The sequence below is a fragment of the Lithobates pipiens genome, unplaced genomic scaffold, assembly GCF_037356315.1.
Source record: "Lithobates pipiens isolate NorthernLeopardFrog02 unplaced genomic scaffold, aLitPip1_a1.2 Scaffold_19, whole genome shotgun sequence".
In the NCBI taxonomy this organism is placed as follows: domain Eukaryota; kingdom Metazoa; phylum Chordata; class Amphibia; order Anura; family Ranidae; genus Lithobates; species Lithobates pipiens.
The window spans coordinates 411,542,745-411,614,833 of record NW_027507764.1 but is presented as its reverse complement, the minus strand read 5'-3'; positions in this window follow the sequence as shown (position 1 = coordinate 411,614,833).

Here is a 72,089-nt window from a genome sequence, read left to right as displayed (position 1 = left end):
CGCACATTTTCATCAAAAAAAGCACATATAGTTTTCTTCCAAGAGACTCATTTTGCGTCACAATCCACTCCCAAATTTTTCAGTAAAGACTACCCCCAAGTATACACAGCTTCGGCCTCCTCTAAAAAAACGAGGCGTGCTTATAGCTTTCCATCGCAATACACCATTTTCACTAATGAAGGAAATCAAGGATCCAGAAGGTCGTTACTTGATTCTTAAAGGACACCTACTTGATACCGCTATCACCATTACACCATACTACGCTCCTAACAAAAATCCTATTTCTTTTCTTTCTCATTTATTTCAAACTATAGAACGCCACAAAATGGGTACTACAATTCTATGTGGAGATTCTAATCAGACCATATTTTCATTTTTGGATAAATCACCAATCCCACAGTCACATACAGCAGACAAACAACTCTTATCAAAACTAATTACAAAACATAACCTAGTAGATACTTGAAGAGAATTGAATCCAACCAAGAGACAATACACACATTACTCATTCCCTCATCGCTCATTCTCTAGGATAGACCATATATTTATGTCCATTGGGCTGATTCCAGAAATATCTACAAAAATTATTCCCATCCCATGGTCCGATCATAGTGCACTTGACATTACTGTTGCCTCTATAATTCCAAAAAAAAAAAAGATCCAACATGGATATTAAGAGATTTCCTACTCAAAAATCCAGCTCACAAAAATATTGAAATTGCGTTCAAAGACTATATAAAATATAACTCCACACCTGACATCTCTCCGACTACATTATGGGAAGCACACAAACCTATTCTCCGTGGCATATGTCTACAGCAAGCAAACATATTCAACAGAGAGCGGAAAATCCTTTGTCAGACTTTAGAAACAAATTTCAATAAATGTCACACAGCATTCCAAAATAATTCTTCTTCTTTATCTAAAATAAATCTTGACAAAGCTAAATTGGAATTTGATCTATTCCTTATTGAAGCAGCGGATAAAACCATCAAGAGATCACAACACAATTTCTATATCAATGCGAATAAACCTCACACACTATTAGCCAGGGCATTAAAATCCTGCCAGAACCCAATGAAACCGATACGTCTGAAAATCTCTAGGGGGGGTATACACAAATAATCCTTTAAAAATATTACAAAAATTCAAAACACAATTAAAAAAATGTATACTCTTCTAATAATGAGTTGGACCCTTCTAGAGCAAATGATTTTCTTCTCTCATATATCTCTACCGACACTATCTAAAACACAAATGGAAATGATGGAGGAACCAGTGTCAATTATAGAGGTATCTGAAGTTATCAAAAATCTGAAACTAAATAAAAGGCCAGGTCCTGATGGTTTTTCTGCGCTGTATTACAAAACGTTTGTAGACACCCTATCTCCAGTCTTGACAAACACTTTTAATTTCCTTTTGGAGGGTCATTTTTTTAGAAGGGAAACCCTAACTGCAATTATCTGTATGCTCCCTAAACCTCACACAGATGATTCAATATGGTCTAATTATCGCCCTATTTCGTTACTAAATTTGGACATAAAAATTTTAGCCAAAATTCTAGCTAACAGATTAAATACTATTATAGGCAATCTTCTACATCGTGATCAAGTGGGCTTCATTCCATTACGTCAAGCAGGAGATATTAGACGTGCAACACTCCTGTCACATGCTGCTAAAAAAAGACTTATTCCCACTTGTTTTCTTTCTTTAGATATTTTGAAAGCTTTTGACACAGTATCATGGTCATATATGAACTATACCCTTTCCAAATGGGGATTCGGCCCTCATTTTTTACGATGGATCTCTAATTTTGTATCAAGATCCCAAAGCTTATATCAGATATGCAGGGTCTAAATCGGACGAGTTTAATATACTGAGGGGGGCTCGTCAAGGATGTCCACTTTCGCCATTATTATTTGCTTTACTCATTGAACCTTTAGCACAAAGAATTAGGCTGGAACCCACTATAACCGGTATTGAAATGGGTGGCTTTCTTCATAAGCTCTGTTTATTCGCAGACGATATTCTCCTTTTTCTATCTTCTCCACATGTTTCGGCCCCAAATCTTATGGTTGTACTACAAGAATTCGCATTTATTTCGGGCCTTAAGGTCAATATTCAAAAATCTTCAGCATTAAACATTTCACTTTTGGAGAAAGATAAACAATCTTTACAAAATTCACTACCCTTTAAGTGGGTAGATCATAGCCTCCCATATCTGGGTGTGCAGTTTACTCCTAACCCCTCCGATTTATTTGCAGCTAATTACCCAGCTCTATTAAAAAATATTACAAGGTCGTTGTCTAATTGGTCATCAATGCCGATATCATGGTTTGGGAAAATCAATATCATAAAAATGTCTGTTCTGAGTACTGAGGAAAAGGTTCCTGTTCACTTTCAGTTACAACTTGTTCAAGGTCAGAGATTTTACAAGTTGTGAATCAGAGTGCTGACTGCCATAATCTCTGGCTAGAGATTGGTTCAGCCTTGAAGCACCCAGCTGCGAGTGGCTACTCTCTGGGTGGTACTAGAGACTTTGTCTGCAGTTCAAGGTGCTTGAGTTCTTCACCCTTGCCCTCTGTTCCCATATGAGACTGGGCTGTTGGATGTTACCCCTGCAAAATAAAACCTTTCAAAAGGACTTTATTGGTGTCAGCATCCAAAGTTGTTGGGTTTTAACCCTGGGAAGCCCTAGACGTGGAAGAACAAGCCAAGCGGAGGTCACCGGTAAGCTCAAAAAGTTAAGGCCACCCTGCAAAGGGTTATGGCCGCTACATATTGGAACTTGTAAGTTTAGCAATTTTTATCTCATGAATTACTTTATCACTAGCTCAAATTGCTGCTTGTCCTACACTACTTAACTGACTCCTGAGAGACTCCAAGCTATCACCAGGGTGAAGCTAATACTATTTTAAGGAGTAATAACATGTAGGATATAGCTAGTGAATTGGCTACTACAATTCATATAGAGCATAACTGATCTTATATTGTTCAGGTAGTAAATTTGATATGTGCAGTAATCCCTTTTTATGAACCTTTTTCAAATGTTTTCAACGATAAATTTTAAATAGCACATGCTTACAGAGATGGATTATGCCGTTTATGATTTGACCTTCTTGTTTTGTCATTGAATTCAGATCAGCTCACCATTTTCCTAGCTACGACTATGAATGATTCAATAAGTAGTTATTAGTAGTTAAAGTAGTGCCATCTAGTGGACATTCAACAATATTATTTCTAAAAAAAAGTGGAAATTGTTTTGGATTTATTTAGACACTGATTTAGATACTGATTTACAGAATGCTTTTCTATGCTAATCTATATTAAATTGTTTCTGTTTACAAACTATAAAATCTAATTGTATTTTAAGCAAATCAGTTTTACACATTATCTTTACACTATATAGTATTCACTGACATTTCCCATTTTCTAATTCAAATTAGATGAGTAGATTGCTTACTACTGTATTCTAATATTTATGTTGACCTCATTAGATAACAACTTGTGAACAAATACATTTTTGTAATGACACTACCCTATAATGTGTACACATACACCATTGAAATGAATTACACATGCACCACTGGAATGAATTCCCCCGGCCATGGCCACTTGAATTTTTTTTATCACATTTTTGCTTTAAGCAGGAGATTCCAGCAAGCCAAGTTGCACACTGATTTTTTTATTTTTATTTTTTAAATCGCTTTGTAACATTTTATTGTTCCACCTGTATAAGCAGAGAAAGCTCTGGCAATGCTCAACAAAAATAATCAATTGGAATACAGTGGCGGCAATTGCTACTACATAATACACTTATTTAGAAAAAATAGATAAAAGTGCAGCGCTTATCACTAAGTGAATTTTCATTTAACTGAGTATAAATAAATAAACTGTCATGAAAAACCTGAGTGTTAGTGAATCCAAATGAAGTGAAAATCAACAATAAAAAGTGTTTACAAAAAACTAGTTAGTTGTCAAAAATAAAAAACAACATCTTTCAATAACTCAAAAGTCCAATGCATTTAAACATGTGAGAAGAAATTTTCAAAGGTGTGTAATAGTGTCCTATTTAAGTGAACAAAAAATTGTAATTAATCCTGTTTGTTCAGGAGAAAGTGCTTGACCACGTGGACCCTTCACAGCTACAAATCAATAAGGAATGGAGGCTTACCAGATCACCGATTAGTATGCACAAATGCAAATACCCAAACGATTCGAAACGGACAGCCGGACAACGACCCAATCTCTCAGACGTTCCACAGTCACCGAATCGATTCGAGTCCTCTCACTGGACGATTTGCACAGGCCGCGTGGAGTTTTCGATGTGGGAAGCCAAAGAACAGCCCACACCTTCGAGTGTTTCGTAGTTCCCAGGTCCGTTCCGGTCCTTTCGAGAATCTCGGGATATCGTTTCACCATAAGAACAAAAATAAACAAGTGCGCCCAATCGTGTAATAAAGTTTAAACACGTAAAATTTATTATTCAACCGAATAATGTTAAGCGCTACAGATGACTCCACCGAGCCATACAAAAGTAGACGTAACGTAAAAAATGAACAATTTTGCTAGCAAAATAAATATAAAATCAACGAATGCTAAAGCACAAAGGGTGAGCGTAACTACCCAAATACACTTATTTGTTGACTGCTTCATTAAAAAGGTTTTAAAAGGCAAAGAAATATGTCAATAATGATATATGTGACAACGGCATAATACATAGTATTATATTATAAACACTGTAAAAATCTTTCAGAGAAAATATTGTGAACATAATATGGCTGGACATTTGTAAATATAAACTAGATAAATATCAAATAACGACGATCATAAAACCTTATGCAATCAAATACCCATAACTTTCCTTCAGATCAATTTCTCACTTTTCGATCAGATTCAGAGTTGACTGGTCAGGAAAATTATCAGTGGTTTTGCATCAGTTAGCAGCATCGAGGTACCTTGTTTATGAATATGATTGTTTTATGATTGAACAAATGAGATTACATGGAGAAAACAATCGTATCTTTAAGTGTTTTGTAAAGGAGTTTTTTTTGTTTTGTTTTTTTTAATAGCAAACATTTCATACCTACCTGCTCTGTGCAACAATTTTGTACAGAGAAGCCCCAATCCTCCTCTTCTCGGGTCTCCCGCTGGCACTCTGGCGACTCTCTCCCTTGCTGAGTGCCCCCATAGCAAGCAGATACTCGTGTATGCTCAACCATCTCCCCCCCCCCCCAACTCCCTGCTTCTGCCTCACTGGCTGTGGTTTACAGCAGTGGAAGCCAATTGAGGAGGCAGAGACCTGGGAGAGCCTCGGCTCTCATGCATATCGCTGGACCGAGATCTGGCTTGGGTAAGTATTAGAGGGGAGCTGCACACTGAAGGTTTTAAAAAAGAAAAACAACCAAAAAAAAACCTTCAGCCTTTACAACTACTTTTACCAGGGCCGATCCTAGAGTCACAGGTGCCTGGGTGCAGGAATATTTCTGGCGCCCCCACATGGACATGGTCATCTTACTAACTCCTCCACTTTCTAATGTTTCTATGGCAACAACTCCACCTCTCCATCTGTAAGCCCCACCACTTTGTTTTATGGCACAGTGGCAGTGTTTGATGGGCCCAGTGGCTGCGTTTGATGGGAAGAGTAGCTGTTTTTAATGGGCATAGTGGCTGTGTTTGGTGGTCACAGTGGCTGCGTGTGATGGTCACAGTGGCTGCGTGTGATGGGTACAGTGGCAGCATTTGATGGGCACAACAGTGGCTGGGTTTGGGCACAGTGGCAGCTTTTGATGGGCACAGACTTACTTCCAAGTTCCTTGACCGGTCTGGATGCTGGTGAAGTGCAGGGACAAGGGACTCACAGCAAGGCCGGAAGCCGCTGCACTGCAGCTGAGCAGCTCTGCTCTCTCCAACAGGAGTACTTCAGACCAGGCACGCATGAGCCGCTCCGGCTCCGCTCCCTCTTAGCCATGCTGTCTGAAGATGGCAGAGGTGGACGGAGCTTGTTTTCTAGCTGCAGAGGCGGCACGCAAAGAATGCTGGGGCAGCCATGGCGCGCTCTGAGTGCTGGGGCGGCCGCGGTGTCTCTGACTGACGTCACTAGTTGCTAACTTGTGAGGTGAGTAACCAGTGTGAAGTCAGCTTTGGCGCACCTCTTCTGCACACAAATTACAGCACTGGGGTGTGGTGCACCCGCCCAGGATCGGCCCTGACTTTTACTATTGGTTGAAATCCACTTCTACATGTGTGGCATATAAATCAAATGGGTTGCTTGGCTATAGATCAATTGTTCTTATCAGGAGAGCTCAATTGGAAAATAAATCAACCATATAATGAAATGTGCATGGACACCATTTAGTGTTTCTATACATCTGCCAGGTTTGCTCAGTAATACAATGGTAACATTAAAGTGGTTCTAAGGGCAAAAGGCTTTTACTTTAATGCATTAAGGTAAAAAACCTTCTGTATGCGGCTAATCCCCAATCCCCCCTTATAATTACCTGAGCCTGATCTTGATCTAGAGCTGTGCATGAGAACAGAGACTCTCTCGACACTCTCTCTCCTCATTGGCTCAGACACAACAGTGGGAGCCATGGGCTCCTGCTGCTATCAATCACAGCCAGTGAGGATGAAGCAGGGGGCAGGCCCGAGCCATGCTCTGTGTGTCTTCTACAGAGACGAGTTGGGTTTACTGGTGCCTTGCTATGGGGGCACTTGGCTGGGGGGGGGGAACCCGAGAAGGAAAATCAGGGCTGCTCTAAGCAATACCATTACATGGAGCAAGTAAGTATAACATGGTTTATTTCCATCAAAAAAAATTGAGCTGTTAGAATTACTTTAAGATCACTTTTAAACTTCTATAATGTTTAATTCAAAAGGAACAAATGTGTCTTTTCAGACCCCTGAGCATCCAGCTCTCTTTGGAACACAGCTCTGCAATAGGCCATCAAAGCAAGATGTATAGCAACAGTCTTATTATTCTAGCCAACAACTATGGGGTTGATTTACAAAGGCAAGTAGTCTGTTCACTTGACATGGAAGTTTTCACTTAGCTTAGTGAATGAGGTGAGACTCCCTGACTGTCATCATCTAATTTTGGGCACATAAAACTTGTTTTTTTGTTTTGTTTTTTTCTATTTCTTTCTTTTGTCTTCCTTGCATATGATTGGACGTTCTGTGCAAAGTAAAATTTTCACCATGTTCACTGAGCTAAATGAAAATTCCTTTCAAAGTGCAAATTTCCTTGTGAAGTCAACAGCCTATTTATGTTTAGTAAATCAAAGATCTATCTTATTCAGTCACAAAGGAGAATCGGCCGCTTTTGCTGTCTGTGTGGCATTTAAATGCTTTGATACCTTTGGTATATTCTAAGTGCAATAAACTGCCATCTACTCTTCATTCCTTGGCAATCTGCACTATTAACTTAGCAATCTGTAGTTCCATTTTATTTTATAGATTAACAAACTGAGCAGATGCATTGTCAAAATTAGATCTTATTGGTGCAGTTTTTGTTACATTTCTTTAAAAAAAAAAAATTATATATATATATATATATATATATATATATATATATATATATATATATATATATATATATATATATATATATATATATAAACTAATTTTGCCCTCTATTATACAAAAGATAATACTTTGAAGGTGCTAATACCGGTCATTGATACAGCCACAATATAAAGATTAAGCAATACTGAGTCATTCACAATAACCATAAGTTGCCATTAAAAACCAAAGAATTAACATCCAGTTAGAGCTTCTTATAAACAACTTCTTATAAAAACAACGACCTTGCAACCACCTTTTCCTATGAGCACAAATGCTGAATTGTGAATTCTGTGTCTTGGATACATTTCTAATTCTCGCTCTCTCTCGCTCACACTCTCTCGCTCTCAAAAAAAAAGTAATTGAAATAGACCAATGTATATGAAAATTTTTAATTGGGTTTAATAAATCCTTATTTTATAGACCAGAGTCTAATATTCCTTTTATATTTTAGAGGCTGGTTTTCCATAGACTCAAAACATCAATGTCAAAAATCCAAGCAGTTCTGAAATCCCCAACAATTTATGCCTGCTGTAGAATCCATACTGCATGATCGACAACCACAGTATGCTTCCTTTGTTGATAAATCCACTTTGTAACTGCTGGTCATTATATACTGTGCGGGTTAATGTCTGTTTCCTCAGACTTTAATGTATAGTTGATGCCCATTAATCTGTGTGTCAGTTCTGGATGACTCCCCAATAGCTGACAGGAGTCCTTTCATTCCAAGAAAAATCAGATGTTTTAGAGAATTGGCATAGATCAGGGATTAGCAACCTGTAGATTGATATAACAGTAGATCACAGCCAGGTGTCTGGTAGATTGCGGTCTGGGCTTGCTGACCCACCAGTCTAGAGCATCAAACAGAGTGCAATGCAGAGGGACTACTTGTAAAGCTGGAGCTGTAGTAGAGAACAAAAACCACATAAGCCAATGCCTTCTCTGTAATTCTGGCTCCTGTCCCATGCAGAGTGATACCAACTGCATTCCACCTTTTATCCTGGCTGGTGGTCTCCAGAGTGGTGCCAAAAAATTTCTTTTATTGAAGCTTCATATGACAAGTGGTTGACAGATGGAGCAGTGGACAAAAAGGTAGACGCGTTTTGTGGAAATGTTGGCGCTTAGCCAATACTTATTGGAGCTAGTGACCACAATTGCCTATATACTGCTCTAATGTGTCTTTATTAGGTTACAGGTGAACTAACCAATTAAAATTAATACTCAGCTGGCGTTGCAAAGAAAACCTGGCTAGAATACAGGGTACATACACCTACATTGGGAATATGCCAGTATCGGTCCCCATGATATTATAACACTTTGCTTTTAAAATCATTTGTTCTTAACATCAGCTTCATTGTGTATATAAATATATACATCTTGTCTATTTTGTGCATGATGTTGTAACTATACAATGATTTTGACTGATGTGTCGAGTCTGCTCTGAGTTCAATTGGTGTATCAGATTTTCTCTGGCAGTGGATTTGGACCAAACTCTTTACATCAGATTTGAGTGCAAGAACCTTGTATTCTAGCCAGGTTTTCTTGTAACGCCATCTGAGTACTAATTTTAATTGGTTAGTTCACCTGTAACCTAATGATGACACATTAGTGCAGTATATAGGTGATTGTGGTGACTAGTTCCAAAAGGTAATGACTAAGTGCTAACACTTGTGCGAAACTCGTCTACCTTTTTGTCTCCTGCTCCATCTGTCAACCACTTGTCATATGAAGCGTCAATAAAATGATTTTGGAAGTGCAGCAGTCCGTAATCCTTTCCTTAAGGGTTTGTTTACATTGGCAGTTGGGGGAGGGGTGGTAAAACCCCATAGTTAAGATGTATTTTTTGTACCCCCACCCCAGCTGCACCCCCTTTAGCTGCAGTGGCTAGGGGTGTACACATGTTACTGTCACAGCTGGAGCATGACTCATGCAAGTGAATGAGGCCACTCTGCAAATGCCCTGCAACCTTATGCAGTGCAGCAAACAAGGAGTTAAAGAATGCAGGCAGCATTGCGTTTCTTTCTCACCACCTGTTTTAACCCCTTAGCCCCTTTAAAAGCATGCAATTGTGGGGCGTTGTAGAGTGGTCCCATTTACTTTAATGGGTCATGATTGGCAGATGGTTGCATCCACCAAAAGCAACAGGGGGCCTAATTCCTGCTGCGGCATGTTTACACCTTTTGGTTGCTGCCTCCCCATCTAAAGGGGTAAGGATTGGGAGCGGTAAACTCAACCACAGGGTTTTACCAACCCTCAACTCTACGCATGAATGAGGGTGCTGCTGCGGAATGCACCTAAGGGCTCATTCACAAGTGCAGCAGGCACTGCTGCTCCTCTGAAAAGTTATCAGAGTGTGTTTGACAGGTGGTGAGGAGGTGATTTGTTGCCGCCTCACCACCTGATTGGTGTGCAATGCACTCAATTGTGACAGTGTTGTGTGAGGAGGCGACACTGGGCAACACTGTGCCCGTTGGTCTTTGACTAATCCCATGTTGTTCAGGTAGATCTCCACCTACCTAAGTTTACCTACCCCTGTTGTAGGTTTTACTACACCACCCCATACTGTACATTATACATTTCACAATTCTCAACTCTCTTCGCTGTACTGTATGCTTTGTACACTGTAGGCTGCATACACCACAGCATTCCAATCTGCATACTGTTCTGTACACTCTGTATAGAACACTATTCAATTCCATATCCTGTGCTTTATATTATGTTCTGTGCAACTCCGTACAATGTGTTGTATAACATATAGTCTACCCACCAGTCCATTCTCTACACTGTGCTGTACATTATACTGTATATTTGACACTGCTTCACAGGACAACTGTCCACAGGACAACTATTAGCTGCACACTCCACAAATCTTGCCTTTATGGAGAGTGGCAAAAAGAAAGCCATTGAAAAAAAGCCATAAAAATTCCCATTTGCAGTTTGCGTGAAGCCATGTGGGGGACACAGAAAACATGTGGAAGAAGCTGCTCTGGTCAGATGAGACCAAAATTGAAAATTTTGGCTTAAAAGCAAAACGCTATGTGTGGCAGAAAACCAAGACTGGACATCACCCTGAACACAATCAGCGGGGACGGGGAAGCTGGACAGACTTGATGGGAAGATGGATGGAGCCAAATACAGGGTAATCTTAGAAGAGAACCTGCAAAAGACCTAAGACTGGGCGGAGGTTCACCTTCGAGCAGGACAACCGCCCTAAACATACAGCCAGAGCTACAATGGAATAGGTTAGATCAAAGCATATTCAGGTGTTTAGAATGGCCCAGTCAAAGGCCAGACCTAAATCCAGTTGAGAATCTCCACTAATGCCGCATACACACGATCGGAATTCTTGTCGGAAAAAGCTCTGATGGTTTCCCCGTTGGAATTCCGCTCAAACTGTCTTACCTGTACACGGTCACACCAAATCCCGACCGCCAAGAACGCGGTGGCGTACAACACGTATGACGGGACTAGAAAAGGGAAGTTCAATACCTAGTAGCCAATAGTTTCCATCTCGTAGTTGAATCTGAGCATGCGTGAGTTTGCATAATTGCATACACACACTCGGAATTTCCTTAGTTTTTCCATCAGGAAAATTGAGAACATGCTATCAAATTTTTGCTGGCGGGAATTCGGCAAGCTAAATTCCAATGGAGCATACATGCGATCGCATTTTCCGATGAAAAGCTCTCATCGGTCTTTTGCTGGCTAAAATTCCGGTCGTGTGTACGTGGCTAAGACTCGCCATACACATGATAATGATGATAATATTTTGAAAACATCTTTCTGCTAACTTACACATATTTGCTAAAAACAATGTAACTCTATTCTGGATTATCCATGCAAACTTCCCTAAAAATTAGAAGGAATCGGGGTACAAATATTTATGTAGGATTGTTTCCTTTGAGGCCACGAAGGAGGAGAACATCCAATTCCCACAATCTAGGAAACGGTAGGCTGTCTAAGCTGCATGCTACCAGAAGGTGCTGAGGAGATATACCGTATATACTCGAGTATAAGCCGAGATTTTCAGCCCCTTTTTTTTAGGCTGAAAGTGCCCCCCTCGACTTATACTCGAGTCACCGCCGTCTGCCTACCCGATCAGCGTGTCGTGCAGACAGAGGGCGGCCATTCCACTATTCAAAAGCCGCGCCTCCCTGTCTGTGATAGGCGGAACACTCAATTTCCCAGCAGTCAGTGGTCCGCCTATCACGGACATCCGCTCATCCTCATACTACGGACGAGGATGAGAGGATGTCCGTGATAGGCGGAACACTGACTGCTGGGAAATTGAGTGTTCCGCCTATCACAGACGGAGGCGCGGCTTTTGAACAGTGGAATGGCCGCCGTCTGTCACAGACAAGGAGGAGAGGTGCGGCGATCCTGGCATGGCCGCCGTATGTTTTTTATACATGCAGATCGGTGCAAAATGGCACACCGAGGCTGCAGAAGGACACAGAGGCTGCAGAAGGACAAAGAGGCTGCAGATTGGCACACGGAGGCATGCACAGGACACAGGTAGGCTGCAATGGACACAGGGATGGACACATGGATGGACACAGGGATGGACACAGGGAGGTATACAGCTGCAGATGGGCATTGTTGACCCTCTTTTCCACTCTTTTAAGCTGTAACAGTAGCTGCTGCATGTCTCACCCTCGGCTTATACACGAGTCAATAAGTTTTCCCATTTTTTTTGTGGTAAATTAGGGGCCTCGGCTTATATTCGGATCGACCTATACTCGAGTATATAATGTATATATATATATATATTATAAAATCTACAACTGATATTTCTTGCACAAAATGTTGCATTTTTGCAATTTTATTGTGTTACCTACGGGACTGTACATGTTTGTTTTTATGTTTAGATCTGCTTTAATAAGGCTGTGTCCAGTCTTTAATAAAGTGCACATATTTTTATCCATTCACACTTTCTCAAGATAGCTATTTAAAGCCTTCCTGGTTGCTTCACGCATGGTGTCTGAAAGGAGCAGATTTGACGTGAGACACACCACAGGATTTTGATTTTCTTTTCCTGTTCAATAAGCTTTTGTTGCAAACTAGTATCATTCTATATTCTTCTATGAGTATATGGTTCCAATCCCTCTTTGTCTTGTCCTGTGTGATAGTGGCTGGATTTTTAACTGCGTGTGACATTTTCTTATTTGCTATATATAAAAGGCAAATTATATAGGTTGACAGTTACAAAGGGAAAGGGGTTAAAAACAAGCAAACAAAAAAAATGGTTAAGTTCAGAAATCCAGTGCTAAGAATAATGTCTGATTATTAATATAACAATACTGTGATGACTAGTGTTATGGATTATACATAAAATAAAGCACATTCTTCCGAGTGCAATATCATGGAGTGTATACGGTACTGCACATTTATAAAAATAGAGCAGTCTAAAAGATTTCATATATAGAGAGAACACCCAAATATTCTTCCCATTACTGGAAGCAAACCCCACCATGCTGTTCTTGGCACATACACCAATCACATTCCATACCTACATCCCCCATCAGATGATCAGCAGGCTGTTGCACATTAAGCTGCAGGCAGAACTGCACATCCTTGCCTGCAGGTTTCTATAGGACTTGAAGCTCCACCTACTCCCTACACCCCTGCCCCATCCATTGTTGACCCTGTTTACACTAAACTGTCACTGAGTCAGTAGGGCTTATTAGTTGGGTTTCTCTGTAACATACATATGGTGTGTAATAAATATATAACGCAAAATTATAAAAAATACCCCAATTTTATCTTTCAGCTGCCTCACAATGTCAGAACAGATGGATAAGGCGCCTCCCATATGAACCTAGGGGGCAGTCCCCTTGAAACTGCTTTAAAGGTTTTGCCTCCCCATATTCCAATAGTATTGATTGGAAGTAAATTGGGCTGATTTGGTAAAGCATCCGGAATGTAAAATGATTTTATATATAAAATTTGGAACTTGCGCTCAGCCACTATTGCAGCAAGACTGCCGCACTAAACAGGTTCCTAAATACAGGACCTACATGACCTTAGCCTAAAAAAGGAATGTGCTATCTCTTTAAATATCACTTATTACAATTAGTGAGTAATTTGCATTCAAGTGACCTACTATATCTAAAAATATCTCCAAGCATGTGAAAAATACAAAGTGATAAGTTGCCAATCAATTAACAATTAATATGTACAGAATCATTCCTTTCTCCCAGGATCCTGGTGGTTAGGCTCACCACAATGCTCACCCCCCAGTGATGCTGAGCCTGTCCCCAGACAGCTGCCTGCAGCATCTAGACACTAAGAGGATCGGTGTGTGAGTTGTGAGTCAGATCTTGTGACAGGAGTCAGGCAGTATGAAGTGACAGGTGCAGCTGCAGCGCCTGAGAAATGTCTCTTTGGGTGCAGTGTGGGTCAGAGCACAGTGGGCACTGCTTCTCTTGGGGCCTTATCCTTGTACACACTGCACACCTGAATGATACGCCACCGTGAAAAAAAAATTGAAACCTTTCCTTCTAAGTAAGAGCTTCAGAAACTTGCCAAGCCAAAATAACTGCAGTGAGTAGAACAATCTTCTACTTGAATGATAAAAGAGGTATCCCTGCGCTATCGTAAATAAAATCTATTAAACCTCGATTAGGGTTGCAGCAGAACCCCGACAGAGGTATAAACCCTACCACTGAAACATATAGCGTAAAATCAAATAAATGGTGCTGCGCTCCCTTAAACCAATAAACTAAATAAATTATTCCATAAAGTGCTAGCCAATAAATACATAAACTATCTGTGAATAGATTCTGATTCCCGTGACAAATCGTGATCAGTGATTAAAGTGACTAGTGCAAGCAAACATTCCAATAAAATTAAAAAAAAATATATATATATATATGTGCAAAAATAAAAAACATAAAATCGCATAAACCAAAGCAAAATCGCATAAAATCACACAGTGATAGTGATGGATGCAAATAAATAAACTATCTCACAAAGTGTAAATACAAACATATAAAATCGCATCAGCAAAAGGAAAATCGCATACAACCATACAGTGATAGTGATAAATGCGAGTAGGTAAAATATCTCAGAGTGTGTATAAAAATAATAGAACCAAACTTAATGGTAGTGAATCACTCAGTGCAAAAAATGAATAAGTCTCTCAGACTGCAGAATAAGTAAAAGGTGGCAAAAAATCCATAAGGTGCTTCTCGTAGTAGCAAGTGCAATACAACGCAAACTGTGCACACTCTGGTGTCTTTTCAGTGTCCCGCACCTAACAGTTAGGGTGGCCCCTTACCTTACTGCTCTAAGGTGAACAGCATATAGAGACCAGGGTCTCAGATGGTAACAGCGGTGTACCCTTAATTCCAACTAGGAGGTCTTATCCCCACATCAGGGTGTCAAACTGGCAAGATCTCACAGAAAGGGAAACAGGAGGGCTCCAAATAGTGAAGTATGTATACACTTTTTATTGATCAAAACTCAAACAATGGAGAGGTACTCACAAACAATCAGTTTAAAAACGCCAGATATGCGGTTAGGTATTTCTTTTCGTTTCTCAGACGTGACTTCCGGTATCTACAAACGCTTCCTGTGCACAGTTTGCGTTGTATTGCACTTGCTACTACGAGAAGCACCTTATGGATTTTTTGCCACCTTTTACTTATTCTGCAGTCTGAGAGACTTATTCATTTTTTGCACTGAGTGATTCACTACCATTAAAGCGGAGGTCCACCCTAAAGTGGACCTTCCGCTCATCGGAACCCTCCCCCCCTCCGGCGCCACAATTGGCACCTTTCAGGGGGGAGGGGGGTGCAGATACCTGTACAGTACAGGTATCTGCACCCACTTCCGGGATAGCTCTCTGCGGAAAGGGGCGTATATTACGCCCCTTTCCGCAAGTGCCCCGCTGCCTGCTGGGAAAACACACAGATCCCAGAGGCAGCGGGGACCGTCCTTATTGCGCAGCGCGGCTCGCGCATGCGCAGTAGGGAACCGGGAAATGAAGCCGAAAGGCTCCATTTCCTGATTCCCATACCCAAGATGGCGGCGGCAGCACCCGAGAAACGATCTACAGATCGGCTTCGGGTGCCGACATCGCGGGCGCGCTGGACAGTAAGTGTCACTATTTTAAAAGTCAGCAGCTGCAGTATTTGTAGCTGCTGGCTTTTAAAAAAAAAAAACGCGGAGTCCCGGCGGACTCCCGCTTTAAGTTTGGTTCTATTATTTTTATACACACTCTGTGAGATATTTTACCTACTCTCATTTATCACTATCACTGTATGGTTGTATGCGATTTTCCTTTTGCTGATGCGATTTTATATGTTTGTATTTACACTTTGTGAGATAGTTTATTTATTTGCATCCATCACTATCACTGTGTGATTTTATGCGATTTTGCTTTGGTTTATGCGATTTTATATATGTTTTTTATTTTTGCACATCACTGATCACGATTTGTCACGGGAATCAGAATCTATTCACAGATAGTTTATGTATTTATTGGCTAGCACTTTATGGAATAATTTATTTAGTTTATTGGTTTAAGGGAGCGCAGCACCATTTATTTGATTTTACGCTATAATCTTCTACTTGAGATTCTATAAAGAGATAAAGAGATGGAGTCCAAAGTTTCAAAATAGAACAATAAACAAAAGTTTTTTACCTTTTTATCTCATGTCAGACTTTTTTTTTTATTGCCCTCTGTGCCCCACTGGGGGCAACGTACCTTCACTTACTGTCCCATAACCACAAAAGGAAATGAGAGGAAATCCCCGCACATAAAGGCATTCCAATGCCCCCCCAGGTCGACAGAACTATTGTCCCCACCACAAGATTTCCCCTCTTAATTTTATGGGGACAACCCAAAATTTGAGATTTTATTTTTAACTTCACTTTCAATAATGGCAAACTGAACAAATATGGGGGCACAAGCCCCAATAGAAACTGACAAGTAATCTAATCCCTCTCCACTCCAACCAAAACTAAAACCAAAACTTTGCTGAGGTCTTATTGGAAGTATAGAGTGCTTCATGCATATTTTTTTTGCAAAATTGTGGCTTGGACTGACTGACAAACATTCTGAGGCTCAAGTATATAGGGTGATGCTAAATACTGGGTTGTTCTTTACCCATGGAGTGTGTTTTAAGCACATTGTATGAGTGACTGACATTCCCTGGAGTTTTCAGTTCAGCAGATAGAAGTGTTTTGGTGGATTGCACAAGATATTTTTTTAAAGAAGGATCGCTACAAGGTTTTTGTTCTAAAAGGACTGTAGCAAATTAAATTTGTCACTTTGAGTGTGAGAAATCGCCAATAGAGGACAATCGTTATATGGGACAAATCAAGGCACAGAAATATTATATATTTGATGTTTATCACAAATTTGGTTAATATTTTATGTTTCAATGTTGTATAAGATTTACACTATATGTCAAAAATAGTGCTGTATGTTTAGCTATATAGCAATTGGATATTGGGGGCAATATCTTACATACAGTAGCTGGGACATACAGTATCTCACAAAAGTGAGTACACCCTTCACATTTTTGTAAATATTTTATTATATATTTCCATGTAACAACACTGAAGAAATCGCACTTTGCTACAATGTAAAGTAGTGACAGCTTGTATAACTAACATGTCAATTTTATGTCCCCTCAAAATAACTCAACACACAGCCATTAATAACTAAACAGCTGGAAACAAAAGTAAGTACACCCCTAAGGGAAAATGTCAAAATTGGGCCCAATTAGCCATTTTCCCTCCCCGGTGTCGTGACTGGTTAGTGTTACAAGGTCTCAGGTGTGAATGAGAAGCAGGTGTGTTAAATTCGGTGTTATCACGCTCACACTCTCATACTGGTGATTGACAGTTCAACATGGCCCCTCATGTCAAAGAACTCTCTGAGGATCTGAAAAAAGAATTGTTACTCTACATAAAGATGGCCTAGGCTATAAGATGATTCACAAGACCCTGAAACTGAGCTGCAGCACAGTGGCCAAGATCATACAGCGGTTTAACAGAACAGGCCCCAGGCTTTGGTAGACCAAAGACGTTGAGTGTACGTGCTCAGTGTCATATCCAGAGGTTGTCTTTGGGAAATAGATGTATGAATGCTGCCAGCATTGCTGCAGAGGTTGAAGGGGTGGGGGGTCAGCCTGTCAGTGCTCAGACCATACGCTGCACACTGCATCAAATTGGTCTGCATGACTTTCATTTTAGAAGGAAGTCTCTTCTAAAGATGATGCACAAGAAAAGCCTGCAAACAGTTTGCTGAAGACAAGCAGACTTAGGACATGGATTACTGGAACCATATCCTGTGGTCTGAGACCAAGATAAAAATTATTTGGTTCAGATGGTGTCAAGCGTGTGTGGTGGCAACCAGGCGAGGAATACAAAGACAAGTGTGTTTTGTCTACAGTCAAGCATGGGGGTGGGAGTGTCATGGTTTGGGGCTACATGAGTGTTGTCGGCACTGGGGATCTACAGTTCATTGAAGGAACCATGAATGCCAACATGTACTGTGGCATATGGAAGCAGAGCAGGATCCCTCCCTTCGGAGACTGGTCCCCAGGCCAGCATGCCAACATAATGACCCCAGACACACCTCCAAGACAATCACTGCCTTGCTAAAAAAGCTGAGGGTAAAAGTGTTGGACTGGCTAAGCATGTCTCCAGACCTAAACGCTAATGAGCATCTGTGGGGCATCCTCAAATGAAAGGTGGAGAAGTGCAAGGTCTCTAACATCCACCAGCTCTGTGATATCGTCATGGAGGGGTGGAAGAGGACTCCAGTGGCAACCTGTGAAGCTCTGGTGTACTCCAGTGCTCCAGGGCAGTGCTGGAAAATGATGGTGGCCACAAAAATAAATTAATGGCTGTGTGTTATTTTGAGGGGAAAGAAACTTTACACTGTCCCCTGTACATGCACTACTTTACATTGTAGAAAAGTGTAATTTCTTTAGTGTTGTCACGTGAAAAGATATAATAAAATATTTACAAATATGTGAGGGGTGCACTCACTTTTGTGAGATGCTGTACATGCAAGCATATAGAATGTGCCAGGTGCTGGACTACAGGGGAAGTGGGGTAGGCATTTCCCTTTACTTTCACTTTCTGCTGTTAATGCTGAATGTTTTGTTCTGACTGTCAGCAGAGGGAGAACTATAACCAGAAAAACATATGAATTCATACGCAGAACACTGAGGATCATGGGATTTGAAGTCAAGGAAATAAGCCATATTATGGAGCTTATGGACCCTTTGCACTATAATTCCCAAGATACACTGGGTCAAGCACTGGGTTAGTGGAGCTGCTTTTGAGACTGTTCAGCTAGGCTCTTTGCATCAAGGGAAATGATGACAGCACATCTGCTGCATGCTGACCAGACTGCTGAGTGGCCAGATAGAAAGGACACCTGAGGCAGTGCAGCACAGACCACAGTGAACGCATTTGCACCTGTGCTGTAGGGAGAGGGGGCATCCTCTCACCTCTGGCCATTGTTTACACTGCTAGCAGAGACTGAATTACTGGAATCGGAACATTATGTTTTTAATGCATTTTACTGCATCTTCACAGCACCTATACTACAACTGTACCACATCCTTACTCTCTTTGCTGCATGCTGATTTACCAAAACTAAGTGCACAAATGCTTCTTTTTAAAGGACCCCCAACAATAGCCGGCAGAAGAACAACAGAAGGACTTCCCCCTCCTGTAAAAGCATCCTACTCGCTTACGAGTCATGACTAAGCCCTGGTGGGTGGGGTGAAATGCATCAGTGTGTGGTTTGGAGGAGACATGTAGGCTGAGGCCACTCTTTTCATTTATTTACCTGGGCTGGTCGGCAGTAGTGGTGATCTTTTCCTCTTAACATGCAAATGGCATGGTGTATGAATTTTCATGCTCTAAATAATGAAATAATGAAAATACAAAATTGAAATCCGGTTTTCCAGATTGGCTGCTAATGATTACAATCTCTTAAAGGAGTGTTTAGTTGGCTTCTGTCTTATTTAAACCTCAGATATATTGGGTGTGGTCTTCTTTTTACTATTGATGTGTGGTGTCATCATGCCAAGCTCAATAGTGCTCTTTAAGATCCTGAAAAAGAAAACTGTGGATGCAAGGGATTTAAAAAAAAAATGTATGTTTTTACTTTTTAGGCACATAGAACACCAACAATGATTAAAATCCTATTATCTTGATTACAGTACCACCCTGTGGCTACAACCCATTCTTGTGAAGCATGGTGGTGGAAATGTTAAGGTTTGGGTTACTTTACAGCTTCAGAGCCAGGACAGCTCAGTGATTGAGTCAACTATGCTCGCTGCACCATGCCAAGGTGTGCTTGTCTCACAAAGAAGAAATAGAGGGTTATGGACTGCCCCAGTCAAAGCTCTGATTTGATTTCCTCGGACATCTTGTTGTTTTTTTTTAATTGGACAGTTCATGCAAGGATACCCACAAGCCTCTTATACAACTTAATGTTACTAAACCCACAACCTTAAAATGTCTGTATATGAAGTAAAGCATGCTTGTTATACTCACTGTGGGGTTAAACCTGTGCATTGTGCAAAAAAAAAAGGCCGATTGATCCTGTTTTCTCTGATCCTCCACTTCCACTGTCCCCAATCCATCTCCTGATAATCCAGAGTCTTTAAAGTCAGTCTGTTCGGTGTGTATTTTTTCTTGGTAGGGTGCATGCCATCAGCACAGGGCCCATCAGGACTATCCAGACAGAAGTTCATGGCTCCTATAGCCTCATAGGACAGTCAGTGTAGAATCAAAACCCTTCCTACAAGTTTTAACCAGACACTCATAGAAGTCCTAAGACTGCTTTATTCTGCTGATGAGAAAAGGTATTTAGCAGTTTATACTTACTAAAATAAAATGCATTTCCATGTTCTGTGTACTGTGGGAGACCAGATATAGTGAATTAATGGTCTTGGGTTTAGTAACAGTTTAAGGAATTTTACATGGAGAAGCAGTCAAAAAAAGCACTAGGCAAATGTAAGAGACAAGTGGGCAGTTATAAAGAATACCCACAATATGTAATTTCCTGATAAAGGGGGCAGTATCAGTTTTTGATACTAACATTTGTCACAGTTCACCATAAATTATATTGATATTTTTAAAATTATTAAAAAGCAAGATTTTCTTGTGTTCCTAAAGTAAGTACCTTTTATTTGTAGACCCTAAATAAAATAATGGTTGCCCATTCAAATATATTAAACAATTCAATCATTTCTATAGGGTTATCTAAGTTTTCATATCCTTTTTTATATCATCTCTGCTGTCATCTTCAGTAGGCGGGATTGAGGTACTATCGAATGAAAATAACAGACCATAACAGACTATTGATATCCTTTTAACCACTTGAGCTCCTGAAGGTTTACCCCCACTCCCCTTCCTGACCAGGCCATTTTTGTGATACGGCACTGCAATAATTTGACAATTGCACAATTGTGGGATGCTGTACCCAAATAAAATGTCCTTTTTTTTCCCCACAATTAGAGCTTCCTTTTGGTGGTATTTGATCACCTCTGTGGTTTTTATTTTGCAAAGAAAAAATCCCTTCAAGTGGATCTGTCGTCAGCCTCTGCAGTTTTTGGGCCATCTATCTCGGGAAACCCCTAGACGCATATGAGGTGAAGAAGGTAACTTTAAGCCCAATAAATTCAGCCGCTCCTTCAGGAGTCAGTGCTACAAATGTAAAAAAATCATACTTCTTCATCAATTTAGGCCAATATGTATTCTGCCACATATTTTGTCAAAAAATCCCAATAAGTGTATATTAATTGGTTTTCACAAAAGTTATAGCTGATATAAACTATGGGATACATTTATGGACTTTATTTTTTTTTTACCAGTAATGGCGGCGATCAGCAACTTATGGTGGGACTGAGACACTGTGGTGGATAAAATGGACACTAAGTGACACCAGTGACACTAATACAGTGATCAGTGCTAAAAATATGCACTGTCACGGTACTAATGACACTGGCAGGGGATGGGCTAATATCAGAGGCAATCAAAGGATTAAATGTGTTCCTAGGGAGTGATTATTAACTGTGGGGATGTGCTTTTACTGTGAGAAGGCAGAGATCTGTGTTCCTGCTTGCAGGAACACAGGATCACTACCTACCTTTCTCGCTGAACGGTGACCTGCCTTGTTTACATCAGCAGACCACCATTCTGTCTCTCTCGGGAATGATCTGCAGGTCACAGTGATAACAAATTATACAATCTTAGTTAACAAATGGAACAAATTATTAAAATAATCAAGGTCATTTGGGGAGAAATATCTGATTCTTTGTATTTAAAGTGGAGTTCCACCCAAAAGTGGCACTTGCGCTCATTTGTCTCCTCTCCCCCTCCGGTGCCACAATTGCTGCTTTTAGGGGGGAAGGGGGACAGGATACCTGTCCCCCCTCTTTGACAGGTATACTGTTCCCACTTCCGGGCATCCGGGCCACGACCCGTGACGTCACCACGAAGCTCCCTACTCCTCTACCTGTGGACGGGCCATTACCTGCAATAGCGGCAGCAGCACCCGACAGCTGATGGAAACAGCTGTGGTGCCAACATCACTGGACTCCAGGACAGGTAAGTGTCCTATTGTTAGTATGTGTAGCTGCTGGCTTTAAAAATATTTTTTGGGTGGAACACCGCTTTAATAATATTTGTAACATTCTTATTAGATGAAACCTCAACCCACAGAGCATGTGACACACGTGTAGTGCTGCTGGAGACACTACCAAGGGGTTTTTGCTTGACATGCGCTGGATGAGTTTGTCATCTGCCCAAAGACTATGATCGTGATGCAAATCACTCTGTTATAGACAAGCATTTATGCTACATAAAGGAACATCAACAGTATATCCCTTGTGCCAGCATAGTCGAAATGCAAGCAAAACTGTGATGTTTCCAATCAATAGTTGCACCTATTTTCTCTATACACAGACGTCTTCAGTAAAATGTAAAATTAGACCTATTATTTTTTTCCTGTAAGCAAACGAGCACATCTCTGCTAATGTATTTTTTTAACATGCAAATAGAGACATGGTCACATTGGGAATAATTATGTGTTCTGTTTTAGGGCTTCAAGAGAATTTGCAGTGATCTATATAAAGAATATGAAGACTGCTGTTTTGGAACTGAAATATTTAGTAGAATTGATCTCTGTTCAATGCACAAAAAGAACAACTTGTCTGGCTATTATTATTGTGAAAGCTCAATAATTATAGAAGCAATAAAACCTCAGGAGGTGAAGAGCTCCATCTCGAAGCCAAAGGAAGAGGCTTATGAAACATTGAAAGACATAGAGGCTCCTACAAGCTGCAGCAGCACTTCTTCATTGGGAAAAGATGCTGACAAGATACGTTCAGACATTACTGATGCAGCATCCGTAAGTAAAGTGGAAGGAATCAAAGAAAACGATGGACAGCCTGAAGCAGCAAACACTTTGCTGGGAGAGAAATCCTATGTGCAGTCAACACCTGATCTATTTCCAGCAGAAACAATGGCATCAACAGCTGCGGACAGCAGACCTGATATAAAAAACTGACATATACAAATTTTCTGCCAAAGAAATGTCTGCATGGCTTAAGAAGACACAGTGATCAAAATGAAATTAGGCATTTGTCTGCAAGTGTATTCAATGTTTAATGGTACAGGGCCAAATAATGAGACAATATCGAGAGATGCATTACTGAGGTTAGAGAGGAATGTACACTGTCAAGTACAATAACAATCTGAACAGTCTACAAAGCTCCCTGAAGGATCACACCGCCAGATGGCTAGTTTTCTTCATCAAATTCAATCTTAAAGATAACCTAAAAGAACCTTGTTAAAATGGGAGCTCTATATTAAAAAGTGAGCCAAGTTAAACCAAAATTAATTTCTTCCTGAATTAAAGTCTGAATTATGTTTATCCACATGGACACTTGAAACATGTTGGCATCTATTGGCTTTTAAAGTATCAAGAAGAGACTGAAAAGGCAGTAACTGATGCCACCACCAGCTAGAAAATGAAACTGCAGTACCTGATGCCACCACCGGCTAGAGAATAAAAGGCAGTAACTGATGCCACCACCAGCTAGAGAATAAAAGGCAGTAACTGATGGCACAAACTGCCACAGAATAAAAGGCAGTAACTGATGCTACCACCGGCTAGAGAATAAAAGGCAGTAACTGATGCCACCACCGGCTAGAAAATTTTATGGGAGTAACTGATTCCACCACCGGCTAGAGACTGAAGAGGCAGTAACTGATGCCTCCATCATGTAGAGACTTAAAAAGGCAGTAACTGATGGCAACAACGGCTAGAGACTGAACAAGGCAATAACTTATGCCATCGCCAGGTAGAGACTTGAAAGGCAGTAGTTGAATAACCATCTGCTAGAGATTGAAACTGCAGTAACTGATGCCACTACCGGCTATGGACTGAAATGGCAGTAACTGATGCCAGCTCTTGCTAAAGACTAAAAAAATACAGCAACTAATGCAACCACTGCTAGAATCTGAAATATCAGTGGCTTGTGTCACCACCAGTTAAACTATAAGGCAGTAATTGATGCCACCAAAGGCTAGAGACTGAAAGGTGGTACTAACATCCACCACTGACTAAAGACTGAAAAGGTAAAATATAATATCCACCATTGGGTAAAGACTGAAATAGCAGTAACTGATGGCATTAAAAGGCTTATAAAATAAAAACTTCTTAACACGATGTGTTTTTTGCGTATGCAAAAGTCAAAATATAAAATGTTAAAGCTAATTACAGCACACATTAATGCAGCTCTACATTCATTTAATTGTCATTAAACCTATTTGCATAGGCTTGGACTAATGGACAAAGCATAACCAGAACAAAATGATGGTCCATATAGCTCAGCCAAGTTATTACTATAAATACAATTTTTAATACTACTCACATGATTGGTAGCCTTGTCCTCTGCAACTCCAGGGTGGAATATGTGGGTGGAGCTAACTACGTCATACTATGAGTATGAAGAATCCTGAACTTGTAGACATATACTCAGAAGTGTACACACTTTTTTTTTTTTCTCGGGGGAGCTGCACAAAGCTAAATTGGTATGTAAAAGTGAGGCCTTTAAGCAATAAAAGAGATTGTTTTAAAAAATATTTACTGATTTTCTCAAAGCTGGAGGCGGGGTTTGTCGCCCTATGTGACCTGCCTCTCACATTCTGCAAACTCTAAGTTCGCATACCATGAATAAGCACCCATCCTGCCCTGAATTGCCTGCTGCTATGACAATCTGCAGGCACTGCCCCTTAGCTGTACATGTAGGGAATCATAGTTCACCAGTGACGGCACTGATATTCATACTGCTTGGCCTTCCCCCTGCCCTGCCAACCCTGCAGCTCTGGTAATCATTTATTGTTTTAGTCAAGTAAGAAGAACAGGCAGGAATGACATCTGTAGATTGATATTAGACATGTGCAGAACGAAAAAAAATATTTTGTTTTGATTCAGTATTTACATAAATTCATTTCATTTTCTGAGTTCATTTAATTTATTCAAGTCGAAATGGATTTGAATTTTATGAATTTGATCGAATGTGAAAAATTGGAATCCATTTGAATCCCATTCAAAATTGAATTTATTCTATTCGAATTTCGGATGATGGTTTATTTTTTATTCAATTTTTTATTCTAGTCTATTCTGTTTTAGTCTATTCTATTTTTATTTTTTGTTGTAGTCTAATCTATTTGAATTCAAATTTATTCTATTTGAATTTTGGGAAATGGTTATATTCTTTCTATTCTATTGTTTTTTGTTTTTTTTATTCCATTATATTCTATTTTATATTCAAATTTGAATTCATTCTATTTAAAATTGGAATTTTGGAAGAAGATTATATTATTTCTATTCTATTTTATTATTTTTATTTTTTTCTATTGTATTCAAATTTGAATAATTTCTATGCAGCAGCTGCACAGACACAGCTGCCGCTCCCAATGTAACATCCACACGGGTGTAGGGCCCACACTTGCATGGATCTCACATTGGGAGCAAAGGCTGTGTCTGTGCAGCTGCTGCATCACAATTGACAGCAATGGGACTGCCTGCACAGCAATGCATGAAACACCTGTGCATCCCTGTGTGGGTAAACACTTTGCTGGAATTCAAAGCTCTGCTACAGCCAAAACATTTTCATTTTGTTTTCAACAGGGAAGGATTAAAGAATTGTCAGGTTTTCAGTGCTTTATGTGCACTTTTTGTCAGGACAGGAAGTGATGGGAAATGTTTCCAATGGGGATACAGGAAAAACAGTGGCGAAAGTTAGAATTTCCTGACAACGGGGTTGAATTACTAAAGGAATAGATTGCGTTCAAAGTGAAAGCAAAAAGCAGAATTTTTGCTTGCACTTGATTGGATGATCGAAGTAAATACAGCTTCGTCTCATTCAGTCATTTTTCATTTTGCATTTTTTACTTAGCTTAGTGAACGAAGCAAAGCTGTGGTGACCTTAATCATCAATTATGTATGAGCAAAGAACCTGTTTGTGTGTTTTTTATTTATTTTATTTTTTTTCAATTTACTTCATACACGATTGGTCATTCTTTTAAAAGAGAATTTTCATTCAGCTTCATTGCATTCATTATGCAAAGTGAACATGCTCTGCCTCTCAAGTAAATGAACCCTATTGTTTTTATTCCTGCCTGTTCCTTGCCGTCCTAATAATGCTCTACCCCCCCCCCCCCCCCCATTTCTTGAATAGGCCTCACAAGCACAGGAAGTGTGGGGAAATCTCCCTAGTGGGGTCACAGACAAAAACATGATGGCACTTAAATTTTCTGCACACTATCCAAGAATATAGCATAAGAATTTAGCTGGAGTTAAATTTAAGTTTTGAGTTTTTAAGTACAATTAAGCTGGATATTATGGAGAACGTTTTTCTTGATTTTTTTGAATTACCAAAGTGCTGAATTATTATGAGAGCATTTTTTCTTTAAATTACCAAAGTGCTACATATTTAGAGGCTCGCCGCCACAGAGCACCTGTTCCCAGAGCTGGGCAGTGAGAGAAATGTGGGGAGGAAAACTAGTTCCCTAATTACAGCACCTATATGTGTATTTTGTGTATTAGGCTGTATTCTTGGCTTTCAGTTGCAATGTAAAGTATGTTCTTTGCAAGGTTAAGCTGAAACAAGAGGTTGCAAAGGTTTAACCGGCTCCTGACCAGCGCACGCCGATGTACTTCGGCAGAATGGCATGGCTGGGCAAATGGGCGTACCTTTACGTCTCTTTTAAATTTGCTGCCATGCCATCGCGTGCGTGCCGGCCGGGACCTCCGTGAGTCAGGTTGCGCATCCTGCGGACTCTATCGCTGTGGGAATACCCGTGATCGTCTCACGGAGAGGAAGAACTGGGAGATGCTAATGTAAACAAGCATCTCCCTGTTCTACCTAGTGGCAGTGTCACTGATCTCTGCTCTCTGTGATCGGGCCACACCCCCCCCCCCCACAGTTAGAATCACTCCCCATGACATACTTAACCCTTACACTGCCCCCTAGTGGTTAACCCCTTCACTGCCAGTGTCATTTACACAGGAATCAATGCATTTGTATAGCACTGATTGCTGTATAAATGACAATGGTCCCAAAAATGTGTCAAATATCCAATGTGTCCGCAATAATGTCACAGCCATGATAAAAATGATCGCCACCATTACTAGTAAAAAAAAATATAACAAAAATGCCTTAAAACTATCCCCTATTTTGTAAACGCTCTAACTTTTGCGCAAACCAATCAATAAACACTTATTGCGAGTTTTTTTTTTTACCAGAAATATGTAGAATACGTATCGGCCTAAACTGAGGAAAAAAAGTTTTCTTCTATATTTTTGGGGGATATTTATTATATCAAAAATGCAAAAAATTAGTTTTTTTTTTTCAAAATTGCCGCTTTTTTTTGTTTATAGCGCAAAAAATAAAAGCTGCAGGGGTGATCAAATACCACCAAAAGAGAGCTCTATTTGTTGGAAAAAAAGGACATCAATTTCGTTTCGGAGCCATGTCGCACGACCGCGCAATTGTCAGTTAAAGCGACGCAGTGCCAAATCGCAAAAAGTGCTCTGGTCTTTGGCCAGCAAAATGGTCCGGGGCTTAAGTGGTTAAAATTGTTAATGCGGAGATCCAGGAATAACAAAAATCCTCCCTTGCCATGGGGCTGCCTCTGCACTGCAAGTGTTGAATGCTGATTTAGGTCTAAGGGATGAGCAAAAAAAGAACCTTTGCTTATCTGACACCCTGCTCCTGAGGGCTCCTACTGCACTGCTTGACTGCTCCCCGCAGCTTTGTGTCTCCTATGCTCTGGCAGCCCACAACTTTGCATTGGACATGAGGACATCAAGAGACAGTCCATCACTGGAGCATAGAGGAAGAGTGCTGGTAGCCAGTGGAGTGGGGAAAAAGACAAGTAAAACAACTTTTTTCAGTCCGCCTAGACCTAAATGAGCAAGGAAGGATTTTTTTCCCCTGGTAAAAAGGCTCCATTAGTTACATAGTTGGTAAGATTAAATGAGACACCAGTCCATCCATTTCAATGTGTGTGTGTGTGTGTGTGTGTGTGTGTGTGTGTGTGTGTGTGTGTGTGTATTTATATAAAAAAAACATTTTCCATATCCCTGTATACACTGCTCACTAAAATGCCCATCTACGTGTTTTTGAAACTATCAATACCGCTGACATCACTAATTGTGGAAGTGAGTTCCACCTCCTTACCACCCTGACAGTGAAAACCCCCTTATGCAGTTTAAGGTTAAACAGCTTTTCCTCCAATATCATTAGGTGGCCCCTTGTCATCTTACACTCCCTGAGGCAGAATAGTTTGTTCCCTATGCTAGAATCACCATTGAGGTATTTGTATATTGCTATCATATCTCTTCCCAATCTTCTCTCTAGGGAGAATTAGTTTAATGTTTGTAGTCGTTCCTCGTAACCGAGGTCCTCCAGTCCCCTGATTAACTTTGTTGCCCTTCTCTGGACTCTCTAACATTTCCAGCACATCCTTCCTCAGGATCGATGACCAGAACTGGACAGCATACTCCAGATGTAGCCAAACCAGAGTTTCATAAAGTGACAGGACTATTTTTTTTATCTCTTAAGTAAAGACCCTATTTTATGCATGCTAATATTCTGCTCGCCTTGTTTGCTGCATGACGTTGTTGTCTGTTATTTACCAGGACCCCCAGATCTTTTTCCATCCTGGATTCCCCCAGAGGTTCTCCCCCTAGCGAATAATTTCCATTCCTATTTGTAGTCCCCCAAGTGCATTACTTTACTTGGCACACCCCTTAACTTCATAGCAGAAGAAACTTTACAAGAAGACCTCAATAAAAGTATTACCCTACTTCGCTTTATACTTTTAGTAAACACTGAGACTGAGCTCTTTATATCAACCTCATTTTCATTTATGAATAAACGGGATTGGTCCCAGGACAAGTGGATGGGTACCCCACTTACCACTCCAGACCAGTCTGAGTAAACAATATTTATCACCACTATTTGGATGTGCCCCTATAACCATTTTTCTATCCATATACAAACCCTATGATCTATGCTTACAGACCTCAGTTTGTAGATTAAGCATTTATGGGGGAAATAAAATGCTTTTGCAAAATCCAGATACACCACATCCACAGGCCTTCCTTTATCTAGATAGCAGCTCATGCTGATTACTACTAATGATACTGCTTTCATCAGCAAAATCTTGGCTGTAGTCCCTTAGCATCCCCTCCAATAGTTTACATACTATCAATGTTGGACTAACTGGCCTGTAGTTTCCAGGAATATATATCTGCCCTTTGTAAAGTGATGTGACCACGTTGGCCCTTTGCCAGCTGGTACCATTCCTGTTTTTATGTTATCCATAAAAAATTGTTCTTTGACCACTCTGGGGTGTAAGCTAGGGATAAGCTGACCACCCCCCCCCCCCCAGTACGGGGGGGGTGCAGGTCATGCTTTGGCCAATCATCATACAGCGATGTACTGTGACTTCACAGTGCATTATGGGTCATTCCGCGGTGCTCAAATTTCCCACGAACGCCACATAATATAACAGGTGAACACCCGATGTTCGAGTCGAATTTGCGTTCGACTCAAACATCAAGCTCATCCCTAGTGTAAGCCATCACCATCCTGGTGATTTATTTGTGTTAAGCTCTTCAAGTCTTTTTCTGACACTGAGTTCTGTTAGCCACATGGGTACATTCTATGATGCATTACTAATGATACAAGCTTCATTACTATAGCCCTCATTTTTCATTGTAAAAACGAAGGAGAAGAATGCATTTAGTACAGTTGTCTTCTGCTTGTCATTTGTAACCAACTTCCCTTCATCCCTTTTGGGGCCTGTATGCTCTGACCTCACGTTTTTACGATTAATATATTAAAAAAAAATGGGGGCAATTTTTTTTTCTTACTCTCCTCTGTGTCTCTTGTCTGTTAAATGGCCTGATTGTGTTCTTGGATTTCTTATTGCAATCCTTGTAGCGTTTGAATGCTGACAATGACTCCTCTGCCTTATATTTTTTTAAAGGCCATTTTTTCTCTTTATGTCTTTTTACATTAAAGTTTAGCCACTTTATATTTGTTGCCCATTGGAATGCACTAGCCTAATAACTTTATTATATTCCTAAAGCACTCTAATTTTTCCTCCAGTGTTTAATGTTTCTGGGATTTGGTTTTATTTAGTATCTTGAAGTATCGTGCAGAGTTTTGAAAAATCTGCACTTTTGAAATTTAGTATTCTTGCACCCCCTATGCCTCCTTTTCCTATAAATTATGCTGAATGTATTTATTCTTCGATTGCTGGTTCCCATCTGCGACCAGATCTGTAATTCAAAGATTTAACAATGCATTCTTTCTAGTGGGGGCATTCATCAATTGGCACAAGAAGTTGTCCTGTAAGACATTTAACCCTTTCGCTGCCAGGACCTGTGCTCCATTTTGTACACTCGGGTAGCCAGACCATTTTTGCAATTTTTCCTTTGCTTTTTTATTTTTCACTTATAGCTTTCAGTTTGTAAAAGACCCCCAAACCATATAGCACATGATGCCAAGAAAAGGCAAAGGAAAGAGTGAACTGGAAGGCTTTAAATAGGCAGGTCAGACGAGCATCATCGGGAACAGCTGGTAACTGGAAAGAGAAGAGAGCTGGCAATTAGCCAATAGCTGAGTGGCCAGCCCAGAGGAGGAAGGACGAAGCCAGCCCTGACAAAATATTTGTAAATTTAAAATTGCACCTTTTTACAAAATGGTGAAAATCGAACATACCCAAAAATGTCTCTAAAAATCTCAAGGTTTTCATTTTTCACTTACAGCTTTCAAAGTTTGTAAAAGACCCCCCACCCCCCCAAATCATATATTTTCTAAAAGCATATGACCTCTGGAATAAAAAAGGTGCTACTTATTTTTTATTTTTTGTTTAATAAATGTTTATTGAAATCAGACAGGATAAGGATAAGAGAAACATACAAAACAGAAATAATTTGGTATTAATAATGCAGACTTTAGATTAACATGCAGAGTACAAAGTACATTGGGTCATCTATATGGCAGAATTCGTTTTACAGTAGCCAGGAAAATGGTGAGCTGATGTGAATTCAATGACAAAACAAGAAGGTCAAATCATAAACGGCATAATGCATCTCTGTAAGCATGTGCTATTTGCAATTTATCAGATAAAGGCCTCTGAAAAAAGAAGAGGCGTTAAGGCCTATATGTACTTCAACAATTAGTCAAACAAGGCATGAGCCTGTCCGTACTTTACAACTGTTCCAAAGGAAAACAGAAAGAAGGGAACTTATCAAGCTCGGGAACAGTATCAGTATAAGAGGGCTCAAGTTGAAGTATAGAGAGGGAGAAAGAAGAGAAAAAAGAGACAAAGTTAAAACCCATAGGGTCAGGCAAGAGATAAACAACTTCTAATCAGCAACCAAGTCAGATATTTGTAAGAGATGACTATTTACATGAGTTATTTTGAGAGACAATATGAGTTTAACAGGTTTTTGGCATGATTTTGCTACTTTTTAAGCCCCACAGTATTTGCGAAAATGTTTATCAAAACAATATTTTTGCTGAAAATACACTAAAACCATTATTGGCAGATAAAACACAGCTAATTTTACAAAATTCCTGCTAAATTCTAACTAAATATAAAAGCTTTAACTGTATGGAGTTAATGCATAACAAATATTTGTAATTTTTACATTGCACCTTTTTTGCAAAATTAAATTGAACATATACAAAAATGTAAATGTACACATTTCTCCAAAAATCTGAAGGTTTTCATATTTCCCTTACAGTATTCAGAATTTGTGGTTTTTACCAATGCAATATTTTCGCATTATTACAAAATTCCTACTAAATATAAAATCTTAACCTCCATTGAGTTAACCACTTACAAAGCGGACCATTTTGCTGGTCAAAGACCAGACCACTTTTTGCGATTCGGCACTGCATCGCTTTAACTGACAATTGCGCGGTTGTGCGACGTGGCTCCCAAACAAAGTTGACGTCCTTTTTTTCCCACAAATAGAGCTTTCTTTTGGTGGTATTTGCAACATTATGGCGGATACATTGGACATTGTCAGTTATACAGCAATCACTGCTATATAAATGCAGTGATTCCTGTGTAAACGACACTGGCAGTGAAGGGGTTAACCTGTGGGTGGCAGTGTAGGGGTTAAGTGTTCCTAGGGGTGTGTTACTAACTGTGGGGGGTTGGGCTTTCATTTAGTGAACACTGATCTCTGCTCCAATCACATGGAGCAGAGATCAGCATCACTAGTTGCTAGGCAGAATGGAGAAATGCTGTTTACAACGGCATTTCTCCATTCAGCCGTCCCGTGAGACGATCGTGGGTATGCCCGCGGTGATCGAGTGTGCAGGACCCGCGACTGGACTCACGGGGGTCCCGACCGACACGGATGGCAGGGCGGCATTGAAGATTGGATGTACCTCTACGCCAATATGCCTGCCCGTGCCATTCTGCCGATGCACATCGGCGTGGGCTGGTGAGGAACCAGTTAATAAACAAACAAATATTTATGAGAAATGGTGAAAATCAGAGGCACGCAAACGTTTTAGAAAATCTGGAGGCTTTCCTTTTTCACTTACAGCTTTCAGAATTTGTAAAAGACCCCCAAACCATACATTTTCTGAAAGCACATGGCCAGTAGAATAAAAAGAAGGTGCTACTGATTTTTAAGGCAGCACGATATTTGCGCAAATGCTTATCAAAACAATATTTTTGCTAAAAATACACTAAAATCATAGTGCCCATAAAAACATAACTTGCAAAATTCCTGCTAAATTGCTACTAAAGCATTGTTCACATTTGGCATACTAAAGTGTACACCCATGTGGGGGCTATGTTTATCCACACAACAATGCATAGGTGTTCATGCATCCCCGTAATTTATGTCAATTAGGCTGTAACGCCTGCACAGGCATAGCTGCTGTTCCCAATTTGACATCCGTGTGGGTACATGACCCCGAATACAGACCTTGTGAGCTCAGGGACGTGCATGAGGACCTACATGGATGTAAAATTGGGAGCAATGGCTCTGTGCGTGCAGTTGCTACATCCCAACTGACATCAATGGGACTGCCTACACAGGGATGCATGGAACACCTGTGCATCCCTGTAAAGGTACGCTGTGTATGTCCTTTGTGAACAAGATCTTAGGCCCCTTTAGCACAAGCACACTGATCGGATCTGCCTGTCCATTTTGTTTAGGCAGGCCCAATCAGACCACCTATTGTTCTCTATGGAGAGGCTGACGTAAATGGACATGTGCCTGTTTACACCTGCCTGCATCTGATCAAGTCAAGTCTGCTAAAAACAGTGGGATGGGGATTCCCCATCCATCTAACAGATAGGATGGTAACTGATGGAACTGGACAGGTGATCCGTTTCCATCCATCCACCCCATAGAGAATAGCGGGCTGTGTCCATGTCCGCTCTGCATTAGCGGAAAGGACAAGTCATCTGCCTGCTCAGCAGGGATCAGCAAACAGAGCCCTTGCTAAGCAGGCAGATCTGCTTGACAGAGTTTGCTCCATGTGAAAGGGGTCTTACCAGGAGTCGCTGGACCATTAGTCATGCAGGGGTGCCGCCCTTCTGCAGGGTGCCAGACTCATATGTTTGTATGAGGTTTTTGTGTTCACGTCACATGTTTAGAGCCTGCGGCTCTAATTGGCTAGAAAAAGGCCAGAGCATTGCACCCTGAACCCACCCACTTGTGACACTAGCGAATTAATATTTGCTATTGTCTTCTATCTTCCCCTGAGAAAGGGTGAGTGCAGGGGGGGGGCGTCACCATGTGGGTGGACCTAGGGGGGTTGCCATCCCTCAAAAAAAGTCACTGGGTCTTACTATGTAAAAAAAAATTGTTTTCTTTTTTACATTTTTTTTTAGAGTTGGGTTTTATTTATTTTTTTGGGGGGTCTTTGGTGAGATATCAGAGGTCTAAACAGACCCCCATATTTTTTTTTTTTTTGAGACGGAGAAAGTCTCTGCAGCACTTTACTTGAATAAATAAGAAATCTATATAGAGAATCCTCATTCATTCATAAAATAACAATCGCAGGTACTGTATATCAGCTGTCAGTGTCAGTGGGAGATCTAGGAGCGCTCTGTAGTGATCGCTGCCTGCACCCTCTCTACTACAAGGGGGAGCTTGGTAAACACATGTTTATCAAACCCCCAACTTCATCCCCACCTGCAATACTCCCGGCCACATTCCCTAGTCTGACCAATCACTGAGATCAGTGCAGGGAGAAGCTGCAGGCAGCGGGAGGGGAAGGAGGGATGCCGCTCGGAGCAGCCATGGATCTGGGGTGTGGGGGCAGTATGGGGTTGACATATCTGAATCCCCCCAACCCCCATGCAGCACCTGGAGCCAGCAGGAGTGGAAGAGGAGGGATACCGGCTAATGATGGTAGCTGCAGGGAATGGGGTTTGCTTGAAGTGACCATGAGTTTATAGCAGAGGGAGAAATGAGTTCCTTAAGGCGTACAGACTTGGCCACCTACAGGCAATTCTGTAGGTCCATACGGCATATGGACCTGGCAGTGACAGGGTTAAGAAAAGACCAGCATTAACCACTTCAGCCCCGGAAAGTTTTACCCCCTTCCTGATCAGAGCACGTTTTACAATTTGACACTGCGCCGTTTTAACTGGTAATTGGGCGGACATACAATGCTGTACCCAAACAAAATTTGCGCCTTTTTTTTTGCCACAAATAGAGCTTTCTTTTGGTGCTATTTGATCACCTTGGCGGGTTTAATTTTTTGCGCTATCTACAAAAAAATAGCAACAATTTTGAAAAAAAAAATGTTTACTTTTTGCTATAATAAATATCCCCGAAAATGTTTTTGAAAAACAAATTTCTTCATCAGTTTAGGCCAATATATATTCTTCTACATAATTTTGGTAAAAAAAATTGCAATAAGTGTATATTGATTGGTTTGTGCAAAAGTCAGTGTCTACAAACTATGGGAAAGATTTATGGCATTTTTATGATTTAATTTTTCTTTTACTAGTAATGGTGGGGATCTGTGATTTTTAGCAGTATTGCGGCGGACAGATCAGACACTTGACACATTTTTGGGACCACTGATATGCATACAGTGACCAGTGCTATAAAAATGCACTGATTACTGTGTAAGTGACACTGGTAGGGAAGGGGTTAACACCAGGGGGTGATCAAGGGGTTAAATGTGTGTTCTAACTGTATGAGGATAGGACTGAGTAGGAGAGGAGACATTTCACTGTTCCTACTTACTAGGAACAAACGACATGTCTTCTCTCCTCTGACAGCACTCATGCACATGATCACGCTTGGCCGGTGGCGATCGTGACCACCGGCCACATGCATCGGGTCCCCCCTCTGGCGGCTCTTAAACGAACCCCCTATATATACGGGTTTCACGCAGCGGTGCCATTGTGTCGCAGTATGTGTACACGAGCCGATTGTGAACCAGTTAAATGAGTGAGCTGTTCGTTCTGCCCAGTCAATATCTGGATAATTAAAGTCCCCGTTATGATGACATCGCCCTGCCTCGCTGTCAATACTAACGGCGATAGGAAATCCAACTCCTCTTCATCCTTTAAGTGATTGTAAAGTCTTGTTTGTTGTTTTTTTTTATTTTTTTATACCTGCCTGCTCTGTGCAGTGGATTTGCACAGAGCCGCCCTGATCCTTATGCTTGCTACTGGGGCGCCCGAGTTGAGTCACAGCTCCCTATGTGCATTCAGACACGAGGCTACGGCCTGGACCCACCCATCTCTCTCCTGATTGGCTGGCTGACTGACTTTGACAGCAGCGGGAGCCAATGGCGCCGGTTCAGTTTCTCAGTCAATCAGGAGGGAGAGTCTCGGACAACGACACTCGTGGACATTGCTGGACAGAGATGGGGCTCAGAACACAGAAGGCTTTTTACCAGGGGCAGACTGACCATTGGGCCACTCAGGCACTGCCCGAAGGCCCCGAGCCACTAGGGGGCCCCATCAGGGTTGCCAGCCTCAGTAAAACCACGGACAGTATGTAAAAATCAGTTTTTTTTTGTTTTGTTTTTTACATCTGTCTCTGAAATGTCCCTTACCGACATCTTTTTGGTCAAAAAATCCCAAGATTATAGCTGCCCCACCTCTCCAGTACCTTCTCAGCCAATAGAAACATGTCTGTGTATACTGTGTGTACATGTATGTGTATACTGTGTGATTGTATACTGTGTGTGTGTGTGTGTATGTATACTGTGTGGCCCCATAATCTCAGATTGCCCGGGGGCCCCATGAGCTGTTAGTCCACCCCTGCTTTTTATCTTAATGCATAGAATGCATTGAGATAATAAACATTCAGACTTTAGACGCCTTTCAGGTTAGGGGGCCTGTAGAATATACCCACTATTATTTTCTCACTTGTTTCTTCTCTTTGAAGTTTCACCCATAGGGACTCCACCTCCCCCTTGCCCCATTTGTAATGTTGTCCCTCACATTCATTAGCAAAACATTCTTCCTCCGATACAAGGAATATCCCTGGATAGTTGCTAGCCAGTCAATTATTTTTATTTTTAATTATTCAATATTTATATAATCACATCAAGTTGCTGTATACAATGCTTTAGAGCTGTTGTTTGTATACTTGTGACTGTGTACAGTCACGAGAATATGCTATAATCACAAACCTATATTTTTTTATTGTCCCCAATGCATTGTGAATAGCTTTGAAAATAACGAGGCACTGAACAATACATTTTTTCCACTGAACAAAATGGTTTCATATATATAAATACCACAAATAACCAGTATACAAGCACAGTCTTGTATTTTACTGCATGTAGTTGTGCAAAGGAAAAAAAAATACAGTCTATGTTATGGTATGGCCATTAGATGGAGCTGATGCAAAAAAGATCCATAGTGAATTCAATATAAGACATTCCAAAGTGAGTAAGAAATGTATTTTTCAGGTCCATGTTACAGATTATGGTACATAAGCGCACTATTGTATATGGAATATATGCAGGACATCAGACAAATTTACCAACAAAAGGTAATTCTTGACATAAACAATCATTGTTCTCCATTTAGACAGCCTACACACCTGCTTTAAAGTGTGTATACAATGTGTGTGTGTAGATATATATACACACACACACACACACACACACACACACACACACACACACACACACACAGCATCTCACAAAAGTGAGTACACCCCTCACATTCTTTGTAAATATTTTTTATATCTTTTCATGTGACCGCAATGAAGAAATGACACTTTGCTACAATGTAACTCAACATACAGCCATTAAACTCCCTGGCGGTATGATTATGTCATATTTTCGATGCTGAGAGCGATACATTGTTTTGCATTGAAATTTTACGTTTTATATTATAGGCCTGTAATTCTTATGCCGCGTACACACGGTCGGAGAATCCGTCGGAATGCGTCTTATCGCACCGTGTCGTCAGATAATCCGACTGTGTGTGGTATGCATCGGAATGATTCCTTCCGAATCTCCGTCGGACCCAATTTTCCAACATGTTGGAAATATTTCCCGACCAACTGGGCCGGTCGGACGTAATCCGATCATGTGTAGAGAATTTTGATCGGACCAAGTGCCACGCATGCTCAGATCAAATTCCTACATCAAAGCTATTGGCTACTAGCCTGAATGTAGTCCCATCGTAACGAAATTACGTCATCACGTTCTGAAAGATCGGATTTTTCGACAACTTAGTCCGACTGTGTGTATGCAACAGTTTCGGACACAATCCATCAGACTAAATCTGACGGACAAAATCCGACGGATTTGGTTGGCAGAATCTCCGACCGTGTGTACAGGGGCTTAGGAATAACTCACTTAAATCTGTCCAAACAAGAGTCTAGTAGACATTGTGGGTATGATAAAGTTTGAACACACAAAATCATAAATTATAATATAATAAATATCAATAATTATAACAAATAATAACATAATAATAAAATGTATTCAATAATGTAATCAATTCAAAAACACTGACATTTTCCCAGTTGCAGAATTGTAGCTGTCATTGCCTTCATTACGAATTTCCCCACAAATCGCTATCGCTCAATTCTGCAAGTGATACTAATTTATTATCACTGTTTTCTAGCTGGTCTAAAACCGCTTTTGACGTAAAGGGACACCTTTTGGTTGCTTTGGACATTCTCCAGTTTCCTGGCAGAAAGAACAGTATATATAATCTAAAACTGCATGCACTAGGGACAAAGGGATGTGACATGATTTGATACAGTAATGTAATCTGTAAGATTACAGTGTACGGTTTGTGTAATGTGTTTTTCACTTTATGAATTTGGCGCCAGGCTCCGTTCCTGTGTGTTGCAATGCTTGCAGGTAACAGTGCCCGGCACTGTGATAGATCGAGTGGAGACACAGCTTGCACACACAGCGGGGGGACATTACAGGATCCTGGGGACAAGGTAAGTAAGCTATACATGTATCCTGCAACGCAATCCAGAGTGTGGATCGGGGTTACCGCTTTTGGTAATGAAAATTCACCTGGAGCCACACTCAAATACTGCTGGAGAGGTTAATGTCTAAACCGCTGGCAACAAAAGTGAGTACACCCCTAAGTGAAAATGTCCAAATTAGGCCCAATTAGCCATTTTCCCTCCCTTGTGTCATGTGACTCATTAGTGTTACAAGGTCTCGGGTGTAAATGGGGAGCAGTTGTGTTAAATTTGTTATCGCTCTCACTCTCTCATATTGGTCACTGGAAGTTCAACATGGCACATCATGGCAAAGAACTCTCTGAGGATCTGAAAAAAAGAATTGTTGCTCTACATGAAGATGGCTTAGGCCAGTGATGGCGAACCTTGGCCCCCCAGATGTTTTAGAACTACATTTCCCATGATGCTCATGCACTCTGCAGTGTAGTGGAGCATCATGGGAAATGTAGTTCCAAAACATCTGGGGTGCCAAGGTTCGCCATCACTGGCTTAGGCTATAAGATTTCCAAAACCCTGAAACTGAGCTTCAGTATGGTGGCCAAGACCATACAGTGGTTTAACAGGACAGGTTCCACTCAGAACAGGCCTTGCCATGGTCCACCAAAGAAGTTGCGTGCACATGCTCGGCATCATATCCAGAGGTTGTCTTTGGGAAATAGACATATGAGTGCTGCCAGCATTCTTGCAGCGGTTGAAGGGGTTAGCCTGTTAGTGCTCAGACCATACACCGCACACTGCATCAAGTTGGTCTACATGATTATCGTCCCGGAAGGAAGCCTCTTCTAAAGCTGATGCACAAGAAAGCCCACAAACAGTTTTCTGAAGACAAGCAGACTAAGGACATGGATTACTGGAACCAAGATAAACTCATTTGGTTCAGATGGGGACAAGCATGTGTGGCAGCAACCAGGTGAGGAGTACAAAGACGTGTGTCTTGCCTACAGTCAAGCATGGTGGTGGGAGTGTCATGGTCTGGGGCTGCATGAGTGCTGCTGACACTAGGGAGCTACAATTCATTGCGGGAACCATAAATACCAACATGTACTGTGACATATACATACTGAAGCAGAGCCCTCCCTTTGGAGACTGGGCAGCAGGGCAGTATTCTAACTAAAGGACCCAAAACACGCCTCCAAGATGACCAATGGCTTGCTAAAGAAGCTGAGGGTAAAGGTGATGGACAGGCCAAGGATGTCTCCAGACCTAAACCCTATTGAGCATCTGTGAGGCATCCTCAAACAGAAGGTAGAGAAGCACAAGGTCTCTAACATCCACCAACTCTGTGATGTCGTCCTGGAGTAGTTGAAGACTCCAGTGGCAACCTGGAAAGCTCTGGTGAACTCCATACCCAAGAGGGTTAAGGCAAAGCTGGAAAATAATGATAACCACACAAAATATTGAGACTTCGTGCCCAAATTGGACATTTTCTCTTAGGGGGTGTACTCGCGTTTGTTGTCAGCGGTTTAGACATTAATGGCTGTGTGTTGAGTTATTTTGAGGGGACAGCAAATTTACACTGTTATACAAGCTGTGCACTCACTACTTTACATGCACTACTTTGCAGCAAAGTATATATAATATAATATAATATATAATATAAATGTATGTGCATTTTACATAAAAAAATTGGGCAGGACTTATTTCTCATGTGTTGACAACTCGCTCATTTTGAATAGGCTTCCTAAGGCAATGTATAAAAATGGTGTAAATGGCCTTAGATTTATATCATGGCTAGCACAATCTGGTTAAAGAGAATCTATAAACTATTTTTAGAGGTTTGAAAAAAAAAAAAAAAAAACTAAATGTCACCAATATTTGTTTTAAATGTGTAAAGGCCCATGTACACTTCTGCATTTTAATGCATGTTGAGCTATAGCATATGTACCCAATTTTCCCATAATAAAAGTAATATCTGTTCCCATTGTTAGAGCCATGCATTTTAAAAAACACAGCATGTTCATTTTCATTCTACATTTTAGTGCATTTTGGATCAGTGGCAGTGCATCGAAACACACATAACATGAATTATGATGTGTTGGCCACAGGTTTTAACAAGCCTAGGTCAATGGCTGCTAACCCCATTGATGCCAAATTCTAAATTCAGAAACTCATGTAAATTCACAAGGAGAATGCATGTTGACAGTTGGTAATGCACCTGCCTAAAGCTACAAATAAAAATGTATCTGTATGCATAAATCTAAATATGCTGTTAATGTTAACACCTTTCAGTGTTAAAGTGGAACCTACAGTTAGTCAGAATATCCTGGCACAGAATAAAAAGCAGGAAAGGTGACAGGACAACCTCTGATGCCAGGGAGACACAAGAGTTTAACTTACAAGGATAGTGTCTTATCTTATTTCCCTGATGATCTCTCATTTGTCCCTTGGCGGGGGCAGCAATATGAACTCACTATAAAGCTTTTGCAGCATTTCCTTCTAGCTGAGCCAAGACATACAATCAAGGCTGGAAATGTACACATTTTTATTTAAACAAAGTGACATATAGTTTTTGAGACCAAGCAGAGGGGGAGAGTTCTCAGTAAGGAAGTGACTGCTCTGGTCTTCAACAAAATGGTGCATTTTTACATGTCTATCCTTGGTGGCCTCTGGCAAGAAGAAACTGGAGCAATGTAAGAGGCAATTTACAGCTGACACAAATTTTGGTAGCATAATTATTAATGTGGATTGCATGTTCTTTTGTTAAAGAACATCAATTGTTCTGAAACTGTTGAGGGTATAGTTCTGCTTTAAGTTTGAAGTTCTAATATAACGGACACAAAATTTGCCACCCGACTTTAATTCCTCGGGGCTGGCTAGCCCAAAGCAAGGAACCTAAAGGAGGATTCTGAGGTGGTTGGGTGCCGTCTCCGGTTCGGGAGAGACCCGTACTTCAAGCATTCCAGGGGAGGACTCTTTAGATGAACACCATGTACGGGTTGGTTTTCTTAACAAGAGCCAGGAAGGGCTGAAGTAACCAAGAGAATCCGGTCTTGTGGGTATCGCCAAGCAGGCTGAAAGATCCAGGTATCTTACAAGTGTTCTAAAGCTTAGTTTGCCTACATGTTTTGCAACAACGTCTGTGACAAAGACTTTGTTCCTGAGTATGCACCTTGTTGGCTGCTAGGCCTTGTGAGAGAGGGACTGTCCAATCTGAGTGTTCATCCAGCTGCGAATGGCTATTCTTTGGATGCAGTCAAAAGTAAGCAAGTTATTTAACGTTTTTGGACTTTGACATTGAGAGTACCTGAACTACCTTTTCCAACCCTCTGATCCCAAGTTGAAAGACTGTTCAATGGTTTGAGTTTTTGCAAATAAAATCCATTCAAGTGGATCTATTGTCAGTCTCAAGTTACTGGGTCATCTACTACGGGACATCCCCTAGACGTGTCACAAGGAGAACGGAAGGTAACGGTAAGCCCAAAAATAACCAGCAGCTCCTTTGGGGGTTAGTGCTACATATTATTATTATTATTATTATTATTATAAATTTTCAGCACAAATCCTATAATGAGAAAGGGAAGATGCTTATCAGGCAGTAGTGGTCTCTCACAGAAGCAAAGTTTCAAATCCCTGGCAGTGTAAATGACAGGGAAACCGTAAACAAATGTTTGTTTTCCCAGAAATAGTTAAGCCTCCAAAATAAGAGTCATATTGCATGGCCACTATAGCCCCAACCCCTGCTTTATTAGATGTGTTTTATAGGAAAACGTTATGCAGCTTTTGTGTGGCATGGGGTTCATTACTTAGCATTTTTACATGTCTATCCTTGATTAAAATTTACAGTTTCACCATTTTTACCTTACTGTAAGGTATGCGAATCAGAGCTCCAGTAAATGAATATGTGAATAGGTGAATATGGTCAGTGCATAAATTTCATATTGACAGACCATTGTTGAGGGCATCTCGGTCAAGCTTTTAGTCTAACATCCCTTAGAGGTCAAACTCAGATCAGTTTAAGTAGAAACCATCTAAGGATGACTCTTGTAAACTCCATTTGCATTTAAACTGCCCACATAAAGCTACTTAATTACATTTCTGAAAAACATCTCTTTCCATGAAAAACAATTGAACCACATCTCCCTATGGGTCCGTTCACACAGGGGCAACACGACTTGTAGGCGACTTGAGTGAGGCAACTTGTACACGACTTGAGTTAAGATCACAGCGCGACTTGGGACGACTTCAACACGACTTGTGATGACTTCAACCCGACTTGGGACGACTTACAAGTCGCCCCAGGCCAGGCGACTTTTGCCGTGGCCAAGCAGAGAATGAGCTCAAGGGGGAACTCCACGCCAAATTTCTGAAAAAAATTTGGCGTGGGTTCCCCCTCCGAGAGCATACCAGGCCCTTAGGTCTGGTATGGATTCCAAGGGGAACCCCCTACGCCGAAAAAACGGCGTGGGGGTCCCCCCCAGATCCACACCAGACCCTTATCCGAGCACGCTACCCGGCCGGCCAGGAAAGGGGGTGGGGACGAGCGGGCGCCCCCCCCCCCTCCTGAGCCGTACCAGGCCACGTGCCCTCAACATGGGGGGGTGCCTTGGGGGAGGGGGGGCGTGCGGCCCCCCCACCCCAAAGCACCTTGTCCCCATGTCGATGAGGACAAGGGCCTCTTCCCGACAACCCTGGCCGTTGGTTGTCGGGGTCTGCGGGCGGGGGGCTTATCGGAATCCGGGAGCCCCATTTAATAAGGGGGCCCCCGGATACCGGCCCCCCACCCTATGTGAATGAGTATGGGGTACAATGTACCCCTACCCATTCACCTGTGAAAAAAAGTACAAAAAAAAACACAACACAGGGAAAAAATATTTGATTGCACAGCTCCGGGGGTCTTCAGTCTTCGGGGGTCTTCTCGCCGGACTCCTCCGCTATCTTCTTGTAGCTCTTTTGCTAGCGGAGGAGTCCGGCTTTCTTCCTCGCCGCCGGCCTCTTCTCCCGACTTCGGGGGTCTTGTCCCCCTCTTCGGTTCTTCTGCCGGGCCACCGCGCCTTCTTATAGCTCTTTTAGAGGCGGTGGCCCGGTCTTCTGTCGCCGCCGCCTTCCGTTCTTCTCCTTCTTCTTCTCCTGGAGATGTTGACTCGACGAGCTCTCCGGCCGCAATGCCAGGGACGTGCTGCGCTGCCACTTATATAGGGACAATGGGGCGGTGTCACATGGGTTGATGTCACATGGTAAGGGGGCGGGGTCACCATGTGACATCAACCCATGTGACCAACCCATGTGACATCAACCCATGTGACACCGCCCCATTGTCCCTATATAAGTGGCAGCGGAGCGCGTCCCTGGCATTGTGGCCGGAGAGAGCGTTGTGTCAACATCTCCTGGAGAAGAAGAAGAAGAAGAACGGAAGGCGGCGGCGACAGAAGACCGGGCCACCGCCTCTAAAAGAGCTATAAGAAGGCGCGGTGGCCCGGCAGAAGAACCGAAGAGGGGGACAAGACCCCCGAAGTCGGAAGAAGAGGCCGGCGGCGAGGAAGAAAGCCGGACTCCTCCGCTAGCAGAAGAGCTACAAGAAGATAGCGGAGGAGTCCGGCGAGAAGACCCCCGAAGACGGAAGACCCCCGGAGCTGTGCAATAAAATATTTTAACCCTGTGTTGTGTTTTTTTTTTGTACTTTATTTCACAGGTGAATGGGTAGGGGTACATTGTACCCCATACTCATTCACATAGGGTGGGGGGCCGGGATCCGGGGGCCCCCTTATTAAAGGGGGCTCGCGGATTCCGATAAGCCCCTCGCCCGCAGACCCCGACAACCAACGGCCAGGGTTGTCGGGAAGAGGCCCTTGTCCTCATCAACATGGGGACAAGGTGCTTTGGGGTGGGGGGGGGCGCACAAAATAATTGTCAAAATATTGTTTTCTATTTTTTAGAAAGATAGAAATGCAATATTTGACATGCTGAACAAATAATATTATGATGTTTTCTATTAAGTTTACATTATAATCTCAAGCCTTCAATAGGACATCAGTTTCCAGTTGTGGCAAATTCTTGCTTACAGACTCCAAAAGCTCAAACTATAAATTATATAAGTGAATGATTTAGGAGAGTGACCATCCCTTATTAGACATTTGGGTTTCTGTTAGAGAAAGGATGCTTCATGGACAGCAACTTTGCCTGTCTTTTTGATGGATATTTAAATGTACATTAATAAAACAGACTGTACATAAGTTAAAAAATATTATTAAAATAATCCAAAGCCATTATATTTATCCTTCGAAAAACGTAAAAGTTAAATGCTTTGCACCATTATACATGTGATCTCTAAAAAAACAAGCTGCTAGCACCAAAATGAAATGATTTCAACCAAAATAAATAGTGAAAAAGTGTTCCACAATATAACATTTTTTTTCTTTTTTTAAATGTAGAGATAATTTCAGTGTAGCCACAAGCATCCCTGGTCACATGCTCACCTTGAACAGTGCAACTTAATGTTATACATGGTCTTATACAAACATTTCCCTTTATGCTGGGATAAGTGTCTTAATACACAGAGATTGTAACATTCACTATGCCCTAACAGTTCTTTCTAGGAGTGCTTAATGAAATGCAAATAAAATAGACTGAATAGTGCTACCAGTTATATAAAAAAATGTATTTAGAAAACTGTATAAAGCCCACACTTTATAGTATACCTGTATCATGCACAAGACGTCTTAGACCGCGTACACACGGGCGGACTGTCTGGCCAACTAAGTCCGACAGACAGTCTGTCCTACTTTTGAATGAACGGACTTGACCACACACGATGAACAGACAGTCCGCTGAAAGCTTGCGCGATGACGTGTACAGCACGTACGACGGGACTAGAAATACGACGTCCAATACACTGCAATGCAACCTTCGGCCATGTAAATCCTTTCTGAGCATGCGCCATACTTAGTCCGTCCAACTAGCCTACTCACGAGCGGACTGTCCGCTGAAACCAAAGTTGGACGGACAATATTACGGAAATTCCGAAAGACTTAGTCCGCCAGACTGTCCGCTGAAAAAGTCCGCTGAAGCCCACACACGAGCGGACTGTCCGCTGAAACACGTTTCAGCGGACCAAGTCCGTCAGACAGTCCGCCCGTGTGTACGCGGCCTCAGGCTTATGGCAGAGTTAGGTACACATACATCACATGGAAGAGCACCACTTGCTGTATCACTAAGCAACACCCACTCTGTTTTCTTATTTTCCCTTTTACAGTGTAGCACCCTCCTAGATAGGTGCTGAGATTAGTTCGATTTAGTGCTGGCTCACTGGGGTTGATTTACTAAAACCGGATACAGCAAAATCTGGTGCAGCTCTGCATAGAAACCAACCAACTTCCATTTTTTTTGTCAAAACGGAATTGAACAAGCTGAAGTTAGAAGCTGGTTGGCTACCATGGAGAGATGCCCTGGATTTTGCACTTCACAGGTTTAGTAAATTCATCCCACTGTGCTCAGTGGAGCTGTGTGTGTTTTTGTTTGATAAATTTAGCTTTCCTGACTGTAAACCGCGTGGCTGCATTTGTGTTAGGCAAATCTAGCTGTGCTAACTGTGCAGCTGATTAATTAGGTCAGTTCAGTGTTTCAGCTGCTGCTACTCCACTAGCTCCCTCTGCCTGCCAGAGTGCTGTAGAAATCTCTGGAACCCGGGCCGGACTGGCCTACTGGGACATTTCCTGGTAGGCTGCCTGCCTTGGGGCCACTTTGAGCTGTTGCTGTGGTTGCGGTGCTCCCTTTCCTCCTTCCCCTCTTGTTTACATGTCTTGCACAGTGCGCATCTCTCCTCGCCGTGTCATGGAGCTGAGTCTGAATTGTACTTCGGCCGCGCTGGGACAAAGGTCCCGTCTCCTCCTAGACCAGCCTGTGTGATAGAACACTACGTCTATTTCCTGATATTAGATCAGTGTTCTGTCAATCACATGAGCTGGTCTAGGAGGAAGCGGGAACTTTGTCGCAGTGCGGCCAAAGTACATTTCAGACTCAGCTCCGTGACAGTGGGTAGACTGCTGTGTGTAATCCAGGTACTGACTGGTGAGGTGGTATGGACAGGCACAGGGAGGCTTATTGACAGGCACAGCGAGGCTTATTGACGGGCACAGGGAGGCTTATTGACGGGCACAGTGAAGCTTATTGACGGGCACAGCAAAGCTTATTGACGGGCACAACGAGGCCGCATGGACAGGCACAGTGACGTTCGATGGGCACAGTAAGGCTTATTATCAGCACAGACCCCCCCCCCACCCACCGCCGAACGGCTCTCCCTGTCAGCGTGAGCCGAGGAAAGGAGAAGGCCTGGAATGTAATGCAGAGCATGATAGTGGAAGGCCCTCATGACTGGGGGGGCAGGGTAGGCTGTAGCTGTGCAGATGTTAAAAGGGGTTAGGACAAAAATTGAGGTACACAGGCATTGGGTCAGGGGAAGGCGTGGTAGGGGGAGTAGGTCAAGTCAGGGCGGAGTCTAAGAGGGTGTAGGCTGTAAGGGGGGTTTGACAGGGTCCGTCAGTAATTAGCCAGGGAAGGAGAATTTCCCTCCCTCCCTCCCTTGAATGTACGGTTACATGGTGTGTCCGTTTGGTACTTTGGGGGTGTTATAACGGGGTGTGGATTGAGGTTGTCATAGCAGTGGCAGGGGTTTCAGGGTTTTGAAGGTGGGCATGGTCAAGAGGTTAGGTGGTGTATGGTGGGAGGGTCTCATCTGTGGTATGGGACCCTCCTATAATTCAGTGACGTCATCTTGACAATTTTGGTATTGGGGCTGTATCAGGCTGGTAAGGTTTGATAAAAGTGTCCTCGAGCCAGGTCATTCGCGGCTGTGGGCCGTGGTATGGAATGGTAGCCTGATACAGCAAAAAGTGGTAGAACATGCTCCTCCTTCAAAACACCTGCTTTCAAGAGCCAGTTTAGTCTCAGGAATATATATAATAATGTTTGAATATGTTTAATAAAAGGCTGCTATGGCCATTTAAAACCCATAGAAATTTGTGGTGTTTTTAATTTATTACTAAGGTTGTTGGGGTTTTTTGAGGTATGGGCCACGGCAGCCGGTAAGTCTGCAGTACTCCAGTCATGCCATTTACAGGTTTACAGCTGATCCCGTGGTGAGAAGTCTCTGTCGGCTCCTTACCATGAATGGAGGTGCAGCATGTCAGACTGACACGCCACACTCACAGGCGCGCGCCAGCATATTATCCTGCTGGACATTATACGATGCCCACTCAAGATAACAGAATCACTTCCCGGCCGTCAATTCGCTATAGGCCGGGCGGGAAGTGCTTAATGACCGGCCATTTTTTGCAACGCGGCACTGTGTCGATTTAACTATCAAACACTGTGCCCAAACAAAATTCATGTCCCTTTTTTCACACAAATAGAGCTTTCTTTTGGTGGTATTTGATCACCTTTTTTGCACTATAAACAAAAATTTTTATTTTTAACTTTTTTGCCATAATAAATATCCCAAAAAAGAAAAAAAATTATTTCCTTCGTCAGTTTAGGCCAATATGTATTCTTTTACATATTTTTGGTAAAACAAAATCATAATTAGTGTATATTGATTGCTTTGCACAAACGTTATAGTGTCTACAAAACAGGGAATATATTTTTAGCGGGACTGCAACATTGCGGCAGACAGATTGGACACTTTTGCCACTTTTTTTGGCACCATTGACATCTGTACAGTGATCAGTGCTATAAAAACACACTGATTACTGTATAAATCTCACTGGCAAGGAAGAGGTTAACACTAGGGGCGATCAAGAGGTTAAATATGTTCCCTGGGAGGTGTTTCTAACTGGGGGGGGCAGTGTACTGACTGGAGGAGGAAAGAGATTGCTGTTCCTAATCACTAGGAACAGACAATCTCTCTCTCTCTCTCTCTCTCTCTCTCTCTCTCCTCCCCTGACAGAATGGGGATCTGTTTGTTTACATTGACAGATCCCTGTTCTGCCTCTCTGTGGACCGATCGCATGTTGCCGATGAACAGCCTGCTATAGCTAATAGCTATAGCTGATACAGCTAAGGCAAATTGCGGGAACGAGCCGACCTGCCGCAGTATGATGGCAGCTGGCCTGCAAGTGGTTAAATATGAAACCAAAATCAAGAACATGGGGACATGATCTTAAACTAACTGGAGGAAAGTTCAAAACTAATCTTAGAAAGTATAATTTTACTAAAAGGGTAGTTGATGTTTTCAATAAACCACCAACAGAGGTAGTGAGACAGTCAACAGTAAATGGCTTTAAACATGCTTGGGATAAACATAGATCTATACAACAAAGTTAACAAGAAAAAAACAAAAAAAAAACCCACAAAAAATAAAATGGGAAGACTTGATAGAATACGCTTTCTTTTTTTCGTCGTCACTTTTCTATGTTTCTATGTAGTCTTTATGCAGCCCTGGCCAATCTCAGGGAACAGAGCCCTAAAGACTGGTGGAATTTTGCATAAATACTCTGAGAGCTTCTGTGTAAAATGTTTTTAATCACTTCCAGACTGCCGCACACCGATGTACGTCCTCACTTTGAGGACAGATATTGTTATGGCAGCAGCTAGCTGCCTAAATCCTGCTATCGCTTTGTTCGGCCGGCGGTCCGGTACAAGATAAAAGTGGTCTCTGCGGTGGATTCGCAGTGAGATCACTTTTATTGGAGGTGGGAGAGGGCCCCCCCCCCCTCCTGCCACAATCCGGTGCCCTCTGCTGCTTACCGGAGCCGTCAGCAGTGGCGGAGGCAATCGGATCCTTCCCGTGGCTGTACATTGAGATGAGTGAGGGGAAGATCGCCCCCATCTGTCTCCATATCATTGCGGAGCGGAAATGGCGTCAAAACGTCACCTCCGCCCATAGCTCTTAAAATGGCATATTTAATTTTTTTAAATGACAATTTTTTAGTTTTTAGGTTTTTTTTTATTGCATTTTAGTGTAAAGGAGATCTGAGGTCTTTTTGACCCCAGATCTTATATTTAAGAGGTCCTGTCATGCTTTTTTATCTATTACAAGTAATAGGAATAAAAGTTACACTTTTTTTTTTTTTTTTTTTTTAAACCGTGTACAAATAAAAAAAATAAAAGATAAAATAAATAAAAAACCTTTTTTTTTTAAATGCACCTGTCCCGCTTAGCTCACAAGCAGAAGCGAACGCATACGTGAGTAGCTCAGTATATGAAGATGATGTTCAAACCACACATGTGAGGTATCTCTGCGATCGGTAGAGCGAGAGCAATAGTTCTAGCCCTAGAACTCCTCTGTATCACAAAACATGCAACCTGTACAATTTTGTAAATGTCGCCAGCAGAGATTTTTAAGGGTAAAAGTTTGTCGCCATTCCACAAGCGGGCGCAATTTTGAAGCGTGACATGTTGGGTATCAATTTAAAGGCTAGACATCCACAGTAAAGACTAACTTAACTGTTTTATTTTTTAATTCAAAAATGTGTATTTTTTCAAAAAAATGTGCTAAGGTTCTAAGTAATTTTCTAGCAAAAAAAAAAACATGTTTTAACTTGTAAACAACACATCTAAAAAAGAGGCCCGGTCCTAAAGTGGTTAAATGTATAAATGAGATGGCACCCAGAACTAATCAGCCAGTCATCTGGGCTGGTATCCTTAGATCAAGCATGCAAACCACCCCAATGCATGATTGATACCATCCCACATGCCCTTTTAGCATTGGGGGGTTGCTTTGAGAGGGGTTCCTTTGCTATCCTATGTTTATCTAATGTTTACCTTTCAGGTATGTACAGAGTTGGCTGCAACATACATCTTTTATTCACAGTTGTAAACACTGAATCCAAGACTGCAGAGCAGAACTATGATTTGTTATTTTGCTGTGTGCAGAATACAAGGATGTGGATTGGGAACAACTGAATTATTGAGGATCAGCAGAAAAGATTCTGAAATGATGTCACGATAAAAAGTTCTCATAAAAACCTTTCCATTTGAGGAACATTAGGAAATTTACAGATGTAAATGCAATGCATGTACGTTATATATTCCACCCAATTTCCTTGAATCTCTGTGTCCATGTGCTTTCACTATGCACAGTATGACTTGAATTGGTTTAATCCGATCAATACTTTTTTTTTTTACCAGAAAAACAAATCGATGGATGGAACAGTCTTCACTGTTGATCACTATTAAAATGTGTGTAATGTGTGTGGCGGATGACATTTTGGTTAAAGTGTCATTCGATTGTAAATTTAGTTTTTGCCTCAGAACGGTAATGGGGTTCTGAGGGTTAATTATGTAGGTTAACCATGACATCAGTTTGGCTGGGCTGTGTTAGAGTTCTGCTTGGTCATGTGTACAGTGATGTGCACATGACAGGCCAGAACCAGGCCTGGTTGGACGTTTTGGGTATCAACTTCCTCTGAGCCAATCAGTGGGTGTGCCGGGCCCCGCTGAGGAGTCTGGGGAGGGGTACTTAAGATGTTGAGGGCACGTGTTACTGGTGGTTCGTTCGTGAGGCACTAGCGGTCTGGTCCTGATTCTGGACCGGGGTAGCCCTGCGAGAGATCCCGGTCACGGCAGCGTTCGGCGCTCCGGACCATGCTTCAGTTGGTTAACCCTAATAGACCTATCTGGTCTGGGGTAAGGATCCGTCTGTTTCCAAGTCTTGGAACCGGCTGGTCCGAGGCACAGTAACTGAGGGAGGATTCAAGGCGTCCGGGTGTGCTCTCGGTTTGGAGGGGCACCACAGCTCGTGAAAGTGGCCGGGGAGAACTCTTCAGAGGAGGGCCAACAAACTGGCATGCTGAGAAGTGCCTGGTTACTGAGTTGGGAAGTACATCGACGAATGCACGCTTTTTTCAGTACTATCAAGGAGACAGAACGTTCCAGGTACTCAGGAAAAGGTTCCTGTTCGCTTTCAGTTACAACTTGTTCAAGGTCAGAGATTTTACAAGTTCTGAATCAAAGTGCTGACTGCCATAATCTCTGGCTAGAGATTTGTTCAGCCTTGAAGCGCCCAGCTGCGAGTGGCTACTCTCTGGGTGGTACTAGAGACTTTATGTCTGCAGTTCAAGGTGCCTGAGTTCTTCACCCTTGCCCTCTGTTCCCATACGAGACTGTGTTGTTGGATGTTACCCCTGCAAATAAAAACCTTTCAAAAGGACTTTATTGGTGTCAGTCTCCAAAGCTGTTGGGTATCAACCCTGGGAACCCCTAGACCTGGAAGAACAAGCCAAGTGGAGGTAACCGGTAAGCCCAAAAAGTTAAGGCCGCCCTGCAAAGGGTTATGGCCGCTACGTGTGTGTGTATATATATATATATATATATATATATATATATATATATATATATATATATATATATATATATATATATATATAATTAGTGTGCATTTATCATGTGTATGTACTGTATATACAGAGCAGGTGTGTCTTTGCATGTCAATGTGAACCAGAAGCATGTAGATATTGAAAGCAAACAGATTGCAGCACCAATATATTTATTTAGCCTAAGTTCACATATGTGCCAGCCTGATTACAGTGTCGGTTCCCGCATCGTATCTCTCCTGCAGGCAGTTCACAATGCCCTCTGCAAACCACTGTCAGTGTCAATGCATTGTTAATGACACCCCCAGATTGGTTTGCATATATGTGAACCTAGGGTTAAGGTTCAACAAGTTTCCCTGAAACAAGTGATAAAAGTAATGGCAACATTTTTGGAAGACTTGCCCTGCATCAGGCCATACAAGGAATCTTAAAAAAAAAAAAAATAATAAATAAAAAAAAGCTATTAAGTATCTTGCAGAGGCAAAATATAAGTGACTAAATTATAAACAACCAATCATACAGTACAGCTCATTGGCGTTTATTTACTAAAACTAAAGAGCGCAAAATCTGGTGCAGCTGTGCGCAGCTGCTGCCATTACCGAGATGTCCATCTTCAAAGTGCCGACGTATATGTACAGGTGCTGGTCGACAAGTTAAAGACAAATACGTTGGTTAAAGAAAGTCAGAAAAAAGGTTGATTGCCTAACGAGCTAGCAATCAGAATTAAAGCTTTGTTTCTTAATCTTCCTTAATCTTTCCATATTCAGTTTGTAAGCTCTCCTTATCTTTTGTCCGCAACAGCTTCCAGTACACCAACACTATGGCTGGCATGTGCCCACCATTTTATAGTGAGATGGCTGGCACCTAATAAAGCCTCCATTATTGACATTATTGATTATAAGCCAGATAACCTAGATCCAAAGACCCTTGCAGTGCATTATGGTTAAATAGTAAGTATAGTCAGCAAAATCCTGCGTTTTAGTTTGTCAGGATCACCAATAGCAAACGGGCATGATCTGCTTCAAACCCATTATCAACATGAAACCGGACCTATGGTATCCTGGTATATTTGTATTAAACCTTCAATATAGAACAAAATTATGTTTTGATGGAAGAAAATTATTTTCTTTTTAAGTGTGATAACATTTTTCAGATGTTTGTTTCTAAATTTCATTTAGAAACACATCATACTTTATGGCAGCAAAAATTAGTATCCTATTAAAAATGAACAGTTCACATTTGGAATACATGACTCTTATATAATGTGTTCCAATTTAGAATGAACACAAATAGATGCAGCACCTTGTTATAGTGTCATTCTAATTCCTATTTTGTCACATTGTGAGTTACAGAATGTCATATGCTCTCCCAATTAGCGTATGATAAATCTTTTTACTATAGACAAAAAATTGCAATGTATAGAAATTTGAAACATGTCCAAGGTTATAATTACATTTGCAAATGTTTTCACAAATGTGTGTCCTGGGACTTGGTACACAATTGCTCTTCCTTATTTTCTTTCAGGTGATCTCCAAAGGGCTATGAGCAAAATAAGCAGCTGAAAAAATTCTTAGTTATTTCTGTTTCTCAGCAAGAGTCTCTTAAGGGTAATTACACTGGGCACTGAGGAAATTAAATTGCTCATTTTGACACAGAATGAGTATAATTGCAGCAGACTTGCATAATTGATCATTTTCAAGTTAACCAGTTTACAGTCTGAGTGGTTCTTGATCTCTGTGACTCATCTAGAGTGTTTGACCAGAAAAAATAGCATTAAGAAAGGTTAATTTGTTTTGGCATGTTTTTTTTTTTTTCATATGAATATTGTTCTATTTATTCTAGATTATTTTATATACTTGGGCCAAAGTGCAGCTCCAGTACCACAAGCAGCACTTTCTAGCACAGAAATGGAGCAATTTAGGCAAAAATTATTTTGCAGTGAAATTACAAATTTTGCTGCTGTAGAAACCTTCACTTTCTCTCATAGGGCTGCTTAGGTGAAATTTTTATTTTATTTTTTCAAATTGAACACCCAACATATTCACCAATCTCAAAAATCAATACTTTAAAAAAAAAAAAAGTAACAAAATACAGACTGCCCTGAAAGATTAAATTTTTTTTTTTTTATTATGGAATAAAATGGAATGGTGGAAACTATATATGAACACGAGTCACTGCTTGCTATACCACAAGTGAACAATGCTCCACTCCAGGCTATACTTTTCATTCATTCTCTCCTGGCTGCAAGAGCTTGCTGTTCGTACTTGTTAGTGGCCACACATATAGCTTTCAAATAATTCAATAAAAGCTGCTCAGAATAAAAGCCAACTTATGATTTATTGAAAATGATGCATAAATCTGGCTTTCCAGATGTACTAATGCATTTCACTCCTCACAGGAGGAGCTTAGTCATAGGGTATTTTGGTATCCCTTGTTCAGGAATTGTCCTATTTGTTCTATATCTATATATGAACATCAAATGTCTAGGCCAGGTGTCACGGTCAGGAGCGAGGCCGAGATGCTGAGAGGGCTCCCCTTGCGGCCGAGTGCAGCACAACCCTGAAGTTGACACAGGGATGCAGTGCCCACAGTAGCACAGGTTGCCAGGTAGCAGCAGCAGAGGTCAAGTGCCGGGTAAACAAGTCTCTAAGGGCAACCGTGCTAGGAAGTCCAAGAGTGGGCAGCAGAAGTCCAGAGAGTGGTCAAGACAAGCCGGGATCAGGTGCAGGGAGCAGACCAGGAACGTCGGGTACAAGCCAGGAGTCAGAGCCAGGAGAATAACAGGAGTAGGTCGAGCAAGCCGGGTCGGTACACAGGAGATCGGATAGCAGGAAACGCGGGTACAGGTTCACAGGAGAGCTGACGATAATCCAGCGATGCAGCACTGTCAGGCGAACGTTTAAATAGGCGAGGTACCCAGGTCACGTCGTGAGCGTGTCGGGGCGATCGTACGGCTACGTCGAGTACGTTGTGTGTTCGTAACATCACCGCGTATGCCCGCCTGGTTAGACGTAGCGTCGGCCGTTCGTCTTGAAACTACCTTGCGCTTCCGTAGGCGCCGACGCGCGCTAACACGAACGTACCTCGTGAGATTGCGCCTATTTCCCTGACACCAGGCATGTCCAAAGTCTTGAATGGCCAGCCTGGCTATCTAAACCAGCCTTTCTCAACCAGATTGCCACAGGATCAGGGCTGTCAGATGAGCCCGATCCCCTGCTGAACTGTACGTCGGCACTGTGAGAAGCTCCGTCAGCTTCAAAAGTGAAAGTAAAGTGCCAGGGAGTGTACTGTGCTCTCTGCTTCCCTCTACCGTACAGTACCCGGCTGAATGAGGAAGCTGGTAAGGTAGAGTACTGTGCTAGAAGCTAGATTCATTTTAAAAGGGCTTCATTCATGTGTGTGTGTATGCATGTGTCTGTATGCATGTGTCTGTATATATGTATGTATGTGTACGCATATGTCTGTATGTATGCATGTGTCTGTATATATGTATGTATGTGTACGCATATGTCTGTATGTATGTTTATGCATGTGTCTTTGTGTGTGCATGTGTGTGCATGTGTCTGTGTGTGCATGTGTCTGTGTGTGTGCATGTGTCTGTATGTATGTATATGCATGTGTCTGTATGTTTGTGTGTGCATGTGTCTGCGTGTGCATGTGTCTGTATGTGTGTGTGTGCATATGTCTGTATGTGTGTGCATGTGTCTGTGTGTATGTTACTTTTAATCCGGACCCCCCCCCCCCCCTCCATTCTTGTACCATCAGAACTTCTTTTGTAGGGCTTGTGTGTGATAGCAGCCAGGACTGCTGCTCCTCTGAAAAGCAATCCATGCGCAGATAGATCGCTTTTCAGAGGCATTTGAAAGGCGGTAAAGAGGCATTATGTTGCCTCCTCACCACTTGTTTTAAGCCGGTAAATGTAGCATCACTATACCGCAACTGTGCAGTTCACACAGTTGCGGGGTAGTTGCAGTGCAGGCCCATTCACCCTGGGTGTACCTACCACTGCAGCCACAGCATGTGTACACCCACAGCTGCTCCCTCTGCAGCTAAAGGGGGAGAAGTTGGGGGTGGTAAAAACAGCTTAACCATGTGGTTTTACTGCCCCTCCAACCTGACATGTGAACAAACAATTGGTTCACATCTGTGTGGCTGCGTGCTGCGTGTAGGGCAGCCCATTCATTTCAATGGGCTTCCCTACCCACAAAAATGCAGGGAAAGAAGTCCCTGAGCTTTTTTTTTTTTTTATTTCACTGCACCAAAAGCACCCCACAGTTTCTAATGTGTGGGGTACTAGTAAGAATTTATGGTACCCCCTAAAGAGCAGAGCATTCGCCTGTGTGTCGGGAACGAGCACGTCAAAGGCCAGAGAATTCTTGTTGGGCGGTGTATTCTTGCTCGAATGAACACACTTAGACAGAATTTTAATGGTTCTAAGAATGTCAGGCAAAATGGTCAGCGCTCATGCATGTTCACTTCATCAAATATGGCCCTCTTTGAAAAAAGTTTGGGCACCCCTGGTCTAGGCTCATCAGCACCAATACATCACTCTGTCCTTATATAAAGCAAAAGTCCAATCACCCCAGCTTCCCCAAAGAAATTCAACAGAGGAGCCTCCTCCTCCCAGTGTTAGTAGTGCATGTAAAGATCAGAGCAGCCCAATCCCATCCACTGGTACTCGGCAAAATTGATTCAATCCACAGCAAACAGCAGTTCAGTTGTTCCCAGGGTCTGCTGAAAATGCATGCATAGAGGATACGGGCAATCACCATAGCGTAATTCTGCTTCACATATTTAAAAACGTTTAAAATGACACACACAATGTATGTTATAAACACGCTCATCAAAAATAAGCCAGGGACAAGCCGTTTGTATGAAAACCACGTTTCACCGCTCTCCCGGTTCAACGTTACCTCCAGCCATCACTCTGATGTCACTTCCTGACACCGTATAATCACGCCTTGACATTTTGTCCTCAAAACGTCAAGGCTTGACTGTACGGTGACCGGAGTTGAACCGGGAGAATGGTGAGACGTGGTTTTCATACAAATGGCCTGTGCCTGGCTTATTATTGATGAGCGTGTTTATAACATACTTTGTGAGTGTAATGTTTAAAGTTTTTAATAAAGTATGTGAAATGGAATTGTGCTATGGGGATTGTGCGTGTCCTCTATTCTTGCATTTTCAGCAGACCCTAAGAACAATTAAACTGCTTGCTGTGGTTTGGATCACTAAGCATTTTTGCCGGTCAGATGAGAGGCAATAAATAGCAGTGAGTGAGGTGGCATAGGGGAAGTGAGACACTTTCTTTCACTAGTAGTGTGTTGAAGTGGATTACAGGCTAACCTTTAAGCACTGCCAAGTACCAGTGGATGGGATTTGACTGCTCTGATCTTTATATGCACTACTAACCAGTGGCGGCCTGTAATGCAGGGTGCAGGGGCGCTGCCCTCCCATCCATGCATCCAGCCCCCAATCTACATGCAAGGTGCCGGATGCATTGATTCCAATGTTTTTTTTTTTTTTAAGCAAGTGATTAGAGACAGCAGTTCTAATGAGCTTAAAAAAAGGGTGAACACACCCACTTGTGTGACAATAGCAAATGAATATTTGATATTGTCACACTGATTCTCCTCCCGGCCAATCAGGAAGCAGGTCCTGAGAAATTATCCTATTGGCCTAGAAGGAGGAGTGAGAAGACAGACGGTCGCCCTAATGCCGAGGAGACACAGGGAAAGGCTGGCTGACCCACCAGCTGCCAGTGAGCCTCAGCCCATCCATTCACCCCTGGCCTCATTGGCAGAAGCCTCACACGGACTGTCATTCTCCAGCATCCTTTCATGTGTGAGCCTTTCAGCCACTCGTTTACCATGGTGTGTGAGAAGTGTTGGGTGCTGCTTGGGCTGGGGGCCGCTAAGCCAGGTAATAAGCCCCATCAGGCTCCGGTAGCTGCTGCTCAATCAAAATACACAGTCCTTATATAAATCAAAAGTCCAATCGCATGTCAAATCAGCGGCAAACGCCGGCAGTGGCACAGTCCAAATGGGTGTGATTTCGCATTTGCTGCGTCGCACCGATTCCCAAAAGTAGTTTCTGTATTACTTTTGGGTTGCGATTTCCATTGACATCTGTGCAGCAACCTGCACAGATGTCTCTGAAATCACCCCCCCCCCCCCCGAAGTCTGGGCTGACATGTGGGAATGGCATGTGTCTGCACTGACCCCGGCTTGTTTTATGACCTTTGTTAATGACCCCCACGCCATTTATTTTAAAAAAAAATGCGCGGGGTTCACCTTAATATCCATACCAGGCCTGGTATGGAATTTAGGGGGACCCCCACAATTTTTTTTTTTCATTTTGGTTCGGGGTTCCCCTGTGGGGAAATCCCCATGCCGTTTTTATCAATGAACTTTTATGTGTATTGCGGACGACAATTCATTGTAGCCGCTAGTAGTTTTAAATTACTTTTTTTCCTTTAGAAATGTAATTTTGCTGTCATACTGTTCTAAACCCGGGAAACATGCACCCGTTTACAGGCATACTATAGACACCCCCAGGTATGAAATTTAAAGGAATATTACTCTTTTATTGTTTCACTTTAAGCATTATTAAAATCACTGCTCCCAAAAAAAACTGCCATTTTTAAAACAATTTTTTGCATTGATATATGCCCCCTGGGGCAGGATCCAGATCCCCAAACATTTTTTTATGACAATACCATGCATATAAGCCTTTAAAATTGGCACTTTTGATTTCTCCCATAGATTTTTAAAGGGTGTTCCGTGGCTTTCGAATTTGCCGCAAACACCCAAAATTGTTTGGCGAGCTGGCGAACAGCCAATGTTCGAGTCGAACATAAAGCTCATCCCTAACCACTAACCAAACACTGCCATGAAGACCAAGGAACTCTCCGAACAAGTAAAGGGACAGTGTTGTTGAGAAGTAAAAGCCAGGGTTCGGTTATAAAAAAAAAAAATCCAAATCTTTGATCCCTAGGAGCACTATCAAATCTATCATAATCAAATGGAAAGAATATGGCACAACAGCAAACCTGCCAAGAGATGGCTGCACACCAAAAGCACAGAGACCGAGGGTAACCCTGGAGTATCTGTACATAGGAAGACAACAAGCCATACGCTCCATCGAGTTGGGCTTTATGGCAGAATGGCCTGAAGAAAGCCATTACTTTAAGCAAAAAACAAAATGTCACATTTTGAGCTTGTGAAAAGACATGTGTGAGACTCCCAAAATGTATGGAGGAAGGTGCACTGGTCTGATGAGACTAAAATTTTACTTTTTGGTCATTAAAGAAAACTCTGGTGCAAACCCAACACATCACATCACTCATCAATCATAGAACACCATCCCCACAGTGAAACATGGTGATGGCAACATCATGCTGTGGGGATGTTTTTCAGCAGCCAGGACTGGGAAACTGGTCAGAGTTGAGTGAAAGATGGATGGTGCTAAATACAGTGATATTCTTGAGCAAAACATGTACCACTCTGTGTGCGATTTAAGGCTAGGACGGAGGTCCACCTTCCAGTAGGACAATGACACCAAACACACTGCTAAAGCAACATTTGAGTGGTTTAAGGGGAAACATGTAAATGTGTTGAAATGGCCTAGTCAAAGCCCAGACCCCAATCCAATAGAAAGTATGTGGTTAGACTTAAAGATTGCTGTTCACAAGCGCAAACCATCCAACTTGAAGGAGCTGGAGCAGTTTTGCAAGGAGCAATGGGCAAAAATCCCAGGGGTAAGATGTGGCAAGCTCATAGAGACTTATCCAAAGTGACTTGGAGCTGTGATGGCTGCAAAAGGTGGCTCGCAAAGTATTGACTTTAGGGGGGTGAATAGTTATGCACATTGTTATTCTGTCCTATTTGTTTGCTTCACAAAAAAAATTTAAAAAACCTTCCAAGTTGTGGGCATATTCTGTAAATTAAATGATGCAAATCCTCAAACAATCCATGTTAATTCCAGGTTGTGAAGCAACAAAACATGAAAAATGCCAAGGTGGGTAAATACTTTTGCAAGGCACAGTAGAGCACATTGTAAATGCTTAAAAGATACTTTAATACAATATGTATCAATTATTTAAAATATTGTAAAAATAAATGATTATTATTCCTATACTATAGCCACTGCCCTGCCTGTGAAGCGGCTGCAGCTGATCATTTTGAAATGGGAATAGGTATACACACTATTAACTACAGGATCTTATGAAGGAGTACTGAGACTATTTTGTGACAGCCAGTACAGCTCAGTTTTGCCTCAATTCAGAATAATGTGATAATAATGCATATCAATGTTATAGGTGGAACAAATGCATTATAACGGTGGCACAGGACAGACCAAAGCTTGGAAAACAAGGACGAGTGAAATTATATGGTATTGTTAAAACAAGACACCATCAGCCTTCTTCAGATAGAATATGTAAATTGTTATAAAGCCCTAAACACAAGGATACAAATTCATATTTTTGTCATGTAACTGTTGTTTTGCAATGTCATGATAGATTTGATGGTGCTCCTAGGGATCATCAAAGATTTGGATTTTTTTTATAACCTAACCCTGGCTTGTACTTCTCAACAACACTGTGCCTTTACTTGTTTGGAGAGTTCCTTGGGCTTCATATTTGTTTTTCAGGTAATTTACTATATTTTCAAAAACTGTACTCAAGCCGGGGGCTTAATGGACAAATTACTGAAGTTTGACGTTATAACGTCAAACCAGTAATTTCACAATAAATAGATAAGTAATAAATTATTATGTTATAACATATAGCATAATATATTACTTAGCTTGATTTTACCCCCTTCCTGACCAGAGCAATTTTTACAATTTGGCACTGCGTTGCTTTAACTGACAATTGCGCAGTCATGCGACACTATACCCAAACAAACTTTGGAGGAGGAGGTCTGACCGATGCGTTCACACAATTTTTTAGTCCGCAGCCCCGAGGTATAATCGGTTCCAGCAACAATTGCCAGCGTCTGATTTACATGTTTTTGATGCAATGCTTTGCAGCAGGGCTCATTCCTGCACTCCAACTAGAGTATCTGGGAGAGGTTGCAGTGTCGTGGCACCAGCAAGCAGTGCCTAAGGCCCAATTTTTCAGCCCCTGTTGAGCAGGGGCATGTAATTACAATTCTTGATATAATATTTCACAGCAGGGCCCATTCCTGCGCCCACCGAGAGTAACTGTGAGGACTTATAGTGTTGTGGCACCAGCACCACTACCACAACCACCAAAGGCCCAATTTTTCTACCACTGTTCAACAATGGCATGTAATTACAATTCTTGATATAATCGTTTACAGCAGGGAGCTCCAGCTCCCACCAAGAGTCACTTTCAGGGCTTACAGTTTTGTGGCAACACTAACACCTTAGGCCGACATTTCTGCAGAGCATGGAGCTGGCCCCTACTTTCAAACATTCAACTTACAAACTTCTACTTGCAAATCGAAGGAGACAACAGGAAGTGAGATGAAAAAAGACGGACGGCCAACAAAAATTATACAGGGGTGATAACCCTTCCCTATGTTTACCAAAAAGCTTAAAAATAGATTTTTTGACTGGAGCTACACTTTAAAAATGTACCAGTTCAAAATTACAAACAGATTCTACTTAACACAACAAACCTACACAGTCCCTGTCTTGTTTGCATCGCTTCTATACTGCTGGTCTGAGTATATAGGGCCTGGGGGCCCCCCATCTTTCCTTTTTTTAATTTAGGTATGGGGTTTCCCTTAATATCCGTACAAGACCCAAAGGGGCATGTAATGGGCAGGGGGGGCTACCCATGCCATTTTTTTCTCAATTATTTTTTATCCGTATTGCCGGAACCAGACATGACATTAAAACCGCAAGCAGTTTTAAATGCCTTTTTTTCCGTTAAATGTCATTTTGTGCAGTGACTGTTCTAAACACGGGAAACACGTGCCACTTCACATGCATATCATAGATGCCCCCCAGGCACGATATTTAAAGGAATATTTCACTTTACTTTAATCATCATTAAAATCAGTTCTCCAGAAAAAACGGCAGTTTAAAAAAAAAAAAAAAAAATTCCATTGACCCATGGCCACTGGGGCAGGAGCCGGGTCCCCAAACCCTTTTTAGGACAATATCTTGCTTATTAGCCATTAAAATTAGCACTTTTTATTTGGACTGTTCGAGTCCCATAGACTTCAATGGGGTTCTAAATTTCACACGAATTTTCGGTCCGTTCGAAAGTTCTGGTGCGAACCGAACCGGGGGGTGTTCGGCTCATCTCTAGCATTCACTATAGATGCCACCATTTCCTGCAAGTCCTGCTTGGTAGGCAGACCTGCCACAATGTCCCGAAGGGAGCCCTCTGCATTGCTGCCTGTCCCCCCTGCATGATCAGAACTGGGCTGTGGGTCTGAGTTCAGGATTGCTGGAGACAGTATGGGAGAGAGTGATCTGTCAGTCTGTGCAGGCTGATCTCCACCCGCAGCAGCTCCCGCCTGTGTGCCCTTTTTACAATGAGCGGCGGCACTCGCCGGGGGGACTTGTGGCGGCACCATCTTAGCTGAGGCAGTGAAGGAAGAAGTGGTGTGTTGCCGGAGGAAATAATGTGTTATTTCGGGATCCCTCTGCATCCCCACATCCAGCGGATGTTTACGGTCCCCTGGCATGAAGTCCCGACTCTCTCTGTCAATCCATCAGGCCGTTCTCAGGGCTTTCTCGTGCAGAGCTCCGAGATGAGCGTCCTCACGCTTCCATTGCTAAGCCACGCCCCCATCATGATTTTTTATATTAGAAGGGATGTTTACATTCCTTGTAAGAGGAACAAAAGTGATAAAAAAAATAACAAATAAAAAAAGGGACAGTGTAAAAATAAAAAGTAAAATAAATAAGAAAATAAGAAAATTAAATGAATGCGCCCTGTCCCTCCGAGCTCCTGTGCAGAAGTGAACACATATATAAGTTGCGCTTACATATGTAAATGGTGTTCAAACCACACATGTGGTATCGCTGCAATCATTAGAGCAAGAGCAATAATTCTAGTACTAGACCTCTTCTGTAACTCTAAACAAGTAACCTGTTAAAAATGTTAAAGCGTCGCCTATGAAGATTTTTAAGCACTGTAGTTTGTCGCCATTTCACGAGTGTGTGCAATTTTAAAGCATAACATGCTAAAGCGGAGTATCGCCCAAAAGTGGAACGTCCACTTCAAGCACTCCTTGCCCCCTGATATGCCACATTTGTCATGTCATTTTTTTTGGGGGGGGAGTGTGTACCTTATTTTTAGTGGGACTTCCTGTCCCACTTCTTCCTTCCTCTTTTTGTCTGCCTAGGCAATTCCTCCTCTCGCCTTAGGCAGCCCCTCCCTGCCAGCGACACAACACAGGTCCCAGAAGATTGGCTGCCCAATAGCAGAGCTCAGCGCTAATCATGCATGTGCAGTTTGCGCCTGGCCGTGAAACCATAAGCTGTCATGGCAGGGTGCCCACAGTTACTATGACAGTGCTGAGGAGAGGAGGGGGAGAGGAGCAAGTCTCCGGGCGGCCGCATCGCTGGACCGTGGGGCAGGTAAATGTCAGTTTATTAAAAGTCAGCAGCTATGCTTTTTGTAGCTGCTGATTTTTAATAAACAAATAAACTAAAAAATGGGTGGAACTCCACTTTAAAGAGGAAGTAAACCCTTCCAAACAACTTGGACCTATAGGTAAGCCTAGATTAAGGCTTACCTGTAGGTCCAAGCAATATCTCCTAAACCTATATGGTTTAGGAGATATTTGCCCGAAAATGGGCACCGCTGTCTACGGCGCATGCGCCGTAGACAGCGGCGCGCAGGCGCACTAAATGCGGCAAATCCAAGAATGGATTTGCCAAATTTGTCGACTCCCGTGCGCATGCGCGGGAGTGACGTCATCGCGGCTTCGCCGTATGGCAGCGGCGGAGCTGCGAGACACGACTCCCGTGCGCATGCGCGGGAGTGACGTCATTGCGGTTGCGCCGCTGTGATTCGTCGGAGCTGCGAGACGCCACAAGCAACATGGATGCGGCGGACTACAGGGGACAGCGGCGACTTCGCTGGCTCCTGTGTCAGGTAAGTGACACATAATGAGCTACTATGCGATGCATAGTAGTCCATTATGCTTTACCTTTGCAGGGAAAAAAAGAGGAAGTAAACCCATCAGGGTTTACTTCCTCTTTAAGTATCTATTTACCCCTTGTAACATCATTGTTTGTAAGACCGCTGCGCAAATACGGTGTGACATAATATTGCAACATTTACCATTTTATTCTCAAGGGTCTCTGCTAAATATATAAATACACATATATATACACATATATATAATGTTTGGGGGGTTCTAATTTAAACTTGTAAGCAAAAAAAAACCTGTAAGCAAAAAGTTCCAAAAAGGCCTGGTCTTAAAGTGGTTAAAGTTCATTCACTGCAGGGAACTAATTTCCTGTAGTTTTAAAACACATACACAAAGAAGCCAAGAAGTTTCACTTAGTGCTTAGTGAATATCATATTCAGTGCTTTGTAAAATGCCCCAGTATCATTGAATAAACTAGAAACAAGAATGCCAAAAGAATGATGTATTTTCCCAGAAAAAACAAACATTTATATTTCCATATTGTTGGCAATGATAAAGTTATCCTCTAATCAATAGGCTTGTAGCTGGTCCATAAAGGGCATACAGGTAAGGGAGAGGTTACATTATTTTTTATTTTTTTTATTTTTATTTTTTTACATAGGCCCCCCTGTGGGTTTGTGCCATCATGTGCTAGTATATACTGTATACTAGCGCATTATGACAAACTTACTTTTCAAATAGAGCAGTGATGGCGAACCTTGGCACCCCAGATGTTTTGGAACTACATTTCCCATGATGCTCAGCTACACTGCAGAGTGCAGGAGCATCATGGGAAAAGTAGTTCCAAAACATCTCGAGTGCCAAGGTTCGCCATCACTGAAATAGAGCCTTTAGCGCCAAGCCAAGCTGTCAACTCTCTGTCATGAACTCTAAATAGACCTATGTGAAAGCACAATCTCATTGCTCTCAGGCGGGCATAATGGTATGTGATATAAAAACATGATTAAATCTCAACTACTGGACAAGATTTCAAAATCACAGCTTTTGCAGATATCATCCTACTATTTCTCTTGGACCCTCATATCACCCTCCCAAACTTACTAACAGACTTCACACACTTCCAGAACATCTCCAACCTCAAAATCACTTTAGATAAATCCTATGCTATAAACATTTCCCTACCAACAGAAGTAGTGTCTCACTGTCAAAACAATTTTCCCTTCATCTGGAAACCCAAAGGCAATTGCTTATCTAGGAATCCAGGTTCCAACTTGCCTTTCCGACCTATACCTTCTGAACTTTACTCCCATTCAACCACCATCAAGGACCAATTGTTATTTACTTCATGGAAGCAGCATAAGAGCATAAGGTGGGACCTATAAGCAAACCCCATATCTCATCTCAGCCAGGTCCCATGACCCCACTCCACCTTAATCCCGAATTTCCACCTGGAATATCCCTACAATTTCTAAATAACTCTTGGCCATATAAACATATCTTAGCCAAACACTTCTTCCACAGAGATATGTTCCAAAAGCACGATGACCTAGCCTCACAAATGAAAGATCAGATATTTCCACTTTGGACGTACCTCCAATTACAACACTTCTTCTCAGACCCGAAAAAACAGGTCACAATGGACTCAGCAGCTTACCCCCTTTAGAATCCTCATGCTCTGAAACCACCCCACAAAGGCATTTCGTTGCCACCATTTACTCTCCCTTCTTTGCAAAACACCCCACTAAACACAAGACTTGCTAATACTGGGAGAAAGAACTTTCCCTAGATCTCACGGAGGTCCAGTGGGAGCAAATATTTGAAAACACCCTTAAGGGCTCAAAAAATGTTTTAGTACAAGAAAACGGCTACAAGATACTCAATCGATGGTACAGAGTCCCAACCCTCATTCATAAATTCACACCATCAATATTCAGCTTATGTTGGAAATGCAAGGCCGAACCTCTCATACACATCTGGTGGTCTTGTCCCATTATCCCAAAATTCTGTTATGACGTCCACAACATAACCTCAAAGGATATCTACCCTCGCAAAATCCTTCGCTCCCGCACAGCTTCTACTACATCATACCACAATATCCAGAAGCTCCTATTTTAGATCCCTAACGATGCACATGATAAATGCTGCCAAGTTGTGAATGCCAGTCATATGTGGTAAGACTAATATTCCCTCAATTGAAAACTGGTTTCGGAGAATCGACAAAATTGCAGAAATGGAGGAGCTCATTGCCATCTCTCATGATAACATATCCAAATATAATACCCTTTGGGCTTGTTTGTCTCATTTTAAGACTACTCTTGACCACACCCAAAAAATGACTCTTCATACCAATTGAATTGATCCTTTAGCTCATCCTCCCAAAGACCCCATAACACTTCGCTCTACATTAAGCTAACGGGAGGATTGAGGATAGGCAGGCCAAAGTCCAAGGCTAGATAGGAGGCTCATGCAGCCCCATCTCAGCCTGTTATACCCCATCGTTCCACGACTTTTACCTACCCCGCGTCGCTTTACCCTCATCGCTTTACCCTCTACCCTAAATCAAACCACCCCATACCCCCTTATCGCCCTCTTACCTATTACCATCTCTTTTATGCCCGCTCTTACATTTGCATACATACAACCAACGGAACTAACAAAGGTTACCAGCAGGACTGTCAACCTGGAGATCACCCTTAATCACAAATAATCCTAATTATCTGATATACTTCATACCAAAGCCACATCATACCACTTCATATCAAAACCACACCCAAAATCTTACTACCATATCACCTTGCAGAAACACAAATAACCCACACAACATATATCAAGAAGGCAGATCAAACCACAGCACAGTTAATTCTACTATGACTTTTATTTCTCCAAAGATTCTGTGTTCTCCGGTTTCAGAGCAACAAAATACACAACTCCTGTGTAAATTGTTCAACTGACCAATATACTAAACCTTTTACAGTTTTGTACTTTATTCTCTTTACGTCTGGAACACACATTTCATCTTGGTTATAGCTACAGACTATATCTATACCTTTAGGCCATTGGGCCCATGTATCCATTGTTATATTTGTTCATATATTTCTGAATTTCTCAAATAAAATGCTATGGAAAAGAAAAACATGATTAGAAGCCTACAGTAAGGGTTTAGAGCCCTACAGTGATGTGCATGTTTTCCAATTCTTGTACATTAAACTGATGTGCTTTTTTATGTCAAACGTTCCTTTTCTGTCAAACAGTATTACACATACTAGCCCACTTAGTTATGTAAGGTCTCCAGAATAGACTTTGCATTGCAGATAGTTGACTGGTCTGGTATTTCAACATTTCTAATTTTATGGTGATGTTGAACACTTTCAGAGAGCTTCCTGGCTCCAGCAGTTACAGTCTTGCACAATGGTCGCTCTATTCCTATAAACAAATGGAGCTACACAGTCATTAATGACAATTTTATATGAATATCCTGTCTAAGAATACATATGATATAAATATTTAGTTGAGAATAGGACTAAGTTACATTTTGTCTATGCTCTTTGTCTCTCTTAATTCTTTTGCTTATACATACATTTTTGTAGTGCTTTGGGTTAAACATTAATTCTAAAACTAAGATCAGTTAGGTATAGTCCTTAAGAGCTGAAAGTAGATAATGTTTATTGAAACAAAATCCATATATAATAGTCAAAATGCATTTCATTTAAACAAACTTTATCCAGAATTTAGTATAAATAATTCCTGGTAGGATAAAGGCATGCATTCCTAAATGCATAAAAAATAAAAAATAAAGAATCGTACATGTTTCTAGTGGAATGCTCTCTAGATACCAATCACCTACTTTCTGTCATGCTGCCATTGCTGAAACTCTATTAGCTTTGAAAAGTTGGCAATAGGAACTGCTCAGTACTGTTGTGTTATGGAAATAGTTGCTCTAGTCCCATTTTCACAAAGATCTACAAGCAGAGCTGCAAACCAGGTGAGGGAGAGGTACAGGCACACAAATAACCCAATGGGTTAAAAGGTGACCCAGTACAGACTGCCTGCATCGGTATTGTTAAAACTACACTATATTACCAAAAGTATTGGGAAACTTGCTTTTACACGCACATTAACTTTAATGACATCCAAGTCTTATTTTGTAGGGTTCAATATTGAGTTGGCCCACCCTTTGCAGCTATAACAGCTTCAACTCTTCTGGGAAGGCTGTCCACAAGGTTTAGAAGATACAAACAAGTATAAATTCAAGAGAAAAACTAAGCTTAACTTACCTCCAGGGCCATCTTTAAGGAAGGGCAAAAGGGGCAGCTCCCCTGGGCCCTGTCATTGTTGTGGGGCCCAAAGCAGCTGCCTCATACTTGCCAACTATCCCAGCTTAAATTCCCTTGCCCCTTTAAGTTTTAGTCCCATGCTGTGAAGTGTTGCCACTAATGCTGCCCAGCTCTGCCCTATTGTTTTGTACAAATGACTTACCCGCAAACCCTGTGTTTACATGTAAATAGAGGCAGCATTCATATGTAAATAGCTGCATCCAGAAGCATAGATATGTAAATAAAGGCAGCATTCATATGTAGATGCAGCATAGATATGTAAATAAAGGCGGAATTCATATGTATATCATGCCCCCTCTAGCAACCAATCAGTGAGCAGTATTACTGTACAGTAATCTCTAGCAACCAAACAAGCAGAAATTATGTGCTGTAACATCTAGCAACTAATCAGTGAGCTGTAACGTGTGCTATAACCTCTAGGAGCCAGTCAGTAAGCGGTAATGATGCACTGTAAGCTCTGGCAACCAATCGCAATCGCTGCCTGATCTGATACAGTAAACTGATTTTAAGTTTAGCTGCTATTTATTGTATGTCTCAGAGCAGGTGGAGAGTGAAATTGTATGGGGGGCCCAATCAATATTCAAGACGGCCCTGCTTATCTCTAGCCCGCAGACAATCAAATAACCTGTCTAACAATATGCATTAAAAGCAGGAGTTTTGTCTGCACACATTTGCAAATGCATGTGTAAGCCACAGGAAAGGTTTAGGAGTTTGTCTATGGAAATGTTTGACCATTCTTCCAGAAGCACATTTGTGAGGTCAGGCATTGATGTGGATAAGAATGCCTTGCTCCCAGTCTCCGTTCTAAATTATTCCAAAGGTGTTCTATCGGGTTGAGGCAGGCCAGTCAAGTTTCTCCATCCCAAACTCACTTATCCATGTCTTTATGGACCTTGCTTTGTGTGCTTATCCAAATCATTTGGTGGCGAGGGGATTATGGTGTGGGGTTGTTTTTTAGGGGTTGGGCTTGGCCCCTTAGTTCCAGTGAATGGAACTCTTGAAGCCTCAGCATAACGAGACATTTTGGACAATTTCATGGTTCCAACTTTGTGGGAACAGTTTGGGGATGACTCCTGACCATGAGTCCTGACCTCAACCCAATAGAACACCTTTAGGATGAATTAGAGCATAGACTGTGAGCCAAGCATTCTTGTCCATATCAGTGCCTGTCCTCATGAATGCGCTTCTGGAAGAATGGCCAAACATTCCCATAGACACACTCCTAAACCTTGTAGACCGCCCTCCCAAAAAAGGTGAAGCTGCTATAGCTGCAAATGGTGGGCCAACTCAATATTGAAAGGTGTAGTGCTCAAAACATAATATAATATAAAAACATAATGTTCATTGTTAAAAGTTCATCTCTATAAATGGAAAGCTGAAAACAATCAGAACAAAGTCCACCAGGAAAGAGAGTAATCAAAATCCACCGTGGAGATGTAGAAGAAATAATAAAGATTCCGTCACCTTCACCAATATAACTGACCCTTACCATCAGCGTATGGGTTATACACATATAATGCAATCTGGTGATGGCAAAAGAACGATCCTTCCAGCTTAAATAACAATTCGCTGTGTATGTAATCCAAAGCGATCCTTCTCCCAATAGACCATACAGGCTAGCAGAAACCATTGCTTTCAGCAGGATCTAAGGCCAGGTAAGTTCCAAGGATCAGGCAGTGGCTCGGTAAACATATCAGTGCAAAGAGTAGAAAAAGAATGCTCATTGCACAGGCATTCAAAAAAGGAGTATTTATTATGCAGAAAGTAAAATTAAATAAACTCACATTTTGTTAAAAATTCATCAGCATGATAGAAAGAAGCGACCAGCGATTCTAACCAACAAGGTGGCGGCTGCAACTCCGTCCATCCATGTCCTACGTCACATGTCCCGTGGCTCCACCCAACATTTCATCATCAACATGTGTCTTCAGGGGCACCCCTGAAGATGCATGTTGATGACAAAATGTTGGGTGGAGCCAGTTAAGTCTGTTCAGTGTTTATGCTGTTACTCGTTTGACTGTCCCCTCTGCTTTTCAGAGAGCTGTAGAATTCTCTGGAACATAGTTGTGGGGCAATACAAATGGCAGTATGAATAGTTATACAGCCCTGGCCAATCCCAGGGAGGATTCTGGGAGTCTGTATAAATACTCTGAGATACTGAGTTTCTGAGTCTTTTCCAGCAGAGGATCAGTACAGCCTGAAGGGCTTCTGCCCTCCAGAGCAACACTGCCATGTTTTCGCTGTTGGCAAGGCCTCAGTTAGGCGCTCTGCTGAAGCTGAGAGCTGACTGAGGGACTGTCTGCTGAAGATCTAGTCTGGTATCATTGGCGAAAGGTGTTGCTTGGAATTGGGAAGGAGGCAACCAGCTGTACCTGGTTATTTTCTACATACAGACTGCTGTGAGAGATCTTAGAGACTTTTGGTCTGCTGCCATCCCTCTTGTGCTAGGGAGTCAGCTCTGTGTTTGTCTAAAGTGGACATCGGCTGGTACCCTGTAGAGATTCTGGTTATTTGTGAAGGGACTCTGCTTTTTTTGCTCTAAGGAAGGAAGTCTGCATTTAACTGCTGCTACTACAAAGTCAAGTACACAGTTTGCTATTGCAAGATCTTCTGCTTCAGCTTTTCAGTGAGGAGTTTATTGTCCTCAATCTGTGCATAGTTCTGTTTTTGGAGTATCAGACTCAATTCTCTCAACCCTATCCCAGTTACTCCAGAAATAAAAACAACAGAAAAGAACACCCGTAGACTGTTATTTTGATGCAGAGTGACTGTGACCATGTACCTGGCTGTGGGGCAATCTACTGAGAAAAGAACCTGGCAAATTTTCAGCGGCTCCTAAAATAACTTCTAAATACAATATTACAGTTATCCACAGCAACAGGAAAAGAAAATACGTATAACAGAAATGTTAAAATAGGTTTGAATGGGTCCAGATGGAGTATTTTTTGCTCATTTTGAATATTATTTGCACTGTTGTTTTTTTTATTTTTTAACTAACCCTTATATTGTTGGAGAGAGAGGAAAGTGCAATAGAGACTAAGCCAAAAACAGGGCAATAAAGAATAACTCCAGATCCAGGTTATTGGACTTGTGTAACAAGGTAGTACATGTTTTTTACTATATTGTATAAGTTCCTGCACATACAGATGGTGTGGTAATTGAACACTAAAACAAGCGTAAAGTGTTACTAAACCCACAACAGTAAAATCAGTTTGTATATGCAGTAAAGCATGTTTGTTGTACTCACTGTGTAACCTAAGGGGTTAATCCTCTGCATTGTGTGTGTGCTTGATCTTCTATGCACAGATACTCCCCTTCCTGCACTGTCCCCCTGGACAAGTCCTAATAAGACAGAGCCTGTGGAGTCAGGCTGCACATGCTCAGTTTGGTGTGTATTGCTAGAGAGATTTTTCTTTTTCTTGGGAGAGTGCATGTGATTAGCACAGGGCTAATTGGCGCTCTCCAGACATGTCCAGACAGAGGGTCAGGGGCCCTGCAGCCTAATTGGACAGCTCAGTGCAGTATGAAAACTCCTCCTACAAGCTTCACCAGGAATGGCAAGAAATCACAAGACTGCTATATACTGCTGATGAGAGAGGGTATTTAGCTGTTTATATTTACTAAAATAATTGCCTTTCCATGTTTTTGTGAGACCAGATGTAGTGAATGCAGTGTGCTGGGTTTAGAAACACTTTAACATATTCAGTTAGGATGTTTATATATGTATGCCTTATTATTCCCACTGTATAAAAACTTTCAGAAATGGCAGCTCCCATTTTCCTGCTTTGATTAAAAGGTAATTTGTAAGCTGATTCATATTTAGTGTTGGTAAATCAAATTAGAAATGGTA